This window comes from Pleuronectes platessa, chromosome 5 (genome assembly GCF_947347685.1).
Source record: "Pleuronectes platessa chromosome 5, fPlePla1.1, whole genome shotgun sequence".
Taxonomy (NCBI): Eukaryota; Metazoa; Chordata; class Actinopteri; order Pleuronectiformes; family Pleuronectidae; genus Pleuronectes; species Pleuronectes platessa.
The window spans coordinates 19,220,379-19,292,467 of NC_070630.1; the positions used below are offsets into that span (position 1 = coordinate 19,220,379).

The 72,089-nt window shown below is 41.4% G+C and overlaps 1 protein-coding gene across 1 annotated transcript; it reads left to right on the forward strand.

Moving 5' to 3' along the window:
• Positions 1–1,439: 1,439 nt before the first annotated feature.
• Positions 1,440–46,127, forward strand: brip1 (BRCA1 interacting helicase 1). Its single transcript, XM_053423656.1, is given in 22 exon segments — positions 1,440–1,836; positions 2,022–2,139; positions 3,922–4,033; positions 5,038–5,265; positions 6,338–6,483; positions 7,032–7,175; positions 12,488–12,754; positions 19,541–19,762; positions 19,901–20,100; positions 20,178–20,310; positions 21,784–21,938; positions 22,044–22,221; positions 22,501–22,641; positions 23,556–23,717; positions 32,419–32,587; positions 32,807–32,928; positions 40,051–40,160; positions 40,371–40,453; positions 40,601–40,918; positions 42,155–42,901; positions 45,777–45,890; positions 45,893–46,127. Coding segments are annotated over 21 exon segments (3,948 nt in total). The 5' UTR covers positions 1,440–1,836; positions 2,022–2,046; the 3' UTR covers positions 45,997–46,127.
• The last annotated feature ends 25,962 nt before the right edge of the window (positions 46,128–72,089 follow it).

Sequence of the window (72,089 nt, forward strand, 5' to 3'; positions counted from 1 at the left end):
CATGTTGTTTACAATCAGGATTATTTGGCCCCCCTTCCTCCAATAGCTGTGGTGGTATTGTTACTGATGAATGCACACGGTTCATTTGTGAGAAAATACACTCTGTATGGATTAAAATAATAGTTTTGCACTATTATGGTGACGTAATTGTCAATATGAAGTGATTCTTTTTCCGGAGAAAATGATGTAGCTAAAATTGTATGACCAGACTGGAGTCTAAATTGAGAATGTCTCAGCACAATTAATCAAATTATGACTAAAGCAGAACAGAATCCTTGTCGGGATGAGTGTGATGTCTTTGCAGAACATAGGATTGTCCTGTTTTGCCTCTGATGGTTAAATATAGGAATAAGAAGTCTTTTATTATATGTTTTGTCACATGACCTACGTCCATGATTTCTATTTATTGCAAGAGAATAAAAATCATTACACAGACAGGACGGACGTCACAATCTTTGTAAATCCTTGTTACATTATTTGCATTGAGAACAGGACTTTGTAGCATCATGGATATGGTTCAAGAATGTTTTGCGATATTGAGTGAGGATGTGGAAGGAATGATAATGGTCATCAGTGATGTGTTCTTGTTGCAAATACAGTCTCTTATTTCATTTGGGATCCCTCTATTGTTTTGATACTCTCATACATTTTTGTCTACTCATTTATTCAGACAGACCTGGTTCAAATGGCTGAACTAACAGCAGAAAAGTGCATGAGTACTGTGCAAAAAAAACATTTTCTTTGGTGTTTCGCACAAACCTCACAGCCAAACCCATCCCCCACCTCAGTATGTATATTTATAAACATACGCACATATATGTTTACATCAATACATGATTTAATTCACATGATATCATCACAGTATTAGAGTACTTTTCCTAAAATCTGAGATGTTATATTGACTTTTTCGTTTGTTGTTATTTTTGGTGTATTGATTCATACCATATTGTAGTTCAACACAAAACAATAGTATGGTATTTTTTGGTCTGAGGCACTCTAGCTTAATGTGAATTATACTAACCGATAAGGCAGATGAACTTAAAGGCACTGTTTGTAGAATATGAGACAGAAACCAAACCATGTCTTTCTATTAATCGGATCAATCTGTTGAGGCTTGAAAAGTCTAAAAAATACTTTAGTAATGTTCTCATCCACTTTGGGTAGATCATGTGACTTCGTTTTGGAATATCAAATGAATTTTGGATTATCTGATACCTAGAACATACCAGTTACAAGTCTAATCAATAAAACACAACCCTTTTTCTCATCACTGCTTCATAACTGTTCCCTGAGGTATTTCCTCTAGGATTCCACAGCAGTCATTGCGACTAGTGACAGCAGGGAATGCCCAGGTACTGTCTCAGCATGTTCCTTTAAGACCGGGACCATGCTGATGTTTACTTCCGCTACACTACTTCCGTAAAGTCAAGTTGTGGTTGTCACACTAAGCTTCAAAATATAAACGTAATAATCGCTACTTATCATCGGTGTTTGTATTGTTCTGTACCCTGGTAATACTTCCTGTGTAAGACTACACACATCCAAAGGATTTTCATAGAGCACATACAGCGACATGTCCTGCGATTTCTCACAAAAGGGGTTTTGTCATGAAAGCCACTGCAGGAAGTACCGCTGGTCTCACTTCCTGTCAAGCGTAATCATGTGAATTTGGAGAGCGGGAAAGAAAATGAGTGGAGGAGTGGACTGACACGGCTCGTGGTTGATACTGAGAGGACGTGTGTTTGTTTACAGTGGCAGCCGTTTAAGATGGATGTCAACAGTGCCTAAAGTAAAGCGGAGGAAATAAGCTAACGAGTGACCTGTGTCGAACCCCAGGTAGGTGACAACAGCAGGAGACACCACCCACCGTGACATTTGTTCAACTTTCAGTTTGTGATTTAAATCTTAGCCACATTAGCTCGAGAGTCAATGGATTATTAACCGGGGCTTTGCTAACAGTGCGTGTCCAGATGCTAGGAGGCTAATACCAGGTTTATCAGATACGTTTCCTGCTCGTTCAGACACGTCAGAGTGACGCAGAGGAACATGGCGAAGTCCCCAGTGGAGTACACCATTGGAGGGGTGAAGATCAACTTCCCCTGCAAGGCCTATCCTTCCCAGCTGGCCATGATGAATTCAGTGAGTAGCACCCTCCCCACTCACCTGTGCAGCTTCTGTTTCAGAGATCTTCATTGGATTTTCATTCAAGTTGTAGTGTGTTTCATATTTGTTCAGCTGCAATGAAGGTAGGAGATGATGTGACATTATTATAACCTCTTGTGATGAAGGCTTTTTGTGCAGTTTATGTTTGTGATCATTTCAGCCCTTTATTATAATCACAGTCAAGCTAGTAGGACAGTTGGGTCTCAGCAGTTATAATGCAGCTGTGCTTGGGCCTGGGCTGGATTCAGTGTTTACACTATCTTGACAAATCAAATATAGTTTGTTTATTTAGTTCCAAATCTCCTGATTCTATTTGTGCAAACTAGGCATTGTAGGACACTGCAACAGCTATCGACTCTGAACCGCTTCACACCCTGGCTGTCAAGTGTTCAACTACAGGTGGAAGCCCAATCTGTCACTGATGGGGAAAAAAGGACCTGTGCTTTTTAATGAAAAATCGTCTCAAAAATATTCATGGTTCTTTATCATATTTGGATACTGAAGCATTATTTAAAGAGGGCCTCACATCTTCTCAAAATAATGACTTGAATATATAACAATGTATTCATTGATAATATGAATCTATAAAATAATGAGTATCTTTATCTCTTTTTTTATTATTATTAATGATCTAAGGTGACAAAGCTAGGTGACAGAGTGGCAGTGGATTACACATATAGATAAGCATAGAAGACCTACAAACAAAGACAGAGCAGTGACAAAAAGGGGCATGCTTAAAAAATGTCTGATCCAATAAGATTGAATTAAACCAGTATTTGTGGTAGGCAGAGCGAGACAGTCAGCATGGGGATTTTTTATTTTAAATTAATTTTTCTATTTCAGGGGAGTGTTAGCTTTGACCCAGGGGAGGGTGCTAGGCTATTGGATATTGTGTGCCTTTTCTCTTTGGACCATTCTCAGACTACACAGAGATTTGTACGGGTGGAACCGGGGAAGAGAAGCTTAGAAATTTTTTGGGGGAAGGCCATTTAAAGCCTCTTCTAAAAAAAAAAAAAAAAGAATATTTGATGGAATCCTGTACTTCACTGGGAGCCAGTGTAGAGATCCAAGTACAGGTGAGATTGTTTGAGGGCTAAACAGGGATGACTAGCTAATGTCGGAAAAGAGGGCATTGTAATTATCAAGTTATGATGTGATGAAGGTATCTTCAGGTTGTTGAGAAAGGAATGTCAACACAGGCTCAAAGGTGACACCAAGATTTTTAACTTGGGTATGTAAGATGCGAGGGGCCCTAAATTATTCTCTATACCCCGGATGGGAATGGGGTCCATACAAGACCACATCTGTTTTACTGTGGTTTAACTGAGGACAGTCTTTTGCCATCCAGGCTTTTCTTCCTGGAGTCATGTCAAGAATAGACTTAACTCTATCACTGGGCTCTGGAGGGAGATAAAGCTGAGTGATGACATAATAAAATAACACCTTTTGCGTTTGAGTCTAATGGGCCAGAGCTCCTCAAATTTAAGCTGAGCCTGAGCACTTTAATGAATTATATACTGTTTTGTTAGTTTGCCACAATATCTGACCAAAACGTACTATTCATAGATTTGTGGAACTGATTGTTATTAATATGGATTGATTACATATTTGTGCTTTGAACTGTGTTGTCTTTAATGCATAGAGAAGGTGCACAGAGGTAAACAAACTAGACGCACCTTAAATTGTGGTGTGGTATGTAGAGATTTAGCACTTAATGACTGTTTTAACTGACTGTAAATGTGTGTATCTTGTCTGCAGATTGTCCGAGGGCTGAACTATGGGAATCACTGTTTGCTGGAGAGTCCCACAGGAAGTGGAAAAAGCTTAGCCTTGCTCTGCTCTGCTCTGGGCTGGCAGCGGGCTCAGTTAGGTAAGCCTGAGAGAAGATAGGTCTCAATATCCTCCAAGGCAAAGCTTTTAAGTTGAAAATCAGTTACACAGATTTGCACTTCCCTGTGTTCTTTCTTTATAAATTGCTTCATATGCAATGGTCCCCCCCCCCCCGCCACTATCCATATAAGTATGCTATGTATTTGTAATAACATGGTATACTTTATGTTGGTGTTTTTCTGATCTTAAAGCTGTCGATTATTTAAAAACCATGTAGACTCATTGTAGATATTTTGCTTTCTATATGTTTTCTTGTTTGGAAATATATGTATATAAAATCTCTATAAAACGGTAATATCATGTAAAGTTGGAAAACACCCCAATGTGCTGAAACTCCTCTTTAGTTTCTACACTATTTGGACTTCAGTAGCATGTTCATTACTGAGTGTAAATAACCTCCGTTACAATATCGCTATGCTCATGTTTTCACCTCCACCAAGGAAGTTTTGTTTTCACCCCTGTTGGTCTCTTTTTCAGAACAGATTTCTATTAAACTTGATGGGACATGGGGCAAAATAACTTTCATAATTGTCACCAATTTCTCAGGGATTAATTGATGGATCTTAATGGAAGAAATGGCATATTTAGGGAACTGATATCTATAAGTGTGTACAATTTAAGGAGACTTTTGGGCCTTTGCGTAGATATACATATTACTGAGCACCATTCTAGTTTTATTAATTTGATAGCTGTTAAACAGTGAAGCTCTTGCAAAACTGAGTCACATGCAAGTCGTTTTCCTTCTCTGTACACTGTGTTTGGACCGAGAAAATAAAACGATTGTGTTGAAGTTTACAAACTGTGTAGGCTTACTCCCCCTCCTTCTAACGAAAGTGAGCAGGAACAAGTTAGTCACAAAAAATCTGACTGTGAAGCAGAGATGATCTTGGCGTTGACATCAATAATACTTTACCATTTCACATTCAGACCCCATATACAGACTCATTGTCACTGTTATAACTGTCTTCCATTATGTGTTGACAGCTAAGCTGCAGGAAGGTGGAAACCCAGTGGACGCTAAGAACCAGTCCGATAAAAACCCTGACGCCTGTAAGAAGCCCGACGTCAACACATACTGCCAGTGTGTGTGCCACAGCAGACCTTCACCAGTGTCGGCCACAGTAGAAGTCAAACCCGCTGTTGTGGACCTCACTGTGTCACCACTTAAAGATCAGAAGATTGCACTGCGGCTGCCCCCCACACCTGCACATTGTAAGTCTCTTTCTGTCCCACTTGTGTGTGTTGTACCATTTGAACATGTTCATCACAAATACATCTTCCTCAACCTGTGTTCACTTTGGATTTCCACTGAGTAGAAAAAAGTAACTAGTGGGGGTAAACATTCTGAATAGATAGTGAGAGGTTCATCCAGTGGTCTCCCAGTACTTTGTTTCTCTTGACTTTTTTTTCTGTCATTCAACCAGGAAGGTATTGTCAGTCCTGGAACTTAAGCATTGTAAGTCTGTTGGTCCTCAGTTTAATCGTCAAATCAGAAACACCGAATTTTTTTCTGTTTTACTGAAAAAGGAATGTTTTGACGGGTGTAAATCTCCTCATGAACCATTTAGATATATGGATACTATCCTCTGTCATGATGTGTGCAGTTATATATTGCACTATTGCCATATGTTGTGATGAAGCAACATCTCTGGAAATTGTGTTCAGAAACATTCAGATAAAATAACTGGAGATGGGAATGTCTGTGTTTTAGCGAATCCAGGGAATCACACCAGTGAGTTTACCTCAACACATTGCTGCAATAATCCTGTTAATAAAATATAGTGATCCTATAAATGGAAAATGCAATCACATATTAAAGTCATAGCTGTCACAGGAGGAACCGTGTATAATTCTGTGTGGGTTCTCAAGGGATTACAGACAAGAAAAATGCAGCCACTGGTTCTTCCACACTGCTTTGTTACCATTGTTGAGTCAGCTCAGTGGAATCTCAAATATCAAGTTTGATGAATCATTCAATGAATCATTACACCAGTACTCAGAAGTACCAGATTTCTAATTTCACAAAGTCCCTGTATATTTATAGGTTAGTATAAAAATTAGGTTTTGTTTCCAAAAAAGTATTTCACTGCTTAAAATTTTTTGATATTTTAAAAGTGACTTTTTACCAGAGGGGTTGAGTTTTCTTGCCTGTTTTATATTATATCATCAGAATTAAGAGCAGACCTGACTTGACCTTTTCTACACAAATAAGATCTAAGCTGTTTGCTCCCACATGCTAATTTATGTTACTGTATATGTTCCAAACATTTTTATATTGTTATAGTGCTGTCACCAAAGGAGCCACAGCCCAAGAAACAATCCATAGCCTCCCGCCTGTCTGAGAAGTTCCAGTCTTCCCTGATTCCTGACTGCAACAACGACGATGACTTCCAGCCAGACAGGAAACGCCTTCGTGATGCTGAGCAAGAGGTAATCCTCGATGCTTCTTAGATACCTTTGTACATTTTTACATAGTTCACTTTGATATATGTGGAGGATATATGGATGTACTCTCTGCCTCGTGGTGTCAAATAAGGAAAAGTAATACCTGTAGTAGTTTGATAAAATTGTATTGATGATATTTCACAGTGGAGTACTGTCACAATGTGTTGGTCACCGTTACAATGTTACCGAGATATAGGTGAGTCAAGATGCAATTCACAATATTACTGCCAGACAATGACATACAGTAAATTCATATATATGCATATGTATTTAATAAACATTGTCTAATGGCACAAAAATATTCATTAGGACTCGAGTATGAACTAATTATATTTCAATTGTCAAAGATCAAGGTCGTTGACTTCACAAATCACAGATAGAATAATGAAATGATGGTATTTTATATCCAAGAGGTTGAAGGACAAATTAACTGGCATCACAGTGACAAAAAGTCAATAAGTACATTTCAGCAAGACTGGTTTGTACTGGTTGTAATTTACATATTGAGTAATGTGTAGTTCATTAATGTAAAGTGTCCTCAGAGCCGGAAGAGGAAGCGCCTGGAGAGGGGAGTGATCTTCATAGATGATGAGCCGGAGCAAGAAAACCAGCCTCCGGGGCCGAGTTGGGCCACACAGCCAAACAGCCCCCTGACCGGTTTACCCTCATCATGCAGCGTGAGTGCACTCCAGACAGAAAAGCACACTTACACCAGTCATAGGTTAACTGCCACATGGGGGCAATAATGTCCATGTATTTCTTTCTTAAATATACCGTGGACCAACCTTGATAATGCTGATGTGATACAGTTGAAAAGATTGAATATATGGGCTGTATCAAAAATATATGGGCATCATGCACCTACATTCCAGACTCCGTCTAGCAGGAACACGTGATCCTAGACTATTTAACCAAATACGAGTAATTTAGTTAAGAAATACTAAAATATGAATGGAAGATATATATGGACACCATCTTCAATATACAATATTATTGACAGATCAAATTACTTAATAAACCTTAAAAAGCAAGTGTAAATAATTGTGTTCATAATTGAGTCTCAGTGAGCTGTTTATCTCAGCCAGCATGCACAACATCAAGGCACTAACATGGAACTAAAGCATATTGTTAATGTAAAGTAATTACACTTTGGCTTGTCCTGCAGTGAAATGTCCAGAAGACTGCTCTGAAAAGTTCCTCCGTCTCCACTATCAAGACATTTAACTTGAACAAAGTCGTTATTATTGTTATCTGTGTTTTTGCTGCTACAAGATGTTAAAATGCCCTTGTGAAAAAGTCTGCTGCACCCTGTCACTCACCATGTTAGCAATATGGTCAGAATCATCATTCATTGCCACCACTGGGTGGCGCTACGCTCCACGAAAAGAAAAGCATGTAAAGGCTGGAAATATAAGAAATTTGAACATTCATTTTCTACAAACAGATTCTTGTTTGAACATAATACCAAGATTATAAATACATTGTTCAAACAGATTCTTGTTTGAACATAATACCAAGATTATAAATACATTGTTATTGTAAAAAGTTTACTTTGTTTTATCACATTAAGAAACAGGTTAGTACATGTAAAACAGTCTGTGTTTTTCCACACAGCTTTTACAATTTGATTTGACTGGACCAGTTGTGATGTGTATTTCTTTCATATGCAGATTATTCATTGGCATCTTTTTCAAGACTGACTATCATATTTAAAACAAGAACAAATATTTTTAACACTTAATAAGTTATCAAAGTAGGTGCTGATATGTTAACTGTTGATCCGTTAATCAAATTAACAATATTAACATCTCTAGATTTATTGCAGCACTGCTGTATTGTAATCTAGAATGTACCCTTTACTAGCTGGAGATCATTAACTTACTGCTGAAAGTATCCCCAATACTTGAAAGGTCTCAGGAAAATGTTGATGATTTGGTAGAACAATCATGATGAATTATTTTGAGCTGCAAGTTGAAAGTCTAGCATGTCATTTCAACCCGTTGCTACACTAAGCACCAAAGCAGGTGCATCAAGTAACATTTTGTTGCTTAAGGTATTAAGATGCTCTTTCTGGTGAACAATCAAGGTTCCTGAATTCTCAGCAGGTTCCAGACACCAACAGGTTACCCATAATCAGTACATGTTGAACCATAAACTACTGTTCACAGGAATGGTGGAACTTTCCCAACTGCGTCTAAACCTGCCACAGGTGTGTTGCTTGGATTTAGATCTATGGATGACGGGAGGTGGAAAAAGAGGAGGAGGGAAAGTGAAGTCGAAAAAGCGCGTCCGTCTCTGGTTTCCCTGCAGCTACATAACCCGGGCTCTTTTGTCCTGTGAGTGCTGACTGACGGCCTGAATGGAGCCCTTTGAAGCAAGCTCCAGTTTTAATTAAGAGGGTTTGCCTCGCTTGGGCCGCTGATCTGTGAAAGCCACGGGGATAAATATTGAATGGGGTTCACCCGCTGGTTACTGTGCCCGAGGGATAAACAGGTGCTTTGGAGGGCAGATATTTGCCGTGGTACCTCCCAGCACCGTGTGGTCATATTGGTAGGAAGGGGTGTTCGGTATCATGTCTTCTGAGGTATTGGCTATTGAAGCACACCCTTATTGGAATGAATTCCAAGCCCTTGAAAGCTGTGGAATGAGGAGCAAATTGGCGTCCAGCAAGAGGCGCCAGTGATACCTAAGTGATCCGCTGCCTGCGGCCCCTCTGTGCCCTCTGACTGGACCCCCGGAGTGTGAGATTTCCATCTATCAGGTGTTGGCAGGGAGAATAGCAACAGAAGCCTACCTGTGAATTTTCTGAGGTGTTCAGTAACACCACTGACCTCTGTTCTGTCAATTCAAGAAAGCTATGGCCATTGCATACACTTACACCTGGCAGCGTAAACAAAGAAATCTGTCATACCTGAAGGAACTTGACAAACTTTTACAAGCTTGACAAAACTTAGCATACAGTTAATAAGTAAAGCTGTATACCACGATAAGGTAAGCCGGAAGAAACTTTACCTTTACTGTACAGTGTACCTGTAAATGCTTGGATAATAGGGAAACACTTCACACACATAATGTGTTGTTTGATAGATAAATGGCATTGTCATTGCGGGTGGCACCCAAAGAGTAACACCAGTGAAATTGTTCTGTGCTGAAAGAAGCATTATATTCTTGTTGCGAGCTGGTGTCCTGTTTGCCCCTTTTGCCAGTTATCTGCATTCCTTTCTAGGGGGTGTCTGCTCTGGGCTGTGGGGCCAAGCTTGAAACCTTGTTGTCCTGGCATCTCAGGAGGCAGGTATGTAAAAGGATACTCTTGTGTCAGCTGTTTCCTGCTGCAGCTTTTGACAAGGGCCTCTATTCATCAGCAAGCTCTTCTACTCTGCCCCTGCCCACCCCTTCTTCCCCTCCTGCCAATGAATAAGTAATTATTGGCCATCTTGGAGCAGGATATTTGGATGGCTCTATTTAATGTGGCAGCAGTAGGTAAGGTGATCGGGCCAAGGGCCCAGGCTGTGAAGCGTAACTGTTCCAGAGGAGAAAGGTAACTTGAACTGGTGTTGGGGCCCTTCAGCACCTCTGTTTATTTTTCACATGGGCTCAGGGCTCGTTATCTCTCTTAACTCTGAGAGATGGCTCTCTAAGGCTTCTCTCTGGCCGATACTCCACCACACATTGTAATATTTGATGGGGAAACAAGCGTGGAAAATCTGGGCTCGTTGGTAACCGGAGCTACTCATCTTTTATTAGGAGTGCTACCCTCTGATCCCCATCATAAGTTGTGATGCATGAAAACACATACCAATCATTCTTATGTGGAACCATTCAGGGGATTTTATAGAAATTTAGAGATGAGCCTCTTTTTTAAGCTTGTGAATAAAGTTAATTAATCATTAAGAAAAAACTGTTTTTTCTGATTCTCTGAAAAATTAGCCAAAGTGTTTTTACAAAAGTCTGTTACCATGCAGTGGAGACCGTATTTGCCTATTGATCCATCTCCATTTGCTGGAGATCATCAACCTGTTGTTGTCAGAAAACACTGGTTTATCTTCAGTCTCCTCTACTGTATTTACACATCGCATAATTAGAAAGTAAAATGGCACATTTGAGTTAGTATATGATTTGCTAACCTCATAAGACCAACAAAGCAAAATAAATCTAAATATACCTGCAAGGAGTGTTCAAGCCCTTTTATACTCAACAGAGGGAAGCAGCTCAATTTGCCCAAAAACTATATTTGGACCCTGTCTGAGATGCACATTTACTATTGTGATGAGAAATTTGTTAGTTTAGGAGCACTACAGGTATTTTGTGGGCCAGGAGCAGGATACAAAGGGAATCGGTTATCAGAACTTAATTCATCCATTTCACTGAAAATATATATAGATATATGTGTATGTGTGTGTGTATTTTATTTGTCAATTCAGCATATTTATATTAGTACTAGTTCCATTGCTGCTGCTACTACTATCAATAAAATTGATCTATTTTACACTTCAGTACCTTATATATTATACTTTAAAACATACAAAGGATATTCGACAGTTTGTCCTATATTCTATTTGAATTTCGTGATTTGAGAAGCCTGTTATGATGTATGTGAGGCACTGAGTGGTCAAAGAGTACGCCACTTAAAAGAGCACAACACATAAGCAGGATCAGTTTCATAAATGGTGCTGGCTCCACTTCACCTTTGAGAAAAAAAATCCACCACGTCACTGGACAGCTAATTATGTAGCAGCTACATTTTCCCAGCTAACACAATGGTAGCCTATCCTCTTTCAGACCCTGAAAAGGTCACTTGCTGTAGAGGGAGACAGGACACCTTGTGTATGATGCAAATTCTTTATGCTTCTCCATGTGCATATCAAAAACATTCTCCACAGTCTGTCAAAAAGCTTATTGAGACACTGGGTAATGATGATGAGTTGGTAGCGCTCTTTTTCATACTGCATTGTAAAGCTGTGTATGCTATGTAGATGCATGTTATATTAAGATGTATGTACTAAATATATATAGTACATGTATTATATATATTTAGAATATATATACAAAAACTGATAATGGAGATGAAAACTTTGTGTTTTTGCATACATCAAACATTCTGCGATTTGTGTTTAAATGAGGGGGAGGGATTGAATTTATTCCAAGCTTTGATACACATCGGTTGTACAAATGATTGATTGTTTGAAAATGTATTAACAGTGGCCTTAAGAATAAGTAAATGCCACTGTTGGTTATGTCTCATAAATGGCCAGCCAGCCAGCCTTATCATTAATTAAACAATGCACTCTGTGCAGTGATAGTGTGCAGTGGAACCGTGGCTGTTGCAGTATCTGACACAAGTGATTTTACTGACACAGATTAAATCAGCAATATCACTGGCCATTATTCAATATCATAGCTCAGGAACAGTGATTGTGAGCCTATCTCCTCTAACTTGACTGGATGGCAGTGGTGTACAACTGCATGGAGGTATTTCTAGTTAAAGAACGTTATGTGAAAATTCTTTAACTTAACTATTATTCTATATTTTTACTATGGATTTAATTTGAGCACCAAAGCACTGCATTACTAGCTGGGTGACGTTGTGCAACAGAAGCAGACAGCATAATATCTTTCCCAAGGACAATGCTATATGCAGACTGGAGGTATCAGGGATTGAACCACCAACCTTCCATTTAGTAGACGATCGGCCAGACCTCTTGAGTCACAGCTGCCATACATATCCATATAGGTGGCTGTAACTCAAGAGATAGTTCTTATCGTCTACTTATAGGCAGGTCAGTGGTTAGTTCTGGCTCCCGCAGTCTGCACGCTAAAGTTTACCTGGGTAAGACACAAACATCGGTTTGTCATTTTTTATAGAGTCATTAAAACTGCACAGTGTTATCATAAATGCAAGTTGCTGGTATTATGCCATTCACGAAGATCTAGGACTCAACTGTTCAGCTTAGATATGAACTACCACATCTGTTTATTTGTCTCCATCCAGGCCCCAGAACCCTGCTCCCAGTGCCCATGTGCTTCAGCCAAAGGGAGTGGGAAGGACAAGGATGGCAAAAAGAAGATTCCTAAGATCTTCTTTGGCACTCGGACACACAAACAGATAACTCAGATCGCCCATGAGCTGAAACGCACTGTTTACTCCAATGTGCCAATGACCATATTATCCAGCAGAGATCACACCTGCGTTCACCCGGAAGTGGCTCCTCATTCCAACCGCAATGAACGCTGCAAGGAGCTGCTGGACGGCAAGAATGTGAGGATATATGCATGTACACGAACACATGCACACACACACGTTCTTGCAAATACTACATATGTAAAGCTAGGCATTCCTTCGGTGTTCACATGTAGAATACAATTGATAAAGACATGGTTCAAGGTTCACACTGCAAATATCAGGCCAGAACTAGATTTTAGTGGTCAAAGGTCAGGGTCATGGACACGGTCTCCTCACAAAGCACATTCTTTCACATTTGCTACAAACTTTCGATTGGAGCAAAAGATGAACTCATTTGATTTTGGTAGTCACAGGCCAAGGTCACAGTGGCCTCACAAATTAGGTTTATGTTTTATATTTTAAGGTCAGCTTGAGGGGATGCCTTCAAAATTGGTGCAAACTTTCACTTGCACTTAAAGATTAATTTTTGATTAAATTGTAGTGCCTGAAGTTCAAAGGTCAAGGTTAGAGTTACCTCATGTTAATGCAACATATTAGGTCTGCCCTTGGGAATTTCATTACATCGGGCACAAATTACCTGGACTCACTGAGAAATTGATTTGATTTCAGTGATCAAATGAATGGCTTCAAAAAACATGTTTTTGGCCACTTGAATGTGATATCAAGACTGCTTGAGGGAATTCCTTCAACTTTTGATCAGTCGTCACTGAGACTCAAAGATAAAGTGATCAGGTTTCAGTTGTCAATGGTAAAGGTTACCTTTACAAAAATCTGGATAAAAAAGTATGTAGAAATATGTACACAAACTGCACTGGTTGATGAAGGCATTCAACCGCAGTGTGGAAATTCTACTCTGACTGTGAAATGTCCTGTTCTCAACATTGATTGGTCACATTTCTGGAAAGAACCAATTTTAAGGGATTCTGTCTTTTAATTGTCAATTATGGTATCTGCCACAAAAATCCGACGCACACTACAAAGTTGACATGAGACTTTTATCCTGTGAATGATATAGTTCATAGCTCAGGTCAGTTCAACCCCACATCTGAGGTGTACTCTTTGAACCAAGGTTGAACCCTCTCCAGCTGTGAAAACCAGCAGCTCATGACACACCCTTTGACCTTTTCAGACACCTTGTAACAAAGACCCATAGGTAACTACAGTACTACCACATAAACCTCCTTCAATGCTGCAGCCTTAGAGCAACAATTATGCTTCCACAATGTCCACAATTGATCGGGCAGGATCTTTTTAACACATTGAAATGTCAGGAACCATTGAGCCGGCAACACGAGACACTTGTAACCCCTTACATTGTCCTAAAGTTGAGGCGCCTACTGTAATGAGGATAATTAAGCTGTCAGTGGAGGTGTTTGCCTGCATGGCAATTGTCACACTTTGTCATATGAAGTAGCTGGTTGAGTTATAACTCCTCACTGGAGTGGATGTCATTGATGCTCTTGTGTCTTCATCACCTCAGGGTCTAGTCTAGTGAGTGTGATGTTACTGTGCTGTACAGACACAAAGGGACTCACACACAAAAGCACAGATTGATAGTATAATGGCGTCTTCGGTCAAAACACCTGCTGTCTGTTTTTAACTGTGCTGTAAAGTGTAGTGAGGCTGCGCTGGCAATCAATTCTCCCAACTCTCCTGACAACGTGTTCAGTGTCATTAAAGTGTCTGCATCATTGTGAGGAGTAGATCATCTCATTCAGAGATCATCACTATGTGAGGAGGTTATTAAATCAACCGGTGTACAGTATTTTTGTGACAGTGTCACCTCAAGCTGTTGGATCCATAAAGAACAGGGTGGGACATCTAAAGCAGGTTCCTCTTCTGACAGTGTAATTGGGGCTTAGTACATGAGATGCTGCTTCTTTACCCATCTTTCCTCCCTGTATGAGTGTCAGGACATGTAAACCACTACAATAGCTGAAACACCTGATCCCGCGCAGCCTTTAAGATTCCCTGTGTCAACTCTGCTCAATGGGGGATCTAATCTAAGAAATATACAGTGTTCTCAGAACGTACTCATTTTAACTCACATTTGGTTATGTTTTAGCCTTATTTAGAAATTGCACAGATTCAATTTTGTTTCATCAGTCTACACTCAATATCCCATAACAAATGAAGATTACTTTGGGTCCAGTCAAGTCTCTTGGATGGGGACCGTTGATGGGCCGCCATTTTCAGGTCTCTCCAGAGATGTTACATTGTCCCTCAGCCACTCCCATGTTGCCTTGGTTTTCAGCTGTGACCCCAGTCTGAGGTTCTGAATAATTTTATTAAGGATATCTCTGTACCTCACAGTTTCGAATGTGTAATAACCAAGGTAATAATGCAACTGAAGACAACTAAGGCTCTAACATAACCAACTGGGTATCTGCAGAGAAGGAGAGAGAGACTGTTACTGAAGGCCACACTTTATAGACTATGAACACTGAGCCCAGGAGCCAACAGTTGGCACTTATACTACCAGCTCCTCCCAGCAGGAGGAGCAGGAATCATCAAACCATGGGTAAATTTGAGTGAAAGGAACATAAAAAATAATAGACATAAATAGACATGGATCTTTCAATATACATATTATATGTTAAAATTTGTGCTGTCAAACGATTAAAATATTTAATCACGATTAATTGCATTTATGTCATAGTTAACTCAAATTATTCGCAATTGTTTATCTATTCTAAATGTCCCTTCATTTATTTATTTTTTCCATAATTGTTTTTAATTAAACACAGAACTTTGTAGGGCTATTTGACTCCTCCCCATATTTGTGGAACATGTATGAAATAAGAAGTACCCTATTTTGAAATAGATAAAAACATATAGCTGCAGTCTAATAGCTTAAAAAAATATTTTTTAGTTGGCTAAATATTAAAACAAAAAGCGAGAGCAGGTCAGACTGGAGGCGAACACAGATACTGAAGCTCGATAGAATCCAACTGCAGCTTCTGCTCTGATCAAGAAGCTGAGGCGCTGATCTCTGATCAGCTGAGACCAGAGAAACTCTGTGTTTTCACTGTTTCCATAGTTAAGAAGCAGTCTTAAGAAGCAGACTGAGCGGCTGCTTCACGTGAACAAGCTCTGATCTCACTGTGTCTCTGAGCGAGTGAGCGGGGGCGGGGGGCGGAGCCCCCGGACCGGTGCTCTATCTGGGTGGACACACACACAGACACACTTTCCCGCTCCTGGTACTTCATGACGGCCCGATACGATGATGTTTAAAAAAATTAATGTGACTTGAATTGTGTTTGGCGTGAGTGCGTGTGAAAACATGCAAAAGAGTGTGTCACCAGTGTTCATTTCGTTGACGAAAACGATAACGAAAAATATTCGTTAACGACCCTTTTTCCATGACGAAGACGAGACGAAGAAAACTTATCTTTGAAAATAAAAACTATGACTAAATCTATTTTAACTCTCGTTGACGAGACGAGACGAAAATGTTGGTGGTTGACTAAGTCACAATAATTTTTAAAACATCATCGTATCAGGCCGTCATGAAGTATCTAGCCTGGATGCCAGACGAATTTAGCCCCGCCCACAACATTTTTGGTCGGGCAGTTCGGTCTGGAGTCGCTCCGTTGGGGAAAAAATGATGCCCGACCGGGCCAATCAGATTGTCAGGGCGGGCTTTATACGATGATTGACAGATGATCAACGGTATTTTTAAGCTATTAGGCTGCAGCTATATGTTTTTATAGAAAAGGTGTTTAATGTGGCTATTAAATGTGACTAAAACTAGACTTGTTTTGGACACTCGGGTAAAGAGAGGGGCGGAACTGTCAACCGACCACCATCTGGTTGTGAGTTGGATCAGGGAATGGGGGAAATTTCCGGATAGACCTGGTAAGCCCAAACGAGTAGTGCGGGTGAACTGGGAACGTCTGGAGGAGGCCCCCGTCCTAGGTATCTTCAACTCACACCTCCGGCGGAGTTTTTCTGGCATTCCTGTGGAGGTTGGGGACATTGAGCCGGAGTGGGCAGTGTTCAAAGCCTCCATTGCTGAAGCTGCGGCGGCTAGCTGTGGCCTCAGGGTCTTAGGTTCCTCAAGGGGCGGTAACCCTCGGACACCGTGGTGGACACCGGTGGTCAGGGAAGCCGTCCGATTGAAGAAGGAGGCCTTCCGGGATATGATATCCTGGAGGACTCCTGACTCGGTTGCAGGGTACCGACAGGCCCGAAGGGCTGCAGCTGCTGCCGTGTCGGAGGCTAAGCAGCGGGTGTGGGAGAAGTTCGGAGAGGTCATGGAGAAGGACTTTCGGTCGGCACCAAAGTGTTTCTGGAAGACTATCCGGCACCTCAGGAGGGGGAAACGGGGAACCATCCAAGCTGTGTACAGTAAGGATGGGACTCTGTTGACCTCAACTGAGGAGGTCGTCGGACGTTGGAAGGAACACTTTGAGGAACTCCTGAATCCGAATAACACGCCCTCTATGTTGGAGGCAGAGCTCGAGGTTGATGGTGTTTCGTCGTCAATTTCCCTGGTGGAGGTCACTGAGGTAGTCAAACATCTCCGCAGTGGCAAAGCCCCAGGGATTGATGAGATCCAGCCAGAAATGCTAAAGGCTCTGGGTGTTGAGGGGCTGTCATGGTTGACACGCCTATTCAACATCGCGTGGGAGTCGGGTACAGTGCCAAAGGAGTGGCAAACCGGGGTGGTGGTTCCCCTGTTCAAAAAGGGGGACCAGAGAGTGTGTACCAATTATCGGGGTATCACACTTCTCAGCCTCCCTGGTAAAGTCTACTCCAAGGTGCTGGAAAGGAGGGTTCGGCCGATCGTCGAACCTCAGATTGAAGAGGAACAATGCGGTTTTCGCCCCGGACGTGGAACTACGGACCAGCTCTTCACTCTCGCAAGGATCCTGGAGGGGGCCTGGGAGTATGCCCATCCGGTCCACTTGTGTTTTGTGGATCTGGAGAAGGCGTATGACCGGGTCCCCCGGGAGAAACTGTGGGAGGTGCTGCGGGAGTATGGGGTAAGGGGGTCTCTCCTCAGGGCCATCCAATCTCTGTACTCCCAAAGCGAGAGCTGTGTTCGGGTCCTCGGCAGCCAGTCAGTTTCGTTCTCAGTGGGTGCTGGTCTCCGCCAGGGCTGCGCCTTGTCACCAATCCTGTTTGTGATATACATGGACAGGATATCGAGGCGTAGTCGTGGTGGGGAGGGGTTGCAGTTCGGTGGTCTGAGGATCTCGTCACTGCTTTTTGCGGATGATGTGGTCCTCATTGGATCATCAGCTTGTGACCTTCAGCACTCACTGGATCGGCTGGCGGCTGAGTGTGAAGCGGCTGGGATGAGGATCAGCACCGCTAAATCTGAGGCCATGACTCTTAGCAGGAAACCGATGGATTGCTTACTCCGGGTAGGAAATGAGTCCTTAGCCCAAGTGAAGGAGTTCAAGTACCTCGGGGTCTTGTTCGCGAGTGAGGGTACTATGGAGCGTGAGATTGGCCGGAGAATCGGAGCAGCGGGGGCGGTATTGCGTTCGCTTTACCGCACCGTTGTAACGAAAAGAGAGCTGAGCCGCAAGGCAAAGCTCTCGATCTACCGGTCGATCTTCGTTCCTATCCTCACCTATGGTCATGAGGGTTGGGTGATGACCGAAAGGACGAGATCGCGGGTACAAGCGGCCAAGATGAGTTTTCTCAGAAGGGTGGCTGGCGTCTCCCTTAGGGATAGGGTGAGAAGCTCAGTCATCCGTGAGGGACTCGGATTAGAGCCGCTGCTCCTTTACTTAGAAAGGAGTCAGCTGAGGTGGTTCGGGCATCTGGTAAGGATGCCCACTGGGCGCCTCCCTTGGGAGGTGTTTCAGGCACGTCCAGTGGGGAGGAGACCTCGGGGAAGACCCAGGACTAGGTGGAGAGATTATATCTCAACACTGGCCTGGGAACGCCTCGGGATCCCCCCGTCAGAGCTGGTCAATGTGGCCCGGGAAAGGGAAGTCTGGGGCCCCCTGCTTGAGCTGCTCCCCCCGCGACCCGACCCCGGATAAGCGGATGACGATGAGATGAGATGAGATGATAAAACTAGACTAAAATGTAACTCGTTTTCGTCGACTAAAACTAGACTAAAATGTAATTCGTTTTCGTCGACTAAAACTAGACTAAAACTAAGAAGGATAAAAATGACTAAATGTGACTAAAACTAATTTTCATTTTCGTCATAAGACTAAATCAAAAATAGCTGCCAAAATTAACACTGTGTGTCACACTGCGAAAGCGTGAGAGTTGGTAGCTCTGCGTTAATCTCTCGAGAAAAAAATTGACTTTGTTAAAATGGGTTTGCGTTAACGTCGTTAATAACGCGTTTAACTGACAGCACTAGTTAAAATATAAATTCTGACATCACTGTTTCAGAGAACAAAGGACAGCTGTTAAAAATATTCAAGCTTCTCTCGTTTTAACTGTTGTCGGCGAGCTTTTGTACAGATCACTACTTCTCATCAAAAAAGTAATTAAACTTGAGTAAATTTTGCTGTTTATTGGGCTTGAAAAGTCCTTTAATTCGATGTTGAAGAAGGAGTGGAAACACAGGTACTTCATTCTGTCCAGCTTTCCCTCGACCCAAATGGTCTCCCTGTACATGCTGCTTAAAACACCCTCACAATTTGAAGCTCTACCATTCTTCACCGCTGCAATGGTATTGGGCAGTTGATGAGCGGTGGGTGGTTTCTTAAAGATATGATATTAGAATAGAGATACTAAGATTCATGACCAATAAATTTTGGCTTGTCCTGCCTTTCTCATTCTCTTTGAAGAACAATGGGACATTGGTTCCAATTGTGGTAAATAAATAAAATTAGTTATTACAATGATATGTTTATGTTGTCTCTATACATTTGTATATTACAGGGTAAGACGTGCAGCTATTTCCATGGTGTCCAGAGGATGCGGGACCAGTACACTCTACAACATGTCCATGGGCTGCATGAAGCCTGGGACATCGAGGACTTGGTCGCACTGGGCAAACGGATCCGCTCATGCTCTTACTATGCTGCCCGTGAACTTAGGCAGGACGCCTCCATCATCTTCTGCCCATATAACTACCTGCTGGACCCTATGATCAGAGAGAGTGTAAGTAGATTTTAGTACACAGCCATCAGGAAACAAAGAGAAGGAGCGACAGATCAGATATATTGCCAGAAACTAAAGGTATTAACTGCTCCTCCTCCTTTGTACTTTTTTGCTCTTTTCACTGTCCTCCTGCATCAGATGGAGATCGACCTTGCAGGCCAGATCTTGGTGCTGGATGAAGCCCACAACATTGAGGACTGTGCCAGGGAGAGTGCCAGCTTCACGTTAGACCTCAACAGTCTGCTGACGTGCAGGGATGAGCTGGACAGCATGGTCAAAAACAAAATCAGAGCCTCCAAACATGAACCCCTCAGGGACTTCTGCTACACCCTGTTCAAGTCAGTATCTATCCTCATATTCAGTAGCTCAGTTGTCTTTCATAATTTGAGGAGGAATTGAATTCTTTTTTTTGCAGCTGGATCCAGGAGAGCCAAGGCCTGATGAGTGAAAGAGGATATGAGACTGCAAGTAAAGTCTGGAATGGGAAGGTTATACTGGCCATCTTTGACACGCTGGGTATCACTGCAGCGACCTTTGCTATTCTGAAGGTAAATCTCAAGTAGACATTTGAAGTAGACTACACTCTTAAACACAATTATGATTGTTATTCACCATGAATTAGGGCACTGCCTCTTATATGGCTGTTTGGAATGGGCTGCTTGCTTGGACAGTCCGCAGAACCCTGAAGCCACCGCTGGTGCATAAAGGGCTGTTCAACTGTTTATGCACATGTTTGTTCACTTTTCGGTGAAGCTCAACTCCGTACGCAGAACCTAGAACTTGAGAATCAGTTGTTGTTGCTGTGGTCATAAACGATGTCCGTTACATTGAATCCAAGTCAGCGCTGGTACAGAGCACTTGTGACTTTATATTTTCAAACTTTTCATAAACCTTTTCTGGCTTTGCTTGAAATCTGAAAGGATTTTGTATAAATCTGATAGGAATTGTAATTGGTGTAGTTACTGTGTCTCCATAAAATAATTACTAGTATGGGTCAAATTGACAGAAAGGCTATGGTAACTGACATAACCTGTCTTTACAACTGTGGTGAGCAGAATGAACAGCACATCCAACACTGAAACTTGAGTCAGAATTCGGAGTCAACAGGTAGAATCCATCGAGCCAACCTGCCCTGGAATGTTTTCTTGACAAACATTTGGCCTTAATACCAGTCAGTTAGGGTTTGAATGTATTGTTGCAGAACGGGTTCATCTCTTAATGGCCACAGTTTACCATCTTCTAATAATTACGTCCTGCAGAGTAATGCCCCATGTCATAAAGCAAAAGTCATCTCTCTCTTTCATGAACATGACAGTGTGTTCAGTAAGTGAACCTCAGTGACCTCCTCAGTCACCAGATGTAGTAGAACAGGAGATTGACAGCATGTTGTTGAATCCATGACTCAAAGACCTGAGGCTGTTTGACAAGAAAGAGAGGATTTACGAAGTATTCCCTATAAATGGCTGCTTATGTGTACACATACTACTAACTTTAGACAACATAAATATAGTTATTTTTACTTTTTAATAAAAAAATTATCCCCAAACCTTCTTGCTTTTATCATCTTCAACAGAATCCAATTGTTACTGATGAGAAAAAACTGGAAAGGACTATTCCCAACAATATTATAAATTTACACAATAGTTTTAACTGTACCACTGGTGTGTAATCAGAACTTATATGGTCTCTTTCGTTTATGGATAAAGTACTGCTATATTTGAATGTGTTGCATGTTTTTTGGTGATATTTTTTAGGTTTTTCCTTCATAGAGAATTGCAAGGCGGCAACCTCTGTCAAACACGCCTATAGTGCCATCGTACATTGTGTAAACACAAACTGGGTATCTTAAAAAATAGACAATGTGATGAAAACCGGAGGAATTGCGGGGCTTGACTGTATTGGTTTGACAGTGCGAATCCCTGCCCCCTGACGCTAGCAGCCAGTACCACCTCCGCCTAATTTTTTCGCCTGGAAAAACCTTTGATTTGTTTTCACATGTCCACTTTCTTTATATGTGACAGAACAACCTGGCAGCAGTTCTGGAGAAGGAGGAGAGGGTTGGTGTCGTTAATGGTAAAGAGGAGATGGTGCAAATCCCAATCATCAGCTCAGCTACCTCCATTGTCCTCAAGAACCTCTTCATGGTCCTGGATTTCATGTTTAGGGACAACTGCAGGTCAGAGACAACCCAAAGAAGTCAACCTTCAGAAATCCTGAATCATGCCAGCTCAGATGCTGATACAATTGAAGGGTTGCTTTGTTGTTCTCTTTGTCTCTGTAGGTTTGCTGAAGACTACCGGGTAGCCCTGCAGAGGACCTACGCTTGGACCAATCAGGTTCCACCCGATGCTCCTGATGCCCAGGGTTTTTTTGTTCGACCACGCCAGAGACAACGTCAGGGTGTCCGTGTCAAGAAAGAAGTGTTGGCACTCAGCTTCTGGTGCCTCAACCCAGCTGTGGTGAGAGGTTTGATAAGGCAGACCTTGCCATCTAGTCCACATTGATCTTTCACTGAAGTCTATAGGAAGAAGAAAATAACTTGCAAATAACAGGCTCTGAAATATAAGTTACGTTAAGTTAATATGTCTTATGATGATATGAATGTCAATTGCTATTTACATTTTTCCAGGATTTTTTACTTCCACTGAGCCACCCTTATGTTAAAGGTTCTCATGATGGAATAAATTACAATGAATTGCCCCTCTGATGTTGATTGTGTCTGTGTCTGTCCCTTCAAGGCTTTCTCTGACTTGAGTGGGCCGGTGCACAGCATTGTGCTGACATCAGGAACCCTGTCACCCATGGGCTCCTTCTCCTCTGAACTCGGGGTGAAATTCTCCATCCAGCTGGAAGCCAATCATGTTATCAACAAGTCCCAGGTTAGTCGCCCATGTCATTAAGCCTTAGTGAAAACACTGCACTGTTTGGCTACACTTCAGGCAAATTTGTTGAGTAGGTTTACAAGAACATTGTATTGTGTTGTACTGTAGGAGCGCTTGATTCCTAAACTGTGACTATCATCCACATTAGCTGGTTTGACTCCTAATTATCGCTCATACTCAAAGGATCAGGAGTCTGTAACATCCCTAAGCTGTCATTGTTAGTACAGTTCTTCAAAAAGTCTGCATCAGAGCTCTGATTGTTTCAATAGGTAGATCTCTGAAGCAGAGGGTACATCATCTATCAATTATCGATAGCACTTATGTAAAGGACCGGGTCTGGAGCTAATCCCAGCTGACAATTGACAAGGGAGCAGACAAATAACCTTTAACTCTCACATTCACCTACCGTTAATTTAGAATCCCCAATCTACCCAACAACAAAGATTTTGACAGACAATCTGAAATGTTGTACTTGCGTTTCCACCACATCTGTCACAGTGCTACTTCTGTCCAGCAGATGTCACAGTCTACTGCCTGATAGCAATTCAACTCATCTGAAGGCCTCGTGAATGGAGATGTTCAAGGCTTTTAGTCTGTTTTTTTTGGCACATTTATCACTAGAGCCGACTCATGTTAAAGATGCAATTAAATATACGTCACACATGGAAACAGGTGGGTTTAGATTCCACATGACCAGTCTCCTCACAAACAAAACTGGATTATATAACTTAAACATGTCAGGCAGTGCACATGATCATTTTGAACGGTTTATATGACACCAGGAGGTATTTGTGGTTTTTATATGTTTATATTAACAAATAATTCAGGCACACATGATCATGCCCAGATATATTTATTATTCGAGTTATATTGGTAACATCACTTAAGATTTCTGCTGTCTCTATCTTCAGGTTTGGGTGGGCACTATTGGTGCAGGACCTCAAGGCAGAAAACTCTGTGCCACCTTCCAACATACTGAAACATATGCGTTCCAGGACGAGGTGGGGGCCCTGCTGCTCCATGTGTGCCAGGTCATGGCCAAGGGTGTGCTCTGCTTTCTCCCTTCTTACAAGGTAAATAAACCACACACACATTATACTGAAATATGTCAATTTGACACTTTGACCATGTTGTATACTGTTAATGCATATATATGTTGTGGTGCTTTTAGAATCACAATATGTAGCTACAGAAGAGTAAATATTTATATATATTTCAGTTTTGACTCACATTTTAGTCTTAGCAGTTAAAACAAAAGCTCTTCAAAATGAATTTGTATAAAAGATTTGGATCATGTAAAGAAATATAAAGATAGCTTTTGATGTTCAGTTGGTAGAAAAACCTGGATGCTATTGGGCTTTCGTTTGTTGTTTTGATTTTGATTATTCAAATGGATATCTCTATTTATTCTAAATATTTAGTCATTTTTCTCCTCCTCTACAAAGCAGCTTATACTTGTTGCTTGAAACGTGCAGTACAAACTATATTTTATCAGGTACAGCTTATATTAATTTTCATTAATGTAATAAAATTATACTATTGCTGAAAATAATTCATCCATTTAATTGAAGTGCTGGTGGACTCTTCATTTTACCACATTTTACCATTGGGAGGAGCTAGAGACCACAGAGTCAATGCTTTTTATTTTGTGTTGACCAATGGCACAGAAAACGAGTACCAGTTTTTTAAGGCTCTACTGGATTCCAGCAGATCCCTCTGCTAAGACAGCGCTGTATGTAACAATAGATCAGCACTAATCAATAGAGGCACTTGTCAGGTTCTTGGTAAATGCCGTCATCCTCACAGAACTGTATCCTCTTTCAGTTAATGAGGGCGCTTCTGAGAGCGCACTCGTAGACACTTTGTCCCCCTTTGTTTGTTATGCGTTTTTGTTCATGAATAATTAATGTACACTACAGCTCACTTGTCACATTAGCTTACAAAGGGGCAAGTGGATTTCATTTATTATTGTGTTTGTCCACATTGCACGTTACACGTGACTTTGGTCAGTTAGCAGTTTAAGTCAATTAAGATACTGTGAGAAACACAACAACACAAGTGAGTTTATAAAGTCATTAACACATGACTTAACATCTTCCCGTTCAAATGCAGTGAAGCCCTCTATGGTGGCAGTGTGCATGAATTATGTACCGTTTAAACCTATTTGAAATTTGAAATGTTTTTAGACTCTACCGTTTCAGTAACAAAGGAAAAAGTAGAGTGGCTGAATAACCAAATTTGAAGCATATGTTATTTATTCTTAATTATCTCCACACCCCTCAAATTTGTCTTGGAAAGTATGAACCAACACGGTGAAAACCACTGTCATAATTTACGCAATATACATAAAAGCAGAAACATTCAAGCTATTCTGTTTAAAACCATCACTTTTATGTTGAAGAGTTCTCTGCTGCTTGCTGCACATCAGTAAACCATTTGCCTTGAGTCACCAGCAATAATTTTAAATAGATAATCATTATATAGTGAATCATTTTAAATCGTCAATTTTTCATAAATGTTACAGCAGTAAAAAAGTTTGTTTTTCATGGGATTTTTGAAGCTCATGGTTATGATTGTGGCATTTTGCTTATGTACTACACTCGCATCATATCATGGAAGCCAGCATCACTGATACACTGTTTCGCTGTGATGAGTCAGTGTCATGTTAAGTGGACACGTCATTTTCCATCAAACAGTGGACCTTCACAGTTGTGTTTTGCCCTTGGCTTATTTAGTTTTTGCCTTTGGCATATTTGCATAGTGTCTGTTTGACTTGTATTTCATCGTGTCACTGGTTTGATTTCCCTGCAGTCCTGGGTTGCTCGCTATCCAGTTGCCTTCTCAAACAGCTGATGACCCTGCCATCCAAACTGTGAGGGAAAGCTAACACTCTGGGCCTTGTTCTTTTCTCATTTTACCTTCCTTTTTGTCAGCCTCTGATGTCAGCCGAGCACCTATGAGCTGTGGGATGTTTTTTTATTATTGATAGCCATGTAGGAGTCCTCTATCTCTCTCAGTGCCGATGCATGAATATTTAATCTGTAGTCAACTCTTGAAGATGAGGAGATGAGGGGAAATGAAGGGCTGGGGTATTAATTGGAGCCCGTGGAGGCCTACTTGGTGCCGCCGAGTCCCGTCTGCTCTGTAATCTGTCTGTGTGTGCGTAGAGAGGATAGGTCATGTCCGGACACCCTAGTTCAATGTGTGGAGATGATGGCTGTCAGCCCCTTGTACACAGCTGTGGCTAACAGCATTTGCTTACCCCCACGTACAGGCATAAATACACAGCAGGATGCTCTGGCAAAGTTTACATTGTGCTTAACTATCGTCATGTGTTAGATAGAAATGAGTAATCAAATCAACCAAAATCTGACTTTTGCCAGAATTGTGTATTTTAGGGTTTTGTAAGAAATGATTCTGTTTTACTATTGCTGTGATTATCATTTCTCAGCAATGACCTCTGCGCCCTACAGTCAAATTATTGGAAATAAAATGCAAACTCTGCTTCTACTTAAAATACAAGGACACACAAAGTATGTCTGTAATCATGGTCTCACACACACACACACACACACACACACTCACTTTCCCGCACCAGTGCTGTGGTTTTGTAGCACTTTAACCTCAACATCCCTTCAGTTAGTGCCCATTAAAATCACAGCAGGCCCTGCCGTCTGGTCCCAGCCGCCAGAGGAATAGACCAATGCTCCACAGGAGAGGGGGACTGATGGTTTATTACAGAAGTGGCAGCAAAAGATGGCAGGCACTACAAGATGCTTTTAAAGGAGATTGAGATAAGGGCCATTAGGTGACGTCGCCTCGCTGTCTGTGTGAAGATGCACCCAATGCTGGCGCCTGAGCTCTGCCGAGCATGTGTCAAATCAAAGTCAAAGCAGACTGCAGGGTGAACACCCACCAACACGCACTGTCGGCATGAGCTCAGGGCAATGTGAGCACGAGAAGAACAGCTACCTCAGAGAGAGACCGGGTCTCTGTGTCTGGGAGCACATTAGATTCATAGGTCAATTTGCTCAGTGTGGCATTAACCTCCTCATTTTTTTTTTTTGTTCTTTAAGAGCAGAGGTGATGTTTTATTTGCATTTTACAGTGGAAACTTGAGGGTTACTGCTGGCTGACTAAGCTGCAGCTCATGTTTTCAGACCTAGAGAACACATGGGAAATAGAGCAGTTTTTTGCCTTTCAGCCACAGTTGCAACATTTTGTTCCTGTCAATGAGTTTGAAATAAAACGGAATAAAAATCATTTACCAGTGCATTTTTATTGTTGATATATAGCTTGCACAATAATTGAATAGGCTTTTTATTCTTTACTGTATGTCTGATAATTTTAGTAAAAAAGTGATAGAAGTACACTGATGGCATAACAATAACTAGATAGCTCAAGACAATGCATCATAAAAGATAAAATTAGGCTGCTTATTATTCTGCATTTTTCTTATTGTCTACAAAGAAAGACGAAAAACTAATCATGAATTGATCCCCCTTACAAAGCATTGTGTGGGTGTGTATCCAGTCTGAGCTCGGACATCAGGGCCCAAAAACCATTACAAACACAGCAGTGAGTCACACTGTTGAACTGGCTGACCTGTTCCTTCATTACATGAAAACGCACACAAGTGCAATTTGACTCAGTCCTTCTACTGCTCACAAGCTTCTTCATTCACAACAGTTTGAAACAAGTTATATTTACAACTGTCTGACTCATTTCCTAAAAGTGTCCTCATATTTTCGGAAAATATTGAACTTTAAAAAAAAATGTACCACTGATGATTTCGCTTATAGTGTTGCACAGGAAGAGTAGATCAGTAGTAGATGGTAATTTCACTGTCTTGTTGAGATTATTGAAAGACAGATTTCTTGATTTTTGTTGTTGTATGTAGTCAATACTCAGGTGGACATTTGTTATGTTCAATGCATTATACTGACGCCAATGTTTTATTTGACAATTGTCACAACAACACAACTGATTGTGAGATTGACAATTTTATTCACAAATAATTCCTTTGTATCTTTTACAGTTGGTTTAGAATCAATGAAATATAAAACAATCAATGCAAATACTGATATATCACTTGGCCGATCAAACTTGACAGATACGAGCCTTCCACTGAGTTATCAGCATTTATTTGAAACAACTTTTATTCATGCATTAAGCAATGCATTCATGTTCATATTTTACACAGGAAATATTTTAATTCAAGTCCTATATATTTCGTTGTGTAAATGGTTTGGTAATGATATTATATAAATCCATGCCAAATCTATTGAAATGAAAATATTGGTATTTAAAATGTTTTACTCCCTAATATCAGTAACGTCATCAGTACCCCAAAGATTTGTATTGGTTGGGATCTAATTGACAGACATTTTCAAAGCATACCCTTTTAAATTCAACTCAATAAAATAATTTTAATTTCTTTAAATAAGGCAGTAAACTCAGTCATACATGTGAGCATCTTTATATCTGGGCAGCAGGCAGGGTTTTTGCAGTGTTCTCTTGTCGTCACCAGTGCTGCTGGGATGCGTAGAGCAGAGGACAAGGGAAGAGTGGCAGGCCAGAGGTGGCAGGTGGCTTCTTGCCACCAGCCTTGGCGTGATGGTTGCTGTGATATTTTGGAACTAAATAATTTACAACGCAACAACACGTCTCCCATCGCCACTGCGAAATGTGGCTCCTAACGGCATGTTTCATTAATGCCGTCGCCTCTAAACCCCTTCCATAATTCAGCAGGCACTAGAGGAGCCGCAATGTGTCGCCACACAGCTCACTGACACCGGGGACACAGGGAAGGAGATAGAGAGAGGCCGGATGCCGAGGAGGTGAAAGATGGGTAGATTGGGGTGAGGGAGGGAGGGGAAGTACAAAAGTGCGAGAGACTACAGTTCACTGCTTCTATCTGGTTGTTTCGTCGCCCTGTCCCAATTGGCAGAAAAATCTGGCCCACTTTACTGTGTCGCCAGCAAAGGCTGAGCATTGCACCTACCATGCCTAGAAAGGACAATAAATTATTCACACTTTGTTGTGCCCTCATATGTGCTAAATGCTGCTCATTCCCAGTTAGGCTTGCTTGTAACTTTACTTCCGTGAGATATCTTGTCAAAGTCTTAAATGGTTGTCAACAAATAAATTTACTTTTAATTGTCAACTTTTCTTTTTGGCGATTAGTTGAATTTTATGTTGTGCTTCAGCCATACACTGTTATGTGTACTGCTTTAAGATAAATACAATTATAAAGTAATTTCTAATTGTTTTGTCAAACCCTGTAAATGTGCAATTTTTTTTATTCATAAACACATTCTTTATACATATATTCTTTGTTTTTCAAAACATTAAAATTACTTAAATGTTGGGAAATGTAATTTAGGGAGTTTCTTAAAATCTTTGTGTTGGTTGGCCTTAAATTACTTCTACCTGCTATCTCCAGATTTCTTTGTGTTTTGTTGTTGTCTTGAAATTAGTTGTATTGTTGAGCCTTTAGATGGACATTTTTTAACCCAGCACATGAGATGTTGCTGTTTAAAAAACAAATCTAATTAGCTGCATTTTCATAAAGCTGAAAAACGGGAAAAAAAACTATTGGAATAATTAAAGTTGATGTTTGAGGTGCTCACCGGACTGTGTAGCGTTAAAACTAAAAGAAAGTAGTACAATGCAATCGAGATTACTAGGTTCCCTCAAAAAGTTGGATATTTTATACAATAACGACTTCAGTTATGATCACAATATCATGACTTTATTCTCCGATTTCTCTTTATTTGAATATGACCTTAATACTCCATTGAACAATAAAATTAACATCTTTTAAATAATTTATCAAATGCCTTGTGGATAAACACTGAGGACTCGGCATAAGGCGAGGTTCGTGGTTTTATTATCTTGCTGAAAGTGTTTGGCCACCCACAGTTACAAACCACAAATTCATATGCTAGACATCATATTCGTAACCTCATTATTAAAAGTGAATCTGTATGATATACAAATAAAAAAATCATACATGTTTGCAGATTGTAACTTAATTAGTAATGTATAGTAAAAAATGTCCATCGGGAGATTAGAGGGCCACACAGATGGCAGGGTGCTGCTTTCTCCTTCGGGCATCTGAGGCCATGGTGCTTCTGTGGAACCCAGCGGAAATCCTCCAAGTTGAGCACTGACTGTCAGTCTCAGAGCATAGCCGTGACATTCACTACGCCATTCACCTCAGCAAGCACTGATGAATATGAGAGTGAAGTATGAGTGTTAATCTTTCATCATAACTCCATTTGGACAATATCAACCCATTTTTTAATACATCCGAACTGATGTCACCAGTTACAATTCACAGTTTCACTGTAAACTGCATGAGATGGGTGCTGATGTGGACACAAATTCATAATTTAGGAAGTAGTTAAGTGCTTTCACTCCCAGACGCTGCTTTACTCACCTCTGCATGACACTGACCTTGTTGATGCTTTTAAATATGGTTACAGAGGTAGTGTGATTTGGTGTACCTACAGAAGAAGTAGCTGGTGGACCCTTGAAAGTACTGACTTGGCACCATTTATTGGATTTTAACAATACATAAACAAAGAGTAAAAATGGAGGAAACCCACCCACATCATTTTTTTGTATTTTTTTTCTCTGTAATGTTACTGCAATACTACAAAAACGCTAGCACTCAGCAGTTATGTTTCAGACCAGACCCACACCTGTAAAGCGAAAACATGATCCATCTTGTGCTGTCAGATACGGTTCCTCTGTTTGGAATCGGCTCCTTTCCATGTGCAGCCTGGCAGATAATGGCTGTTTTGTTTAGTGGTAGAGCTGCCTTAAGTACATAACATGAGTTATTCATCTCCTCCTCCTCATCACTGCAAAGCAATTGCAGGACAAACAGTTTGCTGAATTTGAAGATGCATGTAAAGGGGGAGACCTTGCATATTTAGTGAATGTGCTATGTTTTATTAATGCAAACGTCCTGGCCTCGCTTGCCTGAGGATGCACCAACCTGATTAAATCTGTCCCATGCAACATTTTACCACTGATGTAATTACACTAGCATGGAACAAATGACCAATGCTCTCTTACTGTGTCATTCCCCCTCTGACTTTGTAGTTTTCCTCTGTACTACACAAAACCTCCATGATAAATGTGTGTTTGACTTTAAGTGGTGCTTTGAGCAACTGGTAAAAGGAGTCGGTAAATAGAATAAGTTTGCTGTCGGGACAAGATATCATAAATAGGCCCTGCCATCTTGTTGCCTCATCTGGCTGAGACTTCACAGTCTGACAATATACGCCTGTTGAGAAGTTTTCTGTTGACTACAAGAAGAACTTTTACTTGACCCTTCTAACACATTTCCAAGCCAGTGAAGCTGCTCTTTGATTCTGAGGCCGTGCTTGTTCAAGGATATAATCTGCAGAGCACAAACAGGAGTGGGGCCATGTTAGAATGAGGGCTTTTAGATCAATGTGCCTCCCCTCGAGAGCTGCTGACTTTCAGTACTAACAATAGCACAGCAACAGTGATTTTATTACAGATGGGGTTTAAGCACATCATCTCTCTAAGTGTAAGTAAAGAAGAGGGATCTATGCTGTATGGGGACACAGCAGCAACATGGTTAGTTCAATGCTTCGTGTTCCTTGCTGCAAGCATTTTTCAGTCTTGGACTGTGTCAGAAAGCGAAACAGAGCCCTCAGGTACTTGGCGATTCAGTGTTGTGTGTGTGTGAAGATGTACAGTCCAGGCGCCTCATTTATAAAACAGTGCGTAGGAATCTTACTAAAAGTGTACGTGCGCATAAAAGCCGAAAATGGGGAATGCAAAAAAAGATTCAAATTTATAAAACCGTGCACATGCAACTGAAGGCCTTTTTCCCTTTACAAATCACACTCTATTTGGAAATGTGCTTACGTGGATCTGCCTCCAGGTCCGCCACCTACTCTCCCACATTCAACCATAAATTGTCAATGCAAAGCACCTGATGAATATTTAATTATCCTAAGCGATGAGTAGAAGAAGCGAAATTCTCTGACACCGACATCGAGGGGTTTGTTAGTGAGGTGGAGGTGAGCTGCCGCAGCTGTGAGGTCATTAATAAAATAAATACACTGATACAGTGCTGCTGCTTCTGTGGATAATACAGTGAGTTCGAGTGAGAGTGAGTACGATAGAGAGAACAGTGCGTGGGGAAAAATAATTCAAATTCAAATTGGAGGCCAAACTATTTTCGCTGGAAACTTAGACACAGCTGTGATATGCTCAATCTATAAAAATGAACAGATGTATATTTTTTAAACATGTGTGTCTATGCAGTATTTATATATTTAGAGTAATCGAACTGATTACTTCACATCAATGGGATTTTAACCTCCACTCTGGGATATTATTTTGAAAGAGAATTTTGAGAGTCAATAGGTTTTATTTATTTTTGAAAGTGATCTCCAGTGAGCGCTGCGCCTGATGGCCCAGTTACACTCACTGCAGCGATTTTACATACACTGGTCTTTGATGATGCACGCACAGTGTAAGAGGATATTATGAAAAACTAATAATGACTTGGCTCTGCAACTCCGCTGTTTATCATTACTGAACATAATTTACTGTAAGTTGTTTTATATCTTCAGCAGTTATGTCACGCGAGCAAAACTAATGCTGTTGTATTTTATGTGGATGATGAAGGTTGGATCAATAATCTCTTCACCACCTCACGTCTGCATTGTCATTTTCCCGTCTCCATGTATTTACAACATGATCCCTCTTGTGGTTGCTCAGATGTTGGACAAGCTGCGGGACCGGTGGATCAACACTGGTCTCTGGGAGAAGCTAGAACAACAGAAAACTGTGATCACTGAGCCCCGCGGTGGAGGCAAGGGGGATTTTGACGAACTTCTTCAGACCTACTACAATGCCATTAAATACTGTGACGAAAGAGGTCAAACTGGTAAAGATCATCACACTGACACACTGGTTTTGTAATATCATTCTGAAACCACTTGTTTAGTGACATGATGTCCGTAGAATTAGGGCTGAACATTTTTTATTTGATAATTTCGTCTTCACATTAATTATTAATCATTTAAACAACTCAACTAAAGCTAGCATAGTCTTGTTCAGAGCTCTGCTGTGTGTATGTGTCATTTACAGTGGTTTCTTGTTATAGATGGTGCACTGCTGATTGCTGTATGTAGGGGTAAAGTGAGTGAAGGCCTGGACTTCACAGACGACAATGCCAGGGCAGTGGTCACCATCGGAATTCCCTTCCCAAACATCAAAGACCTCCAGGTAATAAGAATTTTAACAGTCAAGAACATAACTCGTTAAGACGACCAGTCTTCCCACAACGACACCACGAAGTCCCAAATGCAGGTAGGTTTTCTGTTTGTAGTAGTAGTAAATATGAGTAGACAATGCTTCATACTGATGGGTAAATGTAGGGTAAGAAAACAGTCATGTAATAAAACACTGTTCTTAGAGTGTTAGAGCTTTTACCTTTTGGATAAGCCGTTCCTACAGTCCGACTTGCTACATATTGTACTCTGAACTTATTTCGGCTTTGGAATTGAGGGCATACCAGAATATTTTTGAGAACCACTTGCTTGTCATACCCTCTCCAATGGTAAAAAAACGACTTATGGAGACTTGCACAAAATCTAATTTCAAAAAGTTATTGGTTTAAAGGTAGGTTATATGTTATATAACTCAGAGAGCAGAGACCTTGAGAATCAACTCATTAACTTTATCAGAACAATTAAGCTCCATCCCTCTTTATTTGGGTAATAGAACATATACTCTGTAACAGTACACATGCACCAACAGCAATTGTCAAAGAAATCACTCTGTATCCCTGTTAGCAGGAAAATGCTGTTGCCAGTGGAAAACATAACTTTATGACTATGGCAATGCTGCCGGTCTGAGCTGTGTCTGTAAGATGTCCATTATTTCATTGATTTTGACCAAGTTCCAACATTTTGGATGCCATCAAGACAAATAGCGCAACCCACTGACACACACACACACACACACACACACACAGGCATGCATAAACCCACACCAAATAAGAGCATCCCTTTTTGGTGATCCGTGAAAAAGAATCCCAAAGCGATGTTGCTGTGTCTGCCCCGTCCTTAGCAGATAAAGTTGACCTTTAAGTTTTAGTCTCCCCCCACGCCTCCTCCCTCTCCCCCCTCACATCCTCCTGTCAGAGCACGATGAAGCTTTCACTAACCTGTTCTGTCAGTGTCAGTGCAGCCAAAGCTGTCAGTTTCACCTCTGTCAGCTTTCAGGCTAGTGCAGCTTCTTTTTTTATCAGTTTATTTTTTTTTTAACATTGCTTTTTGTGTGAGGGCTGCTCTTTACGAACAGGTGGAGCTTTTTACCGTCTAAGTTTCGACCACGAAATACAGTGCTCCAAACTTAAAATAATTATTTTTTTATTATTTGAATAATCAACAATTGTGAGTGTAAGCATTACCCCAAATTCCAAAATCTATGTACAGACCACATACAAACTGTCCATTTAGGTGGGAATAGGATGTTAAGCAGAGATAATGACAATTAGGGTATTTTATAGAATTATCAAGATTTTTTTATTTAATTCAGAAATGATCAAAAGAAAATGTGCAGAGAAAATATTTTGTATCTTGTTTGCAAAGTATATTACTATTGTACAAAACTTAATCGTGAATATGTCCTTAGCACTGAGTATCCTTTATTAGATATCAACTTTATCTTTAGTTGATCCAACAGACCTGCAACTAAGAAACAAAAGTGTATTAATCTGCCTCTGAAAGAAGAATAAAAAAACAAGAAAATATTTCTTTTAACTCTAACTCAAGGCTTAGGGGAAACTTGAGCATATCAACAATGACTTCATCCTCCTTTCCCACTACAGCATCACAAGTGCCGCATTCCAAACAACTACTTATTTAATGGTTTAGGGAGAAGAGGGAGGTCGGGGTGAGCAATGCCAATATAATAAATCCGACAGGAGGAAAGATCAAATATACTGAGAGATGGACAAGTGCATAGTGGCCTTTGGCTTGTTTGCTGAATTATTTGACAGTGACAAGTTGTAGCAAATCACCAGTCTCAACCTTTAAATCTTAAATTGGCCAATTCTGCATGGTATTTTATTCGGGTCAAGGTCGTGGTTTGGTTTTGGCCTCGGCTCACAGGAATTGAAACCCTCGTATTATCCAGATGATTCAAATGATATTGAGACGACTTGATTCAAGTGAAACACTAGTTTACGGCTCTAGATTGCATTTAGTAGGCTGACAAAAAATGGAAGAAAGAAAAATCTAACAGAGGTTTGTGTTTTCTATTTGTAAAACAAAAAGTACAATCATAGAATTTTATAGACAAAGAGGTCTGCTCTTACATTAAGAATCAACACGCAGTACCATGAAACTGATGTTTTGGTGTAACCCTGATGTATCATTGTAGGCGATGAATGGATAGAGCAAAACAACAGTGGGAGCAATGAGGAAGCCGAAGGTAGTCAGGGCTAAGGTGGAGCTGACCAAGCATGAAGAGACAGTTCAGCTTTAATGCTGAGTTCTGTACTCTAAATCAACAGCCTTTGTTTATTTGCTCCACAGAGACCGTCTCCTGTCACATCTTATCACAGTTGTTGCTGCTATAGGCTGACACATACACCTCAAACGCATTTTGAGGGTCATTGATTTCAAAATCATTGGTTTTATTTTGGGGGGAAAAGACCTCAAACACAGCCCCTGAAGTAAATCCAGCCCACTACAGCCTCACTGGAGACTCGAATGACTTAATCAGGGGTCTCATGTGCAACCATTGCATAAGCACAGCACAGGCCTCACTGATGTCAACCTTGAATCAAGTGAAATCTATTATCTGACAATGTGATTTAATACTTCACACACAGACCAAAAAATTAATACAACTAATCTTAAAAATGTAACAGGGTTGTGACCCACATTCTTCTCAAACTTAACTAATTTCTTAGATGTATTTTTTATAATATTGCCAACCGATTCATCAACATCCTTGTAACATCTAAGATACTAAATAAAGTCTCTTTTTTAAATTTGGCTATTTTTTTCCTCATTGTGTCCTTTGCGTCCCTTATATTTTCCTCTTCCTCCTTTAGTTGTCTCCTTCTGCCCCTTTTTTTCTCTCCTCTTTCAATGGCAGAGGCACAGTTGTCCTCAGAGAAGCCCCGGGGGGCTTTAAAGTTCTTTGAGCTATAACCTCATTGCACCGCTGAGAGACTGGAGACACCGATACTAATGACTGTAGAGCCATGCAGCTAGCCCTTGTAGCATGATAAACTAGCACTGATGCTGCTATAGCACTCAGTCAGAGAGATAATCCACACTCGCACACACCTGCACACACATACACACAGATGCACACTAACTCAGACTGGTGTTTCCAACTCTATATAGTCATGCGATGTCATTTCCACTTCTTGCTTTTGCAAAATTCTAAGAAGGTCCGTGTCCTATGAACAAAATGTCATATTTCGACTAAGTAATTTCCTTTCAATGCGATGACGCAAATCGTGATGTGGCACATTTTTTTTTACATTTTATCTCATTAAATGTTTAAAAAAAATGAAATGAAATGAAAAACCATTTCAAATGACGTTGTGCAACGTGTGTTCAGTGCTGATGCCAACTCATGAAACCTCGACTGTCTTCTACCTTTTCTCGACTTTGCTACGAAAACATTACTTTTGTGTTTCTAGAATCAAAATAATTCTTGTGCAGGAGGTGTTTTGAGTCTGCAGCCAGGTCCATGTGTCTCCACGTTTAGCTTCCCAAGGCCCCATTTTCCCTGGCTGGTCTGAGTCTTGTGTCATGTTCACTGTTCTTCCATATGTGTCACGTTTCACAGCCTCCTCGGAGCACTAAACATATTATATTCATTCTCTGCCAGTATCACAGGATAAAAGACCCAGCTTCTCTTGATGTAAACGTCTCCTGCACGCTAAGATTTTGGCGTTGCCTGCATTCCCAGACAGATATAACTCTTAAATTTCCACAGCTTAAGCACATAGCATTGAACTTTACTGGCCTGTTGTGTTATTGTGACAAAGATCAAAGTTTGAACTTGAAAAGTCCTCTGCAGTGAAAGCCCTGCCAAAGGTGGTATTACGTTTATGTTGAGTTTTTCCAATGGCATGTTTTACAGTGAACAGTCTTGCCGTGCGTGAGTGAGTCAACGATAAGTGGCTTTAACAAGCAATAAAAAGACACTTACAACTGATAAGGCATGTCTCTTGGTTTAATGAAGGGATTAGCCAACCTCATGCTGCTTTCCTCCGTTAAAGACGAGCACAAGAAAGTTTTAATTCTAAGGCCTGTGAGCATGTTAAGGCGCTTTTGGAGGAATGTTGAAGAGTTCACGGAAATCATCAAGCTGAGGGAATGATGGATGCTCCAGGCACATTTACAACACTGTACATATGTCTTCATCATCAACAACCGAAGGAATGATGTATAGTAAGTGATGGCTGCTTGAATCATCCTTGTCAACACAACAGGCCAACTTTGAAAACACATCTTACTCTAGTGACATGACTGTTGGTACAGCAGCTGCTTTGAGTATTTCTGAAACTGCTCCCTGGATTTTCACACTGGTCTCTGTAGAGTCACCAGATGTGAATCCAGAAGAACCTTTGGGATGTGGTAGAACAGGAGATAAGCAGTTTTACTGGGCAGCTAAATAATCTGCAGAAAAGTTGTGATGCAGTCAGTTTAACATGGAGCAGAATCTCAGAGGAAAGTTTCCAACATGTTGTAACACAAAGAAAGGAGGCTGTTAGAGAGCAAAGGAAGGAGCTACCCAGTATTAATATTAGTGTTGTGTCAAATCAACTCAAATACTGTGTATACTGAACAAAATATACAGACTATTGGACCACTGGGGACCACAGGTTAAAGTCCAATTAATTCATACAATCAGAGATCAGACAGAAACAGATCTGAAGTATTACCAAAAAAAGTGAGTACTACGGCTCTGTTTGATGAGTGCTGGATTCGTTACCACTCAGAATCTGTGAAGCGGTAAGGCTCAGCCTTCACATATATCTAAAGTCTTAGCAGCAGGGCTTTATTATTCATTGATATTTTGAGTTAAGATGGCAACTATTAAAAAGTAAGTAGGATTTAGTGTGTAGCCTTCCTGTGAGCTAATCCAAGAGCATGTTGGAAAGGAGTGTGATAGTCTGATGCCCCGTAAGTGTGTGTGCACGGGCACGCACACACATGAACACTGTCTTCAAGACGAGCCACTCAGCTGTCAACTCAGCCCCAATGTCACAGATGAGGCGCTCAGCAATCTCAGTGACAGACACAAGATGTCCTGGACTGCCAGGGGCGTCCACACTGACACTGATGCACACACACGTACACACAGCCTGCCTAAAATGTAACCCAAACAGATGCGCTCAGCTGCGAATCATGCCTACTGGTCAAATATATGTTTTTAGGGATGAACAGGTAGCTGTAGAGGACAGGGCCAAAAGCAGCCGAGTGATCTCTTGACATTTTAACTAATCCTTTCTAGCTTGTGGTTTCTTGCACATTTGCGAGATTTGCTAGCAGCCAGAATTGGCTTTTTCACATATGCAACCTGTCACGTTAGATTGGATGGTGACATGGTACAGAGCAGAGATGTGATGGCTCAAACGCTGCAATGGACTGTGATTACATTTAGATGACATCGCCGACTCGAGGCTACTGGCCTTTCTGTTCCAGCTTTGGGTTTCGAAGTGGATTCCTTAACTGCTCCGGTGTCTCATACATTGGCAAACATCTCACCATGAAGCCAGCAACATTTGTAAGACATACTGTGACAGGGCTATATGAGATGCCTCCCATTGAAAGCCTGCGCTGGTGTTTTATTTCTGCAGATCAAACTTGTGATTTAACATCTCCCGACAAGGCAAGGCTGTGTTATTCAAATTACAAAACTCGTCCAGTGTCCGTGCTCAGGTTTTCGTGGTGGCAAGTATTACTCAGTTGTTTGTATGATTCCTTGTGAGGTGTCATTAGTCATAGTCCAACTTTTGGGCAATATTTAGGCTTTCCTGTGACTCGGCTTGTTTGTTTATGTACACAGTCCAGACAGGCCACAGTGGCATTGCGTGATGCGCGTGAGGTAACAGGCTGTACCTGCCACGGCCCCGTGTTTGGTGGCTCAGGGCGAACACACGGTACCTGTCAAAAGCAGTTAGAGCCCTTTCAGCAGCCTGCCCTGCATGGCATCCCGTCAGACGGCAGCTGAACTTTTCACTTGTCAATTCTGAAAGGTTAGCGCTAAAATCAGCAGTGACAGATGCAAATGGATGAATGCTTTCCTGGCATTTTTGCGCAGGGATGCTTCATGTCACATAGACCACCTTGTCTGTCCCCTCCTACTTCCACTTTCCTCTGTCATGGCCTCTCTTTAGCCCCTTTGTTCCCCCCTTCAGAACATATCTAAATGTGAGGACAGGTAATACTTTACCACTTCAGGCCCTGAGTAGTATTTGTTTTGGGTTAGATGTGCCCTAGATCCTATTTGGTGTGACCCTTCATTTTCCATATTAATCAAATTAGTGTTTTATATTCTGTGTAGATACTTGATAGTTTGTAACCTCTTTGAAAATGTAATTCCTCTTCAGTAAGACTGTTGCATTTGGGCTTTTACAGGAAAGACTAACCCACACAATTCAGGGAGTAAGGATCTAGGTGACATGCAACTAAGTTGATATTCAGTCCAGACTGGTTTTGATAACATCTTAGCTGCAATTTGCAGCATGAGATCATCTTCTTCTTTTTCATCAAGACAAAACCTATACCTGCGACCATGCATAAGCCTGCGGGACCCACGTTGGTGTGGAAAATTTATTTGCAAGTAGCGGCAATAGTTGTTTGTGAAACATGTACAGCTGCCGCCACCATTTGCAATTGTGTAAATGGTGCTCTCAAATCGTAATTAATAAAAGAATGCAATTTTTTTAACATTTCTGTTGTTCAGCTTATGGCCAAAATGTCAATCAAGTGAAACGTGTTTAGCAACTGTCTTTAAAAATGTATTATAACAATCATTTATCAAGCAAAGGTGCCAAACATTCTCGGTTCAAAGAGCATCAGTGTGAGGATTTACTTCTGCACATTTTATGTACGTTAATTACTGTTGGCCAGGTAAAACATGTTATTTGGGCAAATGTGCTCTGGGAGCTTTTTCTCCTTTTATACACTAACCGTGTTTGATTCGTGATACGCTCAGTGCACACTAGCCTTTTGGCACAAAAACAAGAGTTAATTTATTAGATATAGACAAAACAAACATGTTGGAAACATTTGTATTCCATTTATTATTATTTATAGAAATATGTTTAAAAAGTGTCATAATTTATTAATGGGTCTGTGGTTTCAGGTTGAGCTGAAGATGAAGTACAATGACCAGCACAAGTCCAGAGGTCTCCTCCCAGGCAATCGCTGGTATGAGATTCAGGCCTACAGAGCTCTCAACCAGGCCCTGGGAAGGTAAGTGTCCTGTACAGCCTTTACATTGTTATCGTTACCAGCTGAGACAAAGCTGATATTAATTTTACCTTGTGGTAAAAATAACCCATGAGTACTTGACACATCAGTTGGATGAGGAAGGCCGCTGTTGTCCTCCTGTCACAAGATGCTGTCTAGTTTCCTTTTGTGCTCTCACCCTTTGTACCCAAACCTTTGACCATCCCTGTACAGGTGTATTCGCCACAAGAATGACTGGGGCGCCCTAATTCTCGTGGATGAACGTTTCATGAATAACCCTAATAAATACATCACAGGTACGCGGTGGGTTTTACAGGGTGTGAACTGTGGCTTCACTTGATAACTGCACAGGGTCTCAACTTGAACACTAGATGGCAATAGTTATCCATTATAAGACCTTTGGATAATGTTTGTCTCTGATATGTGTGTCTGTGTAATTTCAGGTCTGTCTAAATGGGTTCGCCAGCTTGTCCAGCATCATGACACCTTCAGCAATGCAATGCAGTCTCTGGCAGAATTCTCTCAGGTGCAACAGAAAGTGGAGGCGGCCTCTGCAGACAGCCAGACAGTGTGCTCCACGGCCTCGCCTCCAAACTGTTACTCTCCAGGATCTGCAAAGGGACAGGAACCGCTCCGGGCCGCACTACCTCGGACACCTCACTCGTGTGTCAAACTAACTGAATCACAGCAGGACGCAAGCCCCTCCACCTTCCGCCCGTTTTCCTATGCACAGCCGAAAACTGAACAGAATGAGAGAGGAGGTAATGTACATAGAAATGTTGGAAAATAGAGCTTTGGTGCTGCAAAAGTCTAAAAAATATCTTACTGATAATTACAGAAATCGTTCCTTTCTGTCTGTCTTTCGGTTTTCTTGACAAACGCCCACCTGATTAAATTCAAACCTAGCAGGTGGCTGAACAAGGACCTTGGGGTTGCCACACCCTAATTTTAAACTGCCCTTGCTGGAAGATCACGGTGTCACTTTTATGATGGGATCATTTGACATCATCAGTGACTGTGGGGATGAGATGATATCACTGAATGGTACCTCTTGAGTTTTAAAATGGAATAATTAGCCCTGTTTTTGGAACAATGTCACACACCAACCGGCACCCTTCGAATGTCCTGATGAGGTTGTGACACACTATCATGGAAGTCACTGATGATGTCCCTGTTTACATGTCTCAATATATATCTTATCATTTTTAACTCGGGTACGTTCCTAAGGAAAGAAAGAAAATATACTTTGTAATATCGCTTTTAGCCCGTTTGTCAGATTTTAAACCGTTGACAAATTTTTGGTAACGACGCCTTGTTCCTCTATAGTGAAATAAACCATTGATAAATAAATGCATTAAAGATTTAAACCACTAGCACTACACAGCTTCCACTGTTTGGGACCTAATCCAATTATTTTTTCTTTATTTTATGACATTTGAATCAGTGCCGTTTCTAAAGACACCGTTGTTGTTATCGAGCCCAAGGATATATGAGCATGACATCACCACACGGAAATATGTTGAGATGGCGTGTTTGCACATTGTCTTGGTGAGCGGCCATTGTCTGTGGGGTTCATGACAGGGTTGAGCTGTTTGCTCAGTTGAATTCGGTGTGGTGGATGAGGGTGGTAAAGGGACAAGCACAGACACCCCCTCTTCTCCCTCATAGTTGGGGGTGGGGGCTATGGGATCAGTTGAGTGGCTTGCCTCATTACTGTAAGGTCTTTTGCATGCCTGAGTGGCGCTGGAGCGAGCTGATGAGCAGATGTTGGACTGTTGCTTTTAATTAAATCCCCTTGACCTTTGTTTGGGTTATATTGAGCGTAAGCCCACATTTATATGTTTCTTAATAAAATAGCCTTGGTAGCCACGTTGGTGTGTATGCCACTCTCCATTGGTGGCATTCTTTAAATGGTTATATTCAATTCAGAGTTTAAAGTGTTCTCTACAAACAAGGATGTGTAATTGTAGAAACTCTTTTCTTTTCCCTTGTTGCAGAATGGTTGAAGGCGACACACAGTATCCCAGCAGAGCCGCCTGCACCAAAAAGAGCAGCTCAGTCTCTCTACCACATGTTCAACTCCAACCCCATCAGCACCTGCTTCAAGAGGGCAATTTTTAAAGACAAGCCACCCAGTAATCTCAGTCAGCACCTGGAGGCGCCTAATCATTCTGAACACAAGGAGAACCACGAGATCTCCTCTCCACAGAAGAACACTGAAGTGCCTTCATGTCATAAACAAGCGGCTGCAGACGCTTCCAGTGAAATCAAAGCGAAACCACTCAGCCTGGCTCTCGGGCCGCCATCAGTAGCTGTCCCTCCCAGCTGTGAAAGTGAGGCAGAGTCTCCAGCTGAAGATGAAACAGATGTGGACCAGACCATCTTCTTTACTCCAGAACTTTTTGAGGGTGAAGAAGACGAAGACAGCTCAAAGAAGGAGACGGGGACAGAGTCGCCTGCCAGGGTGGTTTCAGGGCCAGAGAGCTCTGCCCTGCTGTCAGACGAACTTTTTAGCTCTGAGCAGGCCCAGGGGCAAGGGCAAGCCTTTGCTTTTGATGGACAGGGTGCTATTTCAGTCAGTAAGGAGAGCACAGAGCTGACACAGGGACGTGCAGAAGAGACCGGGGGACAGAAACAAGGTGAGGAGGGAGAGAAAGAGGAGGTGGACACCCAAAGCAGGCAGGCATGCAGTAGGCTCCGCAGGCTGTCAAGGTCCAGACACAAACTCCCTGCCACTCCAACAGGTAACTAACAATCTGGACACAGGGACTTCTGTTAACTAAGGAGAATATATAACGTACGATTCAAGTTCAAATACTGTGAAGAGTGCACAGTATGCTGGAAAATGTTTCCTCACTAGATATATGTACAAATCACGGTGCAATGTATTCAATTCATGCTGCTGCGTTTCCAATATCACTGTTTCACTGAGAAATAACCAAGAATGTTGTACCTGCCTGAGGCAACTAGCTCGCTCACTATTACTATGTGTAGAGAAAATGATGAGGCTTCAGTCAAGCCAGCTCCCATCTGGATGCAGGTTCTTATTCAGTGTGACAGAGCATCATATTGAGGCCATTAAGGCCTATTCTCAACTAACCACCATTACTTAAGCGGCAGCACTGATTGAATATGAATTTTAACAAATCATTAAAATACAAAACCATGTACATCATCTGCAAAAGGCACGCCATCATTTGGGTCTGTTTTAATGATGTGGAGGCATGTTACATGGACGCCTTTGACATGCCTGATTAAGCCTAAAACACAGACATTTATTTGTTCAGTTTCAGTTCCAATTGTGTAGCTATGTGCTGTAAATTCAAGTGGGATTAGTGTGTGGGTGTGTCCATCAGTCTAATAATTCATGTTAATTCTGTTCAGATACAATAAAAATTAAAATAAGCTTATAGTGTTTATTTCCCCTTTTCTTTTCTTTTTTTCTCCATTGAAATGTATTCAAGTTACTTAAAATGGAATTACCCAAGTCAAACTATTTGAGTAGAGCACAAGTAAGCTTAATTACTTTTACTTTTACTTTAGTTTTTCTGCACAGCTATAAATATTTCTTAAGATTTCCTTCACATTAAATACAAAATATTAAGAATTTAGACATATATTATTTTTAACTGATAGTAATTAAGGTTTTGGGGGCATCAGGAAAAGCAATAGAGGCTTCTATGAATGTATAGATGCATAGGATCTACTCTCTCTGCAAGATATGTTTGACATCATTATAACTTTGTTAACAATGTTTTCCCAACCGACATGAATAGCTGGGTGGAGGACAGACTAACCAGCACAAACCTCATTCACAACTCAATAAAGGAAACAAGGACCCAGCACAGAGTCTTAGGGAAGAGACGGGGATATAGAGACTCACAGTTTGGAAACTCCATATGCTAGAGGGACAACAATAAACAGGCTCTGACTTTAAGAAAGTTTCCATAGTTGACTTTTTACTGGTAACAGCTGCCTACAAAGATGCCATTATGTTGATTCAACTGCCCTTTTAAAATAGTTTCTACATATATATTATGTATCAACCTTACTGAAGGTAGGATTTAATGCAAGATTGTTTTATTAGTCTACAATATTTTTTGCAAGTTTATCTAAAGACCTCGTAACTGTGTTTATCTCCACAATAAGTCCTACGAGCATGGATTTGACAAGGATATGTTAATACGTTAAATAATGTCATAGTCAAAAATGTAATTTATATTTAAAAAATGATCCCAGTGACATAGCACTCATTCTCAGAAAGGTTTCTACATTTGTTCTTATACGTTTAATATTATTTCACAGGATAATTCACTGACAGTAGTGCAATAATCAGCAGTTTATGGGCATATTTGATTGTTTATTTGTGAGGAGCTGAGGTGATTTAATCAAGCCAATGATAAATGCAGACTCATCAAATAGCCTAAGTTGAAGGGAGACAGAGAAATTAGATTGAACATGATTACACTGATGTGATTTGTCTCATTACAACGCAAACTTCACCAATGTGTGATTTGCGTAGACGAGCAGAGTAGACAAGTGTTCCTGTAAAGCCTTTCTTCGCTCATCAACTGCCTCCCCATGACCCTCATACATGCAATCGTGCATGACTACTCGTTAACATCATCAAAACGGAGCGTGGAGAGGCCAGTGAATGTGTAAAAGCACTTAATAGGGAGGCCACGCTACTGAAAGACCCAGTGATGGCTGTTAATGGCTGCATTTTTCCCCATTGGACTAATTCAGCCTTTTCTCCAGCCGCAAATCATTAAAGCTACACTAAGAAAACATTGTAACAAAGAGAGAGTGCATTTTCTCTTTGTATTCCCAAAGAAAAATGCACCAGATAAAAGGCCTCCACCCAATTTAATGAAGTCCTACAGATCTGCTTTGTGCATTTTAAAATTTTTAATTAACTGTATTGTTGACTGTTGTACGGCGACCTTGAGTATCCTGAAAGGCGCCTTATAAATAAAATGTATTATTATTATTATTATTATTATTATTATTGTTGGCCAGAAATAAAATACATTAGAGTGGTCTTAAAAAATTGGTATATATATATATAAACCTGCTGGCAGCACTTTTCTCAAACACCAAGTATAGCCTAGTTAATATATAACGTGAACATTATGTCTGCTGTATATCTCACCATTTTTGGAAAAATTAAAAACTAATATTTATTTTCAGATATGTAGAGGTCGTATTCTGTTCCAAATTGATGTGAAAAAATTCAACTTTTCGAGCTTTGAAAGAGGATTTATATGAATTAGTATCTATTTTCTCACATTATCTCAATCAGCATGGAAAAACAAAGGTGTCACAGTTTTTTATGTTCTCATTATGTCCATGTTGGCTTGAGTTTCCAAGTTCATTCTTGACCTTGGAAGCAGGTAGTGTGGTGCACTGTATTAGTCTAGCCTCAAAGCAGCCAAACTAAATCATTTTATATAGTCTCACTGGCACCTGGATCTGTGGTGTAGTACTGTATACACCTGTCAGTCTGTGATGCTGCTCAGTGCAGGTTTAAAGAATCAACAACATTTACTCTAATCACTTTGTACTACGTTCTTGTTTGTATTTATTTTCTAGAAATGTGACTTCATTTTTTATTGTCAGGTGGAGGCTGTGAAGTGAAGAGAGTAGGGAGAGTCACTTGTCAGCAGACTGAGCCCAGGAGCAGCCAGAGGAGAGACCAGGTCAGAGCAGGTCACGCTAAGGTTCTGACCCTGAATCTGAAGAGCAGTCCATCAAGAAACAGAGCCAGAAGAGCGCACAGCTCAAACAAATACCGAGATCCACTGAATTCTTATCACACACATCATGTGTCAGAGGATGAAGGCTGGATATCCTCTCAAAAGACAGAATTCACATTGACCCAAAGTGTAAACTCCAGAGTGACAGAGTCAGGAACATTTGTGGCTGTAGAGGAACACAAAGCTTTTAGGAAAGTGCCCAGCATACCTGTCATTTCCACAGCAGTTGAGTTTGATATTGTGAGTCAAAAACAAGAAGACTGGGGGGATTGGCAAATAGCTGGAGCAGCAGAATGTAGTCCTTGTGGTCTTGATCTGGATGGTCCGGGAAGTCAGTGCACCAACCCAAAAGGTAAGTTCTGTAGAGGGTGAACACCATGGTTAACACTACATCACAAAAATGTCTGCTGTGTCTTTTTCTATAGCAACCACTGGGAGGCGATAAAGTCTGAGATATAACCACTGAGTCAAAATGGCTTTGCTCAACGTCACTGCAAGTGAATTGTCCAAAAACAGTTTGTGTATGTAAGGAGATGAATGAGCGAGAGGATGATACCACAGTGGCGTGATGTGTTGTTTACCCTGGAGTTGCACCAAAGTGACTCAGTTAATAAGACATACGATGTGTCTCCACTTCCTCCTACTGTACACAAATGAAGCCAAAATATCTGTGACTTGGACGCTATCATCATCACTGATGTAATTTAGGGGCAGAGTAGGTTCAGTCGTGAGATGACACATGGGAGCCACTGTGTCAAGTCCCATTATCAAACTCAAGCCATCCCAGCTGTCAATCATATCTTTTCACGCAGTTTTTATATAATCAAATAACTAACTTAAACCAAATGTATAAGAAACATGATCATAAATCATTGTGATAACTTCCTAAATGACAAAGACATCTCTGTGAAAATGTAGCTGATGTGTTCTCTGATTTTTTTTAGTCAGGGTTGGTGGCCATGTCCCATCCACTTACATGGAGGAGGCATGGTTTATAGACTACACTACAGCCAGTCAGCCACAGGGGGATCCAGATTTTTTTGCTTTACATCAGGGTAGCTGTCATGTCCTTCTCTAGATACAGTCATTGGGTAAAGTCATGAGAGTACCACTGCAAGGCATCAGGTACTGCCAGCATCTAGAAGCCACAGAGGCTAATTTAGCAAGCTAGTAAGGCAGGAAATAAATGCTGTTTGACTCAAAGTACAATATATAAACTTAGAATCCAGCTAAAAATGAACTTCCCTAGCCTTCGCCATTTCTTAAAACATAAGCAACCACACATCACAAGTTGTAAACCCAGAACTTCATTAGTCATTAATACCCCAGTAAGAGGGTTGTTAATTTGGACTTATCCTGTAAACCTGGTCAACTGGGTTTAGACCAGGTTGGTTATAGTCAGAAGCACAGTTAAGGTTTCACTGCTTCGAGATGATAATGTACCAACAATGTGCCCGAACACAACAGTTCAATGCGTGTGCTGAGATGTTGAAAAAATGACAACCATGTCTGTCTGAAACTAGTCCAGATACTATTGTTGCACTTGACACTACTTTGCGGGAAGTTTAAGATGGAGCTCCAATTCGACGCTGTTGAATAATGGATAATGGAACTGGTAATAAAAGGGAACTGATGAGATTTAATTCATGAAATGAAGAGCATGTGTAGAAACCTGATGACAGACTTTTTTATTTTGAACCATTATCTAGTGACATTGTTTTGTGGTTTGCTGATGTGTCCAAGTTTAGTTTAATGCTGATTTTCATTTGAATAACATGCTCATGCACTATCATCATTTTACTTTAAACTATCCTGAAGCTAGTTTTTAATGTAAAATTGAAACCATTTTTTTTCCCAATCAAGCTGTTAAAGTAAAGCGATCTAGCAAGCGAAAGCGCAGGAGATCGTCACCAAAAAGAAAGGTACGTGACCAGTGCCCCAGAGGCAGGTCAGCATCAATAACTGTTCCGTAATATTGAAAATTATATTTATATTTATCAATACAATGTTATACTGATAATGTAAAAGCAGAAATGTATAGTTATAACGTCTCATCTCATCGTCATCCGCTTATCCGGGGTCGGGTCGCGGGGGGAGCAGCTCAAGCAGGGGGCCCCAGACTTCCCTTTCCCGGGCCACATTGACCAGCTCTGACGGGGGGATCCCGAGGCGTTCCCAGGCCAGTGTTGAGATATAATCTCTCCACCTAGTCCTGGGTCTTCCCCGAGGTCTCCTCCCCACTGGACGTGCCTGAAACACCTCCCAAGGGAGGCGCCCAGTGGGCATCCTTACCAGATGCCCGAACCACCTCAGCTGACTCCTTTCTAAGTAAAGGAGCAGCGGCTCTAATCCGAGTCCCTCACGGATGACTGAGCTTCTCACCCTATCCCTAAGGGAGACGCCAGCCACCCTTCTGAGAAAACTCATCTCGGCCGCTTGTACCCGCGATCTCGTCCTTTCGGTCATCACCCAGCCCTCATGACCATAGGTGAGGATAGGAACGAAGATCGACCGGTAGATCGAGAGCTTTGCCTTGCGGCTCAGCTCTCTTTTCGTTACAACGGTGCGGTAAAGCGAACGCAATACCGCCCCCGCTGCTCCGATTCTCCGGCCAATCTCACGCTCCATAGTACCCTCACTCGCGAACAAGACCCCGAGGTACTTGAACTCCTTCACTTGGGCTAAGGACTCATTTCCTACCCGGAGTAAGCAATCCATCGGTTTCCTGCTAAGAGTCATGGCCTCAGATTTAGCGGTGCTGATCCTCATCCCAGCCGCTTCACACTCGGCCGCCAGCCGATCCAGTGAGTGCTGAAGGTCACAAGCCGATGATCCAATGAGGACCACATCATCCGCAAAAAGCAGTGACGAGATCCTCAGACCACCGAACTGCAACCCCTCCCCACCACGACTACGCCTCGATATCCTGTCCATGTATATCACAAACAGGATTGGTGACAAGGCGCAGCCCTGGCGGAGACCAGCACCCACTGAGAACGAAACTGACTGGCTGCCGAGGACCCGAACACAGCTCTCGCTTTGGGAGTAGAGAGATTGGATGGCCCTGAGGAGAGACCCCCTTACCCCATACTCCCGCAGCACCTCCCACAGTTTCTCCCGGGGGACCCGGTCATACGCCTTCTCCAGATCCACAAAACACAAGTGGACCGGATGGGCATACTCCCAGGCCCCCTCCAGGATCCTTGCGAGAGTGAAGAGCTGGTCCGTAGTTCCACGTCCGGGGCGAAAACCGCATTGTTCCTCTTCAATCTGAGGTTCGACGATCGGCCGAACCCTCCTTTCCAGCACCTTGGAGTAGACTTTACCAGGGAGGCTGAGGAGTGTGATACCCCGATAATTGGTACACACTCTCTGGTCCCCCTTTTTGAACAGGGGAACCACCACCCCGGTTTGCCACTCCTTTGGCACTGTACCCGACTCCCACGCGATGTTGAATAGGCGTGTCAACCATGACAGCCCCTCAACACCCAGAGCCTTTAGCATTTCTGGCTGGATCTCATCAATCCCTGGGGCTTTGCCACTGCGGAGATGTTTGACTACCTCAGTGACCTCCACCAGGGAAATTGACGACGAAACACCATCAACCTCGAGCTCTGCCTCCAACATAGAGGGCGTGTTATTCGGATTCAGGAGTTCCTCAAAGTGTTCCTTCCAACGTCCGACGACCTCCTCAGTTGAGGTCAACAGAGTCCCATCCTTACTGTACACAGCTTGGATGGTTCCCCGTTTCCCCCTCCTGAGGTGCCGGATAGTCTTCCAGAAACACTTTGGTGCCGACCGAAAGTCCTTCTCCATGACCTCTCCGAACTTCTCCCACACCCGCTGCTTAGCCTCCGACACGGCAGCAGCTGCAGCCCTTCGGGCCTGTCGGTACCCTGCAACCGAGTCAGGAGTCCTCCAGGATATCATATCCCGGAAGGCCTCCTTCTTCAATCGGACGGCTTCCCTGACCACCGGTGTCCACCACGGTGTCCGAGGGTTACCGCCCCTTGAGGAACCTAAGACCCTGAGGCCACAGCTAGCCGCCGCAGCTTCAGCAATGGAGGCTTTGAACACTGCCCACTCCGGCTCAATGTCCCCAACCTCCACAGGAATGCCAGAAAAACTCCGCCGGAGGTGTGAGTTGAAGATACCTAGGACGGGGGCCTCCTCCAGACGTTCCCAGTTCACCCGCACTACTCGTTTGGGCTTACCAGGTCTATCCGGAAATTTCCCCCATTCCCTGATCCAACTCACAACCAGATGGTGGTCGGTTGACAGTTCCGCCCCTCTCTTTACCCGAGTGTCCAAAACATGCGGCCTCAGATCAGATGACACGATCACAAAATCGATCATTGATCTTCGGCCTAGGGTACTCTGGTACCAGGTACACTTATGAGCACCCTTATGTTCGAACATGGTGTTTGTTATGGATAATCCATGACTAGCACAGAAGTCCAATAACAAACGACCGCTCGGGTTCAGATCAGGGAGGCCGTTCCTCCCCACCACGCCTCTCCAGGTATCTCCATCGTTGCCCACGTGGGCGTTGAAGTCACCCAGCAGAACTACGGAGTCCCCTACTGGAGCCCCATGCAGGACTCCATTCAGGGTCTCCAAGAAAGCCGAGTACTCTGAGCTGCTGTTTGGTGCATACGCACAAACAACAGTCAGAGTTTTCCCCCCTACAACCCTTAGGCGCAGGGAGGCGACCCTCTCGTCTACCGGGGTAAACTCCAACACCGCGGCGCTCAGCCGGGGATTTATGAGTATCCCCACACCCGCCCGGCGCCTCACGCCCTTGGCAACTCCGGAGAAGAATAGAGTCCAACCCTTATCCAGGAGTACGGTACCAGAGCCGAGACTGTGCGTGGAGGTAAGCCCCACCAGATCTAACTGGTAGCGCTCCACCTCCCTCACAAGCTCCGGCTCCTTTCCCCACAGCGAGGTGACGTTCCACGTCCCCAGAGCCAGCTTCTGCCGCCCGGGTCTGGTCCGTCGAGACCCCTGACCTTCGCTGCCACCCATGTGGCTGCGCACCCGACCCCAACGGGTCTTCCCACAGGTGGTGGGCCCATGAGATGAAGAGAGGGGGGGGTGCCACGTAGTTTCTTCGGGCTGTGCCCGACCGGGCTCCGTGGCAAACCCGGCCACCAGGCGCTCGCCATCGAGCCCTCCGTCTGGGCCTAGCTCCAGACGGGGGCCCCGGGCTTCCTCCGGGCCGGGTCACATCTCCTCTTCCGTCGATATTCATTGAGGCTTTTTTGAACCATTCTTAGTCTGGTCCCTCACCTGAGACCACTCTGCCATGAGAGACCCTACCAGGAGCACAAGGCTCCAGACAACACAGCCCTCAGGTTCACAGGGACACGCAAACCTCTCCACCACGATAAGGTGACGGTTCCAGGAGAGGTAGTTATAACGTTAATAATGATAACTTGGATATATATAGCGCCTTTAAAGAGACAAGGCTGCTTTACAATTAGGAAATGAAAAATAGAGATTAAAAAAAAAACATGGACAGACAATAATGGTAGAAATGCTAACTTTGGATGATATGAAATAATGTGTGTGGTCCAAAGCTGTAAATATAGTAAATGTTCTGTTTGTGCTGCTTGTACACCTCCCCCGTGGTATTTAGTCTTTTTCCACACGCACATACACAGGATGTTAATGAGTCATCTCATTACATTATACATCCTGTGTGAACACTGAAAATCAAAGGGTCTAGAGGAAAAGCTAGCAGTTAAAAGCAAAACCGCATATATATAATCAGAATAGCATTGACAAATACAAAAAAAGCACTTAGTATTGCTAGCTATTGCTCCAATAGGTAGGTGACGCAAAACTAAGAAAGGAACTGTTGACGCACATTTATAAACAACACATTTGAAACCTTTTGGACAGTAACTTTCACAAATCTCCCTGAATTCTTGGTGGCATTAATTAATAACTCCTCAAAAATGATTCTCGACAGACATTATTTATGAAATAACATCCTGCTGGTGTTATTGCTAGGAATAACGTATGTCATGTAAACCAGATCACTTTCTGTCATGCAGATTCATAAGACAACACAAAAACTTGAGTCTAATGTTTTGTTTAACCTGCAGAGAGACACAGAGCAGAAGCCGTGCTGTTTGGGACTCTACTGTTCTATGTGTGAAAAGGAACTACTTCCTGTGGCACATGGTAATTCCGGATAAATCCCTCTCACGTTTCACTTTATTTACTGCAACTACACTATAACATATCTCACAGTAAATACGTTTTATTTTGACACTGTTCTCATTTTCACTATGACTTGACTGTTCAGGTGCATTTCGTCGGGCTGTTTGTGAAATTGACCATTTAGCGTTTCTGAGAAAAGTCAAGTGTATTCCTGAAGCAATGAGCCGCCGCTGCCAGTGTGCCGTACGTCAGCCAACAACGATGGACAACGCAGGCTCACTACTGGTCGTACAGAGTCTCACATCACTAAAGGCCCTGAGGACTGCTCTTCAACCCTACTGTGACAACAGGCCCACAGGTTGGCTACTAGTTTGACTAAAGCACTATATAACACTGAAATCCTTCAAAATAAAAGGATGAACAATGTTTCATAAAGAGCTTCTTACCACCATCATTAAAATGTGTTTCAACTACATGGATCTGAAAACCTGATGAATGTAACTCATACAGTACACGCAGTTTTACTTAATTCAAATATTAGATCAAATAGTGGCTCCCCTCTCGGATTAGTGTGGACCCAGGCAGACTTATGAAGAATCGTATGAAATACAATCCAGGGAGTACCAGGTACTTGTGTCCTGTCACTCTACACCAACGAGTAGGTTAGGGTCAGTTTTCTATATTATGTTAAGGTTTTATATAAGGAACCCCCCCCCCCCCCCCCCCACAAACACACAAACACACACGAAACATGACAAATTACATTGTTACTACTCCTCTGTCCCTGTAGTGTGACACTCATCAGGACTGCTTATTATCACCAATACTTTCTCTCTTTGCACTAAAACCTTTTGCCCTCACCATGAGATACCACCTAGCGATAAGAGGAATCTTCACTTTGAACTTTAGGCTGATGACACACTCCTCTTTGTGTGAAATCTCTCAAACTCTCCCGGCTTCATGAAAACCAGATATAAAGATATATAACTGATATAAAGTTAAGATAATTAGATCATCTGTCCTATACCTTAATACGCAGAAGATACCTTATCCAACAACTTTTTCCTCCATACACATAGTTTTTTACATACCTGAATTAGTTCAGTGAAAGCTAAAGTGATGGAATTTTGCCTTTGTCAAGCCGCATTCACCGAATCAATCTAGGTTCCACCTGAGCTACGCTATATACTCCATAACAGAGAAGGCCTTAAGTTCCCAAAGTTGTCATAGAACTACACCTCTATGTGCATAGCAATGATTTCCTTATGTCATCATCCATGGGTCAAAAACTATCACTTAAAGCAGGAGACTAATTCATTCTTCTATTCTCTCTTTACTTTGAACTCATTTGTTAAACTGCTATGTTAATAAGGCATGGAGCACTATTGATATGACATGACTGATAATTTCATTTTGTGCCTGTGGTCAGTCAAGTTCCATGCACTTAGATTGCTTCTTGTGAATGCAGCATATAACGCCATCTGGAACGCTGGGGAGTGCTCTGTCACTAGATTTCTGGAGGTGCAATGGATGTTTGTCTCAAAGCCCTGATCTTACAACTTTAATCGCAGGAGAGATCCAGTTCCCCCGAGACATGGCTCAAGATCAGGTAAAATTCATTAATGTGAGGAATATGTAAACTGTAATAATTAAGAGATCCGGATGTCTCTTTAGACAAATTCATTATCTCTAAATTATGCAAAAATATCTTTAAAAAAACCGAAATATGTGTAGCTTAGATTGTGGTTTATGTTTTGAGTGTATTAAGTTTTAAAAGACAAATACTGAGCTGGGAGGAAACAGAGATTTGTGTGCTTGTCTTTGATTCCACGTCAGAGTGTTGTCATATGCTCTAACAAGCAACCACCAGGGGACAGAAACCTTAACCATGTGTCAGTCAGTAAGTTACTGTGAGTTTTTGTTTGACAGGTTTCATACATGCAAAGACGAAGATTGCATTCTGCTTTTTTTCTTTTTCTTTTTAAGTACAACTGTTCTGCTTTGAACTATTTTTTCTAAAAATAGTCCTTACTAACCCTAACCCTAACGATCAAAATACGTAGAAAACTAGGAGGGAAAAATCACAAAGAACAGTAAGTAAAAAGTAAATTAAAAACATACAGGGTCCTCTCTTCTTTACAATAACAGTGACAGCATCTCCCACCAGCTCCCTGAGTTTGGTTGTATTATTTGCACTTGGTGTTTCGATAAGTTGTCAAAATGAAAAACTTAGATGATTGAATGTCAGTCATCAGATCTGAGTGGAGGGGAGGAAACAATGAAACACAGATCTTCCTTTACATTGTGTGTCTGCTTCTCTGCTCTGGTGTCTGAGTGGGAGGGAGATTTTCACTGGGTTCAAGTCTCTGAGGATCTACACTGAATCCTGTGAAACATTTATTTTGATCATTTCTGAGACATTTTCAGGAATCTAGTTCCATAACTGATCAATGACTAAATTCAGGTTGTTTGTAAAACGTATGCATTTGTGGAGAATATTGTCACATATATAGCCTGGATGCCAGACGAATTTAGCCCCGCCCACAACAGATTTGGTCGGGCAGTTCGGTCTGGAGTTAGCCTGGATGCCAGACGAACTTAGCCCCGCCCACAACATTTTGGTCGGGCAGTTCGGTCTGGAGTCGCTCAATTGGGAAAAAATTATGGGGCGTGTTTCAACTGACCAGGAAGTGAAATTCCTCTTCGCTCAATTGGATAGACCTACAACCAATCAGAGCAACGTAGTATGTGACGTATGCTAAGCAACGCATTGTGAGTTATTTATTAACGCCGGGTTCACACCGGACGCTTCAGCGCAGCGCCAAGCCTTAAATAACAGCTGGCTCCCATCCACTCCCATGTTAAAACATTGTGCCGGTCACACCGGAGGCTGAAGCACCGCGAGGCAGCCTTGGCGCAGCGCGGTGCTTCAGCCTCCGGTGTGACTGGCACAAAGCCGTGCAGCGATCTACTGGATCAACGGGTGATATTATTAGCGCTGCCCGGCGGTTCAGCGTCGCTTCAGTGTCCGTTGTGAACAGCCAAGCGCCGGGGCGATAGGGATTAGCGCGGTGCTCTGGCGTCGCCTCCACGTTCTGTGTTCCTCTTTCAAAATGAATGCGCTGTCGATGTGTTCTAAAACAGACTCAATGGCAGCATCTACACATCTCAGCTCGCCAGCGGCAGGCATGTTTGTTGAAAACGAATTCAACCCGAGGGCACTGTGATGACGTGGTTGATTACGTTACCGTTGATCATCTGTCAATCATCGTATAAAGCCCGCCCTGACAATCTGATTGGCCCGGTCCGGCCATAATTTTTTCCCAATGGAGCGACTCCAGACCGAACTGCCCGACCAAATCTGTTGTGGGCGGGGCTAAATTCGTCTGGCGTCCAGGCTATCACATATATGTAACAAGCTTAAAACCCCTTAAGGCTCTTGAAATTAGTTTTACATTTATTTCACAATAATTAAATAAACGCACATACACAATTGGTACAATTCCAGGAAAAGATACATTGTAGTCTTGTTTTCAATGTCTCTTTAGTGTCTCTTTTTTCAATGCAACATTCATTTTCACATGGATGATAAATAAGTGCAGTTACTTTAACAGTGCATAAAGATGCTCAACCACGTCATAAGGAAAAATACAAATGATTTAACAAGTTAAACATATAGACAGCATTTATCCACTCACACTTTATTAGATATATCTGCATTTAGTAATGAAAATGAGGTTCAAACTGTCTTTGAGTGTATTGTCCATCTACCTACTAATTCCACAAATGACTATCTATCTATTTAGTTGTGATTAAGACTCGTAATACGCTCTGTAGCAGTCAGTGGGGGCAGGGCATGGCTTCTTCAACGTCCTCTGATAATAAGAAGGTGTTACATTACTACATCAAACCAGGGTCCAAATCACCGCCTTTGATTATTTTGACTGACACAGATTTTCACGTGTGTCGGAGGAGCTGAACTCCGTCATGGCAACAACATTCATAGGATCACTCCCTCTTTAGCCGCTTTTTATCATGCTGAATTAAATGCTAAATGATCTGTATTTAAACAGGGATTTTCTAGTCTCTATGACCCCTCAAAGCGTTTTACAGTACAGTTTTGCCATCCACCTATTCACACACATTCATACAGTATGCAGGCAAGTAGCACTTTTTCAGAATAACACTTGAATCTTAACCCCACACACGGACAGTAATTAAGCAAATTTGGTTTCATTTTATATCCATACACAAACCTTTACATGCTGGCTCTCCACAGTACATACGTAATGCTATATGCAGCAAGTGTCTTCGCCCTTTCAACTTACATGCATACATTTGGCAAATAATAGATGGTGAATGATCAACTGGACCAGGGACACTTTTTTTACAGGGCCTTTATTTAAGGCCATATAAATAAGGCCCCATCCTGTAAAGTGTATTCTCCGCTGAAGTGATGGGATGTTGCACAAGACGCCAGGCTGAGACACGTTCTTTTCAATTCTTTTCAACGTGTTTTCAATATGACAGATGGAGGTGGCATTCACACACACACGAACAAACACAAACACACACGAACACACACACACACACACACACACACACACACACACACACACACACCCCCATGAGGTGATCGGGTCGTCTGTGGTCTACAGAACAAAAGATAAAGAAATGACTTAAGTCAAGGGAGTTAAAGCGTGTGTTCAGCAAAGTGACTGTTCAGTTTCCTCTTGTTGTTTGTTACTTGTACCTCCAACTTCTACAGAGCAGACACTTGCTGTGCCAGGAGGCATATTTCAATCAATAACCCCTCCCACCCCTTCATAATCTGATTTACAGTGGTAACAGAACAGAGACCCAGGCCAAAGAATCACAGCTTCCAGGGGTGCCTGAGCTGGTTTTAATGGCCTCAATGATTTCTAAATCCTTAAGCTGCTTTTTAATCATTTGGTTTACAGACAGGAGATGCCTCTGTGCTACGCTGTATCTGTTAAAGGTAGTTTCCCATGTTTCTGTTAGAATGAAATGTTATACACAAAATACATGCATCAGATTTTTTATTCACTGAAAACCAAAAATTCTACATTTCTCACAACAAACTCTCAGCATTTTCAAGAAAAATTAAATCTATAGATATTGCAATTCTTTTAACAGCTTTTTCTAATTATGTATGTTATTTTTTAAATGACTTATAAAAAAGTTAAGTGTCATAAATAATATGTCTTTATTTATGACAATGTGTACATAAATGTTATTTGATGAATCTGGGAAGCTGGTATATGAGTCGGGCAGTATTTATGTTATTTGACAAAGGTTTCTATACTCAACGGAAATCTTGCCGGTTTATTTTGGCTGTAAACGTATATATTACACACTCTAGTGTATTTTTTTATTGTGGTGGACAGAAATATTCACTTTAGTGTTGGGCAGTATTCTTTGCTTTTTTGGTTAATCCATATATTTTTCCCTCGTTTTTCAGTTAATTAATCCCGACTCTTTAAATCTCATTTCTGCACCAGTCAAAACCGTTACAGTTGTAGGGTGTAACCAGGAGTAACTGTATTGTCCTTTTGTTCCAGCAGATTTTTTTAAACGTCAAGCACTTTTGAGATTATCACTGTGGCCTGTCAGATTAGCAAGATTAACCCCGATGGACCGGTCAATTCAGGTTAAACTGCAACTTTCCAAACTCTAGACTTTCAAATCAACTCTCATCCTCCTAGAATCTTGACAAAACAATTGTATCTTTAATATGATTGATGAAGAACTGAAACATTATAATTTTTTTAGGGAATCTTCCAGCAGAATATGTTATTACAACCTTGTTAAAAAAAATCTGACAGTAGTAATTGCATCATTCACTACTATGAATGTTTTGTTTTAAAATGCTGATCTGGAGGAGTTCGTTAAATTAATTTAGTTAAATCTGAGACTGGTATATAAATATATAAATATATGGACCTTGCTGTTGTTGAAAAACAAATTAACCTAAACAAATTTTAAAGGAATAGAAATATTTTGCACAACCACAGTTTCCATGGCATTTCATTTTCAGATATGTTTGGAAACTCAGACTTTGATAGGTGGTCAAAATAAACTGAACAGCAACACACTCCCCATTTAAACTTAAAAATCATTATAATCATTATGTGATGTAGAAGCGGAGCAGCAGGGAATGCTCCCTTTACAAATCTCATTTTGCCACGTTTGTCAGGTACTCTCTTGCCACTTCTTTCCTAAGATCTGCTCATTATTTATGCATATCTATCCTTGTTCACTATGACAATTAATGTGCAAAACAGTTACATAACTCTGCACTGGGACAAGATCTTCATAAAATTGCGGCAAAGGGACGTTATGGAGGTAATCAAGTAATTCCATCAGACATAAGTTTTGATAATGGATTTAACATGGAGTCTCAACATTTGGGCCATCTGGATCACAGTGTGAATCTAACAAAGCCCATCGGCCCAACACACATCTCTGCCCCCCTGCTCTGTGCTGCGGGGGCTTTAGGAAACACTCTGGTCCACCACTTTGACAGAATGTTTTTTCGACGCCCGCATGATGCGTTTCAAGTTCCTTCTGTTCAGCCGTGAATTTGACAGACACCATATTGCATGTAAAGCTTTGGAGTCTGTCTGGGTGCCGCTGCCAGACACCCAAACTCCAGTCTGCATGCAGCCAGGTTAACCGACTCCAACACTCTTGCTGTGGGACATGACACACTAACAACAACATTACTGGCATCATCGACCACTGTCATTCTGACCTGTTAATCTCAGTCCTCAAGGTCATAACCCCACCTCTTCAATTATCTTTTGTCAGATCTGCATCAAAATGTTTTGCTTGCCCTCCCTCTAACACCTGCTTTCATAACTTCATAGTTGTCATAATCATCTACATTAAACTGTCACGCTTGTTCAGATAATGGGAAGGCATGTGTGTTACAATGTTCTTTGTTAGAGAACAGATGACGCTTGCCAGTTCTAATATGGTGACCTTTAAAGAAATCTTCACGCCACAGTGGATATCAAAAGGAATTATTTTCATTTGACTGATTTATTTGTAGCACATGATGAATTATCTTATTTCCTACGCTGACAAAAGAATGGATTGAACATAACTCTTGGTTTGATTTCTGCTTTTAGAGCATGTATCATTGCGTTTAAGGGGATTTATATCATAATGATAGGTATAAAAAAATCTGTTGTTTCAAAAGCTGAAACAATAAATATTCAGCCAATACTACAATTCTGGAGCTCTCAAAAAGAGTGTTGACCAAAGCCAGTATCATCCACAGTCATATTTCACCTCTCTTTACATGGTAGTTGTAACAAAAAGTGGATCGTTCAGTCTAAAAATGCAATAATTTTGTGTTTTGTTTTTTTCTCTGCATGTTACTTTTCACCGATTTTCTTATTAGAATATCAATTAGCAAAGAGAATCATAAGTAAAAGCAGATTATTTTGCACTAAAATACAAAGGTTCACATTAAAATCAAACATTCTGTTTGCATGTAACAATATTGTATCAAAAATATGTGATTAGATTAAAAATGTTTTACTTCTTCTATTTGTACTGTTTCTACTGTAACATTTAAAACCTGGACATTTCAAAGGCCACACTGAATAACATCAGGTGTAAATCAAAATGAGATGGATAAGGGAAAATGCTAAAAGAGGATTGTCAGCTCACGACAACACAAATAGTTTTGCATGCTCACTTACTTTTAATGAAACATCGAATGACTTGTGTATTTGGAAAAGCAAAAAAAAAAATGGCAATGCTATATTTATTTTTAAGATAGCTTGTCTCTATTAGCACATCCTATTAAAAAGAAATAAACAGCTTTGGTCAGTGTAGTCCCTTAAGTGAATAGCTAATGAAATTGATTTCTTTAAGCGTATATAGCCTGATAAGGATTGCTTGACCGGATCATCTGGTAGCAGAGGGTCTTTAGCAATCTGTCTACTGGAGCAGCTGTTAGAACTTGGCTTGAGTCATAGGTTTGGAGCTCTTTGGATAATAAACCCAGATTTATTTCAGAGGGTTAGTTGAATTAGACACCTAATCGTCCTATGTGGTTTTGTAAGTTGACTAATCTTGATATAGACATCCATTGTTTGGGCTCGTCTTAGTGTTCTTACACCATAAGCTGGTTAATTCTATAAGTGTGATTGTGGCAACCATTTGTCAGCTAAAAGCCTGATGCCTTTTTGGTTGTGCATATTGTAGTAGGGTCTCAGCAGGAGAGCATTAAAGTCAAGCAATTAGCCATTTATGCACCGTTCTTAACTAATTTATAGTAGAACACTGGCAGAGATAAGAAACTCAGATCCACTAAACTACTTAACTGCTTTGTAAAGTATATGTTCATGTAGTATGATTAGAAGTTGTTGTCTTACTTGTCTAGTTGAACATCTAGTTGTACATCCATCCCATATCCATATTTGAAGATCCTTTTACATATGAATCTGTGCTCTAGTTTATTAATATTGGTCATTACTTACATTAGTTTCAACAACACATTTTTGGAAAAGTAGGAAATAACTATTGATTTGTGATTAGCTATTTCATTATCCTTTTTTCAATCAATATAGTTAAACTACCTTATTGGGGATGTAATATAAAGCCTGACTCAGCCTCGTAAACCAGTCGATAGCATTGATTGATGTGCTCTGGACAGAAGTAAGAGTTAAATTATGCTAAGAACATTAATTTAGACCAAATTATGGAATATCACTTTCCTCATACTTGCTCTGCGTGTTTAGGGCTTGAGGGAAGGCCGTGTGGGCCGGCCTCTGTATTGGTCTGTTGATTGGTTGAACGGGTATCAATTTGGTCAGGTCTGAAATATTGGATTGCCATGCAATTTGGTACAGATGTCCCTTCATAGGATGAATTCCAGTTTTTACCAATCCTGTAAAATATATATAAGTTTACTGCAAGGATTGTTTATCCAATTCTATGGTGTATGACGAAATAACTACCAATGTTCCCATCAGCCACAGTTAGACTTTGTATTTCTTGATAATTGGCAAATGTAATGAGACCAACCAAGATGGTAAACATTATATATGCTTTGCATCAACAAGTTAGCATTGTGGTAGTATTTGGTTAATGTCAATTTGATGATTTACCCCAAAGCACCACTTTTGTAAAATACAATTGCTGTGTCTCTAAGACTCTCTTCAAAAGTCCCCCCACAAAAAAAAGTACTACCTGCCTGAGTGGCTATGGCTATTACTATGGACGTGGCTGTGCCATGGTTGTACCTTTTGCCTGATTTATACAGTGCGATGTGAATCCCCTAACCTGCACAAATTCCCATAGTCAGGTACAGCAACCCACTGCCGTGTGCACAACCACTAATGCTGTGAAGTGTCTGTGGCTGAAGTCAGAGCTCACAAAACATTTCACCTGCACATTAAACATTCCTCAGAAGGAGGATTAGGTGCCTTAAGAAAGTGAGGGTATATTGTAGAGTATGTAAACCAGACAGACTTGTTGATGTGACCTCTCAATCTGAAATCATATATTGTCTCCAGATCAATGAGATCCTCACAGTGAAATCATACCATCATGGACAGCACCGCAGCCTGACAGCTTGATTAGTAGGCCATTCCATCGAACCTCTTTTCACTGCCTACCTGCTCTTAGTCGCCATATGTTTTATTGCGCTGCATAGTTTGCCGTGCCTTAAATGGTGGTGTCTCGTAAATCTGCCCTGGGAAACATTTGCTTCTCATTTGGGAACAGCTCTTTGGTTCGAAACAAGGTTTGGGTCCGGGAGATGACCTCTCTTTCAAACAGCGTTCCCATTAGCATCTTATGACGCACAAAGAAAAAAGTAAATTGTATCCTACTTGGACATTTGCACACAATGGCTCTGTGTAGAATTGTCTAATGCTGAGATCACTAAAAAAACTGACAAAATCGTCCACTTGCCATTAGGTGGTAAATCACCAGGTGCCTGAAGGTCTAGTTTGGCTAAAACTACTAAAAACAGTCACTGATTTTTACCAAAAACAGCCCACAAGCTGGGAGAGCGTAATTTAAGGTATGGGTCAGATACTATACTAGATACTTTCTCCAGTTGGACTAACAAAATGAGTTCATGTCTAAAAACAGCTTAAGATTCTGTAAGAAATGCCGCTAGAACAGAACTAAGGTTGCTGAGATCAGGGGGTTGGTAATGCATCTTATTCCAATGAGATAGCGAGTATCCACTATATCAAAATCCAACTTTCAATGTTTGTTGATTTAAATAACAACAAAACCTTCTCCGATGATCCAAGCATTTTCATTTTCATAACCAAGGGCGAATCTCCTAACCAAACAAAAGTGTTCTCAGATTTTGGACCCCACCGTAATTAGTACAAGCAATCAGAGTAAAAACGCCAAGTCCAATAATATATATTTTAGGGTACAGTTGTGATTCCTGGGTGGAGTTTTCGCAGTCTGTTGCTGTTCACACTGGGCAGATGCGGGGAAACTCCCTCAGATATACTTAAGCACTCGTATATATGGGAATCCTTCTGCAAACATTTCAGCAGATCAAACATGTAACTACTCACTCAGCCCCTGCTAAATTCCTGGCTTTTCTCCCCTGAAATGATGGATTGCCTTTCTTTTGTCAAAGTGCAGGTGAAAGGTGATGTATTAATAGCTACTTGTCAGAGAGCTAAGTAAGAGTTTGGGACTTACACATATACAAGGTAATGTGTTGAAAAATGGGAGGAGTGAAGGCGCTGAGCTGTTGGTGGTCCTGAGCTGTGTAAATATTAAACGTGTGGGGGCCCTGAGGGCCACGGCCTCAAGGGATTTGATCAGGAATGAAAAAACGCAACGTGTGTTCTTCATGCAAACAGAGGCTCGATGTCGGGCTGGACAGAGCATTAGCTCTCTAGTGTTGTCGTTTTTTACAACATATTAGATCCTCCTCATTCCATAATCTCACACCTATTCTCACTATACACAATAATTTGTATAATTTAGGAAAATCCCAACAGAGTTATGACGAAGGAGTGTTTTGTTCTGGCCTCTTAGTGGAATCTGTAGGTGATGACAGACAAGACTATTTAAGAACAGGAGCTCTCAGAATCAAACAGGACACTCTCAGTGTTTAATTCTGTGGCAACAGAGCCGAGAGCTTGTCCTGACTCATCACACTTTCAAAGCTCGCTGGCACACCTTGCCGTGGGAATGACACTTCGAAACTCATCTCTGTTTGAACAGGTTAATTCCACTTTCTCTGTGCTCCACGTCGGCCATTCAGCAGCTCCTCTGATTTATAATGGAGTGCTGGCTGAATGCGAAAGCTCCGATATTAAAAAGGGTTCGTAAGTGTTGAATACAGGTCCTGCGTGTGTGCACACATGTGCCTCCTCCTTCGTTTGAAGTCTGAATGAATCCTGTTTTATTGTTGACGGCCTGGCAGGTTGACACAGAGGTGTGGACGGATAGAAAACAGGGAAACTTAGTGATGAACTCTGAATTTCCCTCTTTATGTTTTCTACCTGGAATGCATCTTTACTCTGATTATTGTGCGACAATAAAGACAGTAGGGCTGTCACGATACCAAGAATTCAGTAGTTGATACCGATACCATGACATTTCCACGATTCCCGATACCGAATTCGATACCAAGGCTAAAACACAACGATAAATCACATTTACTTCAACACACACTCAGTTGTACAAATATTTGAACATACAAAAAATAAGAGTGGCTATATAGACTTCAATTAATAAATTTAAAAAAAATGCTATTATCATTATAAAACAGAACAGTGGCATAATGGTTCTCTGTTTTGTATAAAGTGTATTAGTGAATATTTTGGGATGTTGGACTGTTGGTGGAACAATACAAGACATATGAAGATGTCTTCCTGGTTTAATCTTTTACCATTTATAAATCAAATTATTAAATGATTAACCGAAAACCAAATTAGTTGCTTATGAAAACAATCATTAGTTGCAGACATACATTTTGGAGCTGCTTATATTGTTCTCTAACTTACCCACACACTCTTTAGGACAATCATAATATTCAGGTGCAGAATCTGGGTTCAGACACATATATTTGCCGTTAATGGAGCGATCGTGTTTTTTTCGGATTCACAATCAATAAAAATGATAAACGTAATCCCTGTGAGACACGAGCTCAGACGTCACACTGCTCTGAACACTAATTGGCAGGGCGATGAGGGTCAGACCCAGCGTCATGTGTACGTCAGTCCTTCCTGCTGGACAAGAATAAAATGGGTTAGCTTAAATAGTATGCTGACAAGCACAGTGATATCATAACCTTTTTTCAGACAACCTCAATAGTTTAACTCCATCACGCATGTTGATGCTGCTCTTTGAGTAATCATTGAGCCTGCAGGTGTCCTCTGAAAACTGTCCCAGCTCTACCACGCTAATAGGAGTTCAGTCACGCATCAGTGTTCACCGCTAGCTCTCAACACCCCCTGTTCGTGTCAGAAAACAAAGGCCACGAGCGTCCCGTCATACACAGCGGCTAGGGCAACCAGGACAACACCTCTAAAGCAAACACGCTTGCCTGCTCTTTATGACAGCAGCATAATGCTCAGCCTTTGTCCCTTCTGTTCCCCCTCCTTGGTTCTCCTGCTCCACAACAGGTGCCGCTCAAAGTTGCTTCTCTGATTCATTGTTTCTTCAGTTCCAAAGCCCATCTCTTTTTACTTTCACCCTCCTGACTTTGTAGACTTTCTCTAAATGTACTCAACAACCCTTATAGCCTTTTTTTTCTGTGTTTCGAAATGAAAGCATGGATTACTACGTGTGCTTTTGTGTTTATGCTGCTATACTTTCATCAAAGAAGACGTTCCTGTGAGAAATGACAAGGCTCACTGCTCACTGCCCTCTGCTCATGAGGGAGACTGGGTAAAGCCAATACTCATTTAGATTTATCGTTTACAGTTAATTTAAGCTCATTCCTGACTTTGTAAATAGTTTGACAAGAAAATCTAAATGAAGATCCATCACAAGAGATGGTGCCATCAAGATAGAAGCCCAATAAAACAATTACAATAATAATGATAATAATAATCTCAATTTTAGATATGTTTTATTTCACAACCTACACACACCAATTTTTAGCCACTGCTTTTTTTTGTTAATGCAGTAGTTTGTCTGTCAACAAATACATAATAAAAACATTCTAGGATTATGTTGCACCCTTACTGCAGGGGCCACATTTAACCAACTCTCATATTAAAGCTGGAGCATCAAGTTTGCCAGAAATTTCAGTTCTCTCTTCAGTCCACAGATACAACTGCAATGAAATGAAAGTGAAAGTAATATAGTTGAGGTCAGAGCAAATTAGATCTTTTTCCAAACAGATCAAATTAATTCAACCAAAGGTCAGGTGTGATGAGTGAGATTACTCACTTAATTTCTTTTCGTCCTGCTTCTTTTCCATAATCTTTTGACGGCCATCCATCCTCATCAATACTGTACAAGCTTGGAGTAATTGGGGGTCTTATCCCCTTAACCCATCACTTAACCCATCGCAGCTCACTGGGACCATGAGTGTGGGTCATGAGTTACATGATGTGACCTGCATTAGATCTCTGTCGCTATCCTCAGGACGTGTAATCCTAGTTCTCGGATGGTTGGATGGGGTACGGTCTGTCAATCAAATGTAATCATTTGAGGTAGTAATTCTTCTTTTCATCTGTGTTTTCTACAATTCTCTGAATCCTGTAAAAATAAGGAGGTTATGTTTTAATCTGCAGTTTGTCTTTCTCAACCCAATTCCATGAAACCATTTGTTTTATAGTCTTTAACATTGTGGGATCGGGCGTTTTGTGTTTTTTCAATATTTTCTTTGATTTGACAATTCATGGATCTTGATGTGTTTTTTTTTTATGTTTAGGGGACTGATATTTATGTGTGTGCAATCAGATCCAAATAAAAACAGGATCTAATTAACTTAGAAGTGGTTTGATAAGAGGACTGTTGGGCCTTGGAGTAGGTATGTGCTCCACTGAGTGACATTCTAGTTATATTTTTGACAATAGTTGAAATAGTGGTGACAGTAAGTGACAGGAGTGAGAGAAGGCACATAGTCTCCCAGTGGAATCACACCTGGAACGATGTATTTGTGGTATGTAAATACAACATTTGATAATATCTTCATGGCCTGCTGGTTTTTGGACACATGCCACGCAGACACAATTTGAATTCATTCCAGGACATTTAATATATTGCATGTCATGCAAAACTGACATTGCTAAAACAAGTCTCTCTTGTTTAGGCTATGGTTGATTTTCAACTTACTTTAAGTGGTTATGATCGAGGCGAGGGAAAAAACTGTGATCATGGCCCAAGTTGAGCAGCAAAATGTGAGTGAGGAATGCAGCTGGAACATAATTGTGTATACAGGGTTTTGATACACTATAAAACACAAGGTGAGGAAATATAAACAGAAATTCAGTTTTCTATATATTCAACAACTCAGTAACACCTCTGCCCATTGAATATTTCTGACTTCCTCTTGTGGAAGTATGAGAAAGACCATCAGAGGAAGGCAGTCTGTCAAACATTGACCATATATAAAGATTAATAACCATTCACGATCAGAGTAAAACCTAAAAGGCAAGTTTCCAGTTAACCAAAAGCCTTTTTGAGCTGTGGGAGGAAACTGGAGCCGACAGAGGAAACCCACAAAGATACAGGGTTTACATGGACACGCCACCACACAGGAAGGTAGCAGCCGGCTATGAACACAGTGCTAACATCTGAGCCGTCCTAGATTTGTTCTTGGCTGTAATAACAGAAACAAAAACTTGTTATTATTGCTTTGCTTGTTCATTCCAACAATCTTAGTTATTTTATTCAATTTTTAAACGGACCAGTAGAAGACGAGGAAGAACTGGAACATCACATTGTGGAGCAGAGAGTGTCCTGAGCGAGCCGGCAGATTTGATAGATGTTTGTTTCTATAAAGTATACGAGTCTCTCTTCTCAACACGACCAAGTGGTGAACAGAACTCAACGTAAACAACAGTTTCCCATTGTCTACTGTTCTGCTTGTGTAATTCTCTCACATGGGACAGAAATGTGCCGGTGTGAAAACTTAACTACACAACATGCCTGTGGTGCCAAAGCTAAGTTAAAATAATTTCTCATGTGAAATAAATATTCTATAGAATATTTAGAGAGGTTTCATGGGATGGAAATCAGACCCTAGAAAGTACAGATTTGATAAATGTTAAGTTGTGCAGTCCTTTGGTTATAATATAAAGCTGCTCTTATTATCACAATATGTCCTAATATGATCTTCTAAGCATTCTTTCATTTTCATTAACTTTGCTTTTATGTTGTCCTGTTTTTAAAGACACAATTTGATTCACTGTAAGACTTGGAGGCAGAATGAAGAGATACAAGTCAGCAGGGAGAAGAAAACGTGTCAGTAACTGCTAACTTTAATCCCTGTGTGCCAGCAGAGTCATACATCAGTCAGTCAAGTAGGTGGCAGAGGTGCAGGAGCAGCAAATAACTTACCAGAGCTAAAGCCATAGGCTCATGAGAGTGCAAACATGATTATTGACAGAAACACAAAGGGAGGTTTAAGCCAGTCTCATCTCAGCTGTGTGAAATGTCAGCCAAACACAGCCATGTGTAAAGAGGGTGGGCAGGTGACAGTGTTAGAGAACACAAGGACCCACCCCCACCGCCAATTTGTATGCTGTTTCCTTTATTCTCTCCTCTTGTGGTTTTCAATCATGACCCAGTTTTGGGGGGGACAAAGCCCCTCGCACCCCTGTTGTGCTTATAACAGCTATGTCTCCACTTAATAGGGCTGTCTGTATTTCTGTGTGCGTGCATCTGTGTATACTGGTCATGGGGTAACCTAATAATCCTTTTTCTGTGACACGAAGGTGTTGCAGACGTGCTGTCTTTGCCTTTGCCCTCCTCCCGCTTGAGTCTTTAAGCCTCGTTACCCTTGACACGCTGCCCTGCAGAGAATCAAGTCATCCCAGTTGTCTTACTCACAGTGGACAGACCGGGGCACTGTTTCTCTACTTTGCCTCGAAGAGACTCATGTGATTAAGCTGTGAGTAGTGTGTCAGCCACCTAACAGCCACAGCTTTGGCTGTTGTTTTACCCTGATGTCTGTTGTGTCAGCAGCAATAAAGAGACATCTGTTTCTTAAGCTTATTCTGCTCATTTGCCATCCCAACAAAGCTCTCCTCACTAATTGGCTCCTCAGAGACAACAAGGCACCCCAATCGTTCAGTTCATCGTGTCACTTTTGTTTTGCAAATCCGTCTAAACAGATTTACCGCTACTGGAATTAAGTAATGACAGAATGTTGAAACAAGTTGATGAGATGGCCGAGAGTCCCCAGATGAGGACACCATTCAAAATGACCCGAGGGGAGCGTTTTTTAGCCTAAACCAACACGGGTATCCCTGAGGGTGAAGCAATAACAACACGAGTTAGCAGAATAAGACTGGCCACTGCTCCGTGTGCTGCTGACTTATTGAGGAGTAGCACCCGGGCTGAGCCTGGCCTTGTTCTGAAACCATTTACTATTATGGCATTGCTTTAGTCCACCACATAAACATTTGAGATAGATTATAGCCAGACTGGTGTGTTTTGCTCACGGTGCCACTGACGAGAAGCCACGAGAAGTGATGACATCACCAGAGCTCCTCTGTTTGACTCACATGTTGTGATTGCTTAGCTATGATTTTCAGCATCTGGCCTGGTTGACAAAAAGGCACCACTGATGACCTCCAGTCACCCTTTGACATTGTATATAATTATATTTTTATGTATTTAAACTTTAATTTCAGGATTTGTATGCACAGCTTGGTTTCTCTTGCCATATCATTGAGTCTCAATATGCCTTTAAAGCCCATACATCAATGAAGCCTTGATGTCCATTAGTGACGTGCGTCAGCTTGTAAGCACAAAGCACGATCCTATTTGGCAGCATCAGTGCATGTCAACGTTTCAGAGAAGCTAATAGTTCATCACATTGCCTTCCTGGTGTTGTTTAGCCCTTCAACTTCACCTTGTGGAAATGGAGGAGACTGCAGTTGACAGTTATAGCTTAACAAAGGGACGATACAGCCTTCACACCCATTTTATGCAGCAGCTGTGAAAAAAGAGGGTTTGAACTTTGCAACACCTGCGTTTTTCCTTTTCACACAACTACTTCTGTCACTTTTTGCATGAATGTGACGTCACACACACGTCTTGGGAGAAGAGCCATTATCCCAATTATACGAGTCATGGGGTCAAAACTACTAAGACATGCAAGGTTTGCCATTTAAAGTATAAACATTCTATTTTAACCTTCTAAGCTCGAAAGTGCGTTTAGTTTGTGTCCAAATCCACTTTTCTTAGTTTAACGTAATGATAGTCTGGCAAACCCCCGAACAAAACCAGTTAAAGTGAGAGCCGAAGACGACATTTCCTACACGCGTTGGAAGTGGTTAATCAATCACAAGAGAGTGGAGCAGCTGGCCAATCAGAGCAGACAGGGCTTCATCGAGGGGGGGGGGGGCGTAAAGAGGCAGGAGCTAAGACAGTGTGTGCAAAGTGGAGTGTCTTCTGAACATTAGAGCATGTTATGACAATTAAACTAATAACACAAATTATAATTACATTGAATGTAATGTCAAACTGAATTTGAGCATAATATGCCCCCTGCGATACAACAGTGAAATGCTGCACCACTGAACTCAGACCAGGTTTTTGTTGGTCGGTTACTTTCCACTGCCTCAAGATTACAATCAACATGCACCTGCCCCCCCCCTCATTGTAATCCCTTCCCTCCCGAGGGTGCTTTGATGGACTTGATGGTAAAATGACAAGTGTTGAACATACTAGTGTTGTGCGTTTCACCATTTGGTGCTGTGTGTAAAGTGGAGGCTATAGTCTAATGAGTTGTCGTCCTGTTAATTTTAAGATTATTGAAACACTGAGTGTAGACTGCAGTGCTTGTGACTGAGTGACAAACCCACACGTTATGTCACTACGGGTGTCAACTCCTGAGCTATACAAGCCAAACAATTCCCCAGAATAAATGATAAAGACATCCAACTGAAGCATCCTTCTTTACTCTCAATTACATTGAGCACACACTCTGACACTGCGGTGAGACAAACACACACAGAAGCAACAAGAATAGGCAGCAGGAAAAACAAGGGAGTGGAGCTGGAACCTTTTACAGATCCTCTGGGTGCCAGGGAGGGCTCTAAGTCTCACCTTTTTCCAATTGTGTTTGAGCACACATGTTTGCTTGTCTGTCTGTGTGTGTGTGTGTTTGCACACAGGTTTGGATAAAAGTGCAATGTTTGCTCTCTTAGCCTTCTTGACAGCTGGCTCTCATCCAGTTTGGGCCTTTTAACGGCAACGAGTGCTAATGAAAAAACGAGCTTTGAATGGAAAGACAATCTGACAGGAGTCGTTAATTTGCAGTCAAGTCTTTGTGTTCAGTAACTTTCTAAAATAGACGGTCACGGATCACTTTACTAATCATTTTCCACTCAATCAATACTTATTTCACCTAAATGTAAAACAGGTTAATGGATACTTACAAACGACGCATTGAATTGTCTGCATTACTGTGGAGTTGAACAATGTTCAGTTACCATCAATCTTAAATCCATGACAATGACGATGACATCAGTACTTGACAAAATTGTTAAGGTTTTTGTTCCAGATTTTTTCATGTGCACAAAAATAAATATCAGCCTGATAGTAAAGCTGCAGTACAGGTCATGTGGTCAACTATATTATGAGGGAATGTCCACTCAGGACAATAAACATCCACACAGCAGGTTGTGTGTTCTCCATGTCTGGACTGAATTTTTGGACAGACCTTTACCTTTTTACCTTTTTAGTCCGTGCTGCCAGCAAAGCAAAGGTGACAAATGGCTAAAGGGATAATGAGAGCTATTAAGAGCTGTGAAGTCAGTCAGACACAACAGGATGTTGTGGGAGGTGTTGTCATAGCAACGCTGAGTTTCTTCTTAATATTCTTCACAAATGTGCATAATTGAAAGTGCATGTTACTCAAATTTAACAGATACCTTCCACATTTCATTTTCCCTTTCAATTGTTAATACTCGATGGAAAAGAGTGGAAAGTTCTTTGTCAGTGATGAAAAAAAATAACAGTTTCATTAAGTACTATGTTGATTTACCCTTTTTGAAATCACTTTATGCTAAATATAGCAGTACTTTGTCAGGTCAAAATGCTCTTCTCTTCATAGAATATAATATATTGTTTTGCAGTATAATACACCACCACACAGCATATACCATACAAGTATAGAGTTAACTCAAACTCATCCAGCTACAACAGTAACATAATGCAGTAATATAACAAAGTAAGGGCCATACTGTCTGCATAATGATTACATTTTAATACTTTATTTTCTTATGTGTGCTATTAACATACAACTTAAAATAAGTCTTCCACTAGTTGATATCTCTACTGTCATCACCCAGCCCAGCCAGACGTTTATCTTTGTGGATGCCCCTCAGGGAAACTGCACTCACAGTGGCGTAGTGCAGCAGACACACTGTCTTGTCAACTTCCTGATTGTGTAATTATGTTGTGATGTTGTTTATGCTATCACAGATGTTGCTTGTCTTTGTTTGGGCTGTATGTGTCTCTGAAAGATGAATGTCAGTGATAGCAAACCATGGCCCTGTGCTTGTACTATTGAAGCAATCAGTAAAAGTAGCTCCTCACATGACACACCCTCTCATCTGACTCCTCGTTTCGAATGATTGAGAAATCAACTATTGAAAGTGTTGAAGCAGGTAAAATCTCGTGCAACTTTGCTTCTGCTATGTAGAAACCTCAGGGAACAAGGTGTGTTTGCAGGGTGAGCGGATGTTTTTCCAAGGCAGATATGGGGCATGCCATTACCCACCCTTCCTGGCCCTGGTGATGATAATCATGCAGCTTGTTTGGCTTCTAATGTCTCATGATAGAAGCCAAA